The sequence below is a fragment of the Bos indicus x Bos taurus genome, chromosome 2 (assembly GCF_003369695.1).
Source record: "Bos indicus x Bos taurus breed Angus x Brahman F1 hybrid chromosome 2, Bos_hybrid_MaternalHap_v2.0, whole genome shotgun sequence".
NCBI classification, from domain to species: Eukaryota; Metazoa; Chordata; class Mammalia; order Artiodactyla; family Bovidae; genus Bos; species Bos indicus x Bos taurus.
In genome coordinates this window covers 110732818-110804906 of record NC_040077.1, presented here as the reverse complement: position 1 = coordinate 110804906, position 72089 = coordinate 110732818, and the positions used below count along the sequence as shown (strand labels likewise).

Sequence of the window (72089 nt, the reverse complement as noted above, 5' to 3'; positions counted from 1 at the left end):
CAAGGCACTCTCATGAGTCTTCTCCAACACCACAGTTCAAAAGCATCAATTCTTCAGCGCTAAGCTTTCTTCACAGTCCAACTCTCACATCCATACATGACCACTGGAAAAAATCATAGCCTTGACTAGACGGACCTTTGTTGGCAAAGTAATGTCTCTGCTTTGCAATGTTCTATCCAGGTTGGTCATAACTTTGCTTCCAAGGAGTAAGCGTCTTTTAATTTCATGTCTGCAGTCACCATCTGCAGTGATTTTGGTGCACCCCAAAAATAAAGTCTGACAGTGTTTCCACTGTTTCCCCATCTATTTCCCATGAAGTGATGGGACCAGATGCCATGATCTTCGTTTTCTGAATGTTGAGCTTTAAGCCAACTTTTTCACTCTTCTCTTTCACCTTCACCAAGAGGCTTTTTAGTTCCTCTTCACTTTCTGCCATAAGGGTGGTGTCATCTGCATATCTGAGGTTATTGATATTTCTCCCTGCAATCTTGATTCCAGCTTGTGCTTCTTCCAGCCCAGTGTTTCTCATGATGTACTCTGCATATAAGTTAAATAAGCAGGGTGACAATATACAGCCTTGATGTACTCCTTTTCCCATTTGGAGCCAGTCTGTTGTTCAAGGTCCAGTTCTAACTCTTGCTTCCTGACCTGCATACAGATTTCTCAAGAGCAGGTCAGGTGGTCTGATATTCCCATCTCTTTCAGAATTTTCCACAGTTTATTGTGATCCACACAGTCAAAGGCTTTGGCATAGTCAATAAAGCAGAAATAGATGTTTTTCTGGAACTTTCTTGCTTTTTCCATGATCCAGTGGATGTTGGCAATTTGATCTCTGGCTCCTCTGCCTTTTCTAAAACCAGTTTGAACATGTGGAAGTTCACAGTTCACATATTGCTGAAGCCTGGCTTGGTGAATTTTGAGCATTACTTTTCTAGTGTGTGAGATGAGTGCAATTGTGTGGTAGTTTGAGTATTCTTTGGCATTGCCTTTCTTTGGGATTGGAATGAAAACTGATTTTTTCCAGTCCTGTGGCCACTGCTGAGTTTTCAAAATTTGCTGGCATGTTGGAGTTCCAGAAAAACATCTATTTCTGCTTTATTGACTATGCCAAAGCCTTTGACTGTGTGGATCACAATAAACTGTGGAAAATTCTGAAAGAGATGGGAATATCAGACCACCTGACCTGCCTCTTGAGAAACCTGTATGCAGGTCAGGAAGCAAGAGTTAGAATTGGACCTTGAACAACAGACTGGTTCCAAATAGGAAAAGGAGTATGTCAAGGCTGTATATTGTCACTCTGCTTATTTAACTTACGTGCAGAGTACATCATGAGAAAGGCTGGGCTGGAAGAAGCACAAGCTGGAATCAAGATTGCAGGGAGAAATATCAATAACCTGAGATATGCAGATGACACCACCCTTATGGCAGAAAGTGAAGAGGAACTAAAAAGCCTCTTGGTGAAGGTGAAAGAGAAGAGTGAAAAAGTTGGCTTAAAGCTCAACATTCAGAAAACGAAGATCATGGCATCTGGTCCCATCACTTCATGGGAAATAGATGGGGAAACAGTGGAAACACTGTCAGACTTTATTTTTGGGGTGCACCAAAATCACTGCAGATGGTGACTGCAGCCATGAAATTAAAAGATGCTTACTCCTTGGAAGAAAAGTTATGACCAACCTAGATAGCATATTCAAAAGCAGAGACATTACTTTGCCAACAAAGGTCCGTCTAGTCAAGGTTATGGTTTTTCCAGTGGTCATGTATGGATGTGAGAGTTGGACGTGAAGAAAGCTAAGCACCGAAGAATTGATGCTTTTGAACTGTGGTGTTGGAGAAGACTCATGAGAGTCCCTTGGACTGCAAGGAGATCCAACCAGTCCATTCTGAAGGAGATCAGCCCTGGGATTTCTTTGGAAGGAATGATGCTAAAGCTGAAACTCCAGTACTTGGCCACCTCATGCGAAGAGTTGACTCATTGGAAAAGACTCTGATGCTGGGAGATTTGGGGGCAGGAGGAGAAGGGGATGACAGAGGATGAGATGGCTGGATGGCATCACTGACTCGATGGATGTGAGTCTGAGTGAACTCTGGGAGCTGGTGATGGACAGGGAGGCCTGGCGTGCTGCGATTCATGGGGTCACAAAGAGTCAGACATGACTGACTGACTGAACTGAACTGAACTGAGTACAGCAATTTCACAGCATCATCTTTCAGGATTTGAAATAGCTCAACTGGAATTCCATCACCTCCACTTGCTTTGTTCATAGTGATGCTTTCTAAGGCCCACTTGATTTCACATTCCAGGATGTCTGGCTCTAGTTGAGTGATCACACCATCGTGATTATCTGAGTCGTGAAGATCTTCTTTGTACAGTTCTGTGTATTCTTGCCACCTCTTAATATCTTCTGCTTCTGTTAGGTCCAAACCATTTCTGTCCTTTACCGAGCCCATCTTTGCATAAAATGTTCCCTTGGTATCTCTAATTTTCTTGAAGAGATCTCTAGTCTTTCCCATTCTGTTGTTTTCCTTTATTTCTTTTCATTGATTGCTGAGGAAGGCTTTCTTATCTCTCCTTGCTATTCTTAGGAACTCTGCATTCAGATGTTTATATCTTTCCTTTTCTCCTTTGCTTTTCGCTTCTCTTCTTTTCACAGCTATTTGTAAGGCCTCCCCAGACAGCCATTTTGCTTTTTCGCATTTCTTTTCCATGGGGATGGTCTTGATCCCTGTCTCCTGTACAATGTCATGAACCTCCATCCATAGTCAGCAGGTACTCTATCAGATCTAGTCCCTTAAATCTATCTCTCACTTCCACTGTATAATCATAAGGGATTTGATTTAGGTCATACCTGAATGGTCTAGTGGTTTTCCCTACTTTCTTCAATTTAAGTCTGAATTTGGCAATAAGGAGTTGATGATCTGAACCACAGTCAGCTCCTGGTCTTGTTTTTGTTGACTGTATAGAGCTTCTCCATCTTTGGCTGCAAAGAATATAATCAATCTGATTTCAGTGTTGACCATCTGGTGATGTCCATGTGTAGAGTCTTCTCTTGTGTTTTTGGAAGAGGGTGTTTGCTATGACCAGTGCATTCTCTTGGAAAAACTTGTATTAGCCTTTGCCCTGCTTCATTCTGTATTTCAAGGCCAAATTTGCCTGTTACTCCTGGTGTTTCTTGACTTCCTACTTTTGCATTCCAGTCCCCTATAATGAAAAGAACATCTTTTTTGGGTGTTAGTTCTAAAAGGTCTTGTAGGTCTTCATAGAACCGTTCAACTTCAGCTTCTTCAGCATTACTGGTTGGGGCATAGGCTTGGATTACCATAATATTGAATGGTTTGCCTTGGAAACGAACAGAGATCATTCTGTCATTTTTGAGATTGCATCCAAGTACTGCATTTCGAACTCTTTTGTTGACCATGATGGCTACTCCATTTCTTCTGAGGGATTCCTGCCTGCAGTAGTAGATATAATGGTCATCTGAGTTAAATTCACCCATTCCAGTCCATTTTAGTTCGCTGATTCCTAGAATGTCGACGTTCACTCTTGCCATCTCCTGTTTGACCACTTCCAGTTTGCCTTGATTCATGGACCTGACATTCCAGGTTCCTATGCAATATTGCTCTTTACAGCATCGGACCTTGCTTCTATCACCAGTCACATCCACAACTGGGTATTGTTTTTGCTTTGGCTCCATCTCTTCATTCTTTCTGGAGTTATTTCTCCACTGATCTCCAGTAGCATATTGGGCACCTGGGGAGTTCCTCTTTCAGTATCCTATCATTTTGCCTTTTCATACTGTTCATGGGGTTCTCAAGGCAAGAATACTGAAGTGGTTGCCATTCCCTTCTCTGGTGGACCACATTCTGTCAGACCTCTCCACCATGACCTGTCTGTCTTGGATGGCCCCACAAGGCATGGCTTAGTTTCATTGAGCTGGACAAGGCTGTGGTCCGTGTGATCAGATTGGCTATTTTCTGTGATTATGGTTTGTGTGTCTCCCCTCTGATGCCTCTCACAACACCTACCGTCTTACTTGGGTTTCTCTTCCCTTGGACATGGAGTATCTCTTCATGGCTGCCCCTCCTAACCTTGAATGTGGGGTAGCTCCTCTCAGCCGCCGCCCCTGACCTCAGGCATGGGGTAGCTCCTCTCAGCCGCTGCCCCTACCTCGGACTCAGACTCCCATTATTTGGTGAAAATAAACCTTCCTTGGTTCTTTGCCTTGGAAAAGTCCCCTCCCTGATAAGGAGGAGCCCTGGTGTATATGAAATCAAGCAGGACCCTGCAGGGCCTTCCAGGATACAAAAGTCCCTCCATAGCCCTCCATAGCCCTCATTTCCTGTTGGTAGAGAAAAGGCTTGAGTCTCCTAGGCTTTCCTCAAATTCCAAAGAGCAGACTCAAGCCTTTACTGATTAGAACAATAGAGTCACAGGACTCTTTGGTCTTCCTGGAGGGATATAGATAATAATCTGATGCATATCTGCCGGGAGCCGGTGAGACATTCCACTCGTGACAAAGGTCATGAGGCAGGAGGCTCCGCATACGCAAAGGCGGGATCGAACCTCAGGAGTCCCCCCAGATATTCTCGAGTATCTGCCCCCAAAAAACCAGAGTCTGCCTACTTTATTGCTTTGTGCTCTCACCTCTGACTTTACTGGGGGCTGTCCCCCACCACCATCTCGCTCTCTCTATCAAAGAGTTAACTTACAGCTCCAATTAATAAAGTTCCTGGGCAATTAGGAGTGTTTAAATCCAAACCCCTCAGATGGCTCTCTAACTCACCTGACAAGTTTACCCGGACTCCTACAGCTATGCATACGATTGTTTACAGTCTCCCAGCCTCGAGAGGCACGGGAAGCTTAAGATATTCAAATAGCTTAGAACCTCTCAGAGAGTTAGAAACTGTCAGAATAAACTAGTAAAGGATTTCATTGATGAGCCAATGATTGTTGCCAAGTTTTTACATCCCCTGAATTGTATCCTTGAATGTGTATTAATTAATATAGTTGGTATGTAGAAAAAATAAGTAGTGGCCTTGGTGTTAGTAACTTTAGACCCTTAAGGTAATAAATTCTTTCCTTTGTTGTAAACCCATTACAGATCCACCCTATAGGAATGCAATTTTATCTTCGGAAGATGGCGCCAAACCTTAAAATAATTACTCTTAGAGAAAATAAGTCTTTGTTGATAAGTCCTTGTCAAAAGTCATAAAATGTTAATAGGCCTTCTGGACAGAAGATGATGTAAATCACCTAAACCATTTGTATACAATAAATTTGCAGGAAAGAAACCCTGGTTTTTGATAAGGATCTAAAACTGCTGACTTTGCATCCCCTATTATCCTCTATGTGTAACTTAGGGTATATAAACCCCTGTTAAAAATAAAGCTACAGGCCTTGCTCACCAACGCTTGGTCTCCCCATGTCATTCTTCCCTTTAATTTCCGGCTGAAGTCTCCATCTGGAGCACGGATATCCTCTGCGACCATTTATTTGCCTGGGCTTCTAAGACCCACTCGAGAAGGTGTCTAAGGTGGGGCACCTTCCGCTATTCGAGAGGGCGTCTGCAGCCTCCGTGGTCAGAGCTAACCTGGTGTCACGGGTTATATTGATTTCCCGTGTAAACCAAGCTACTCAGCCTCTTTTCTCCACTGAATTTTCCTACTGAGCTATCCTCATTCTATTACTCTTTATATCTCTAATTACCATTTGAATAGGTCGCCGACGCCGTCTCCCCTTCGAGTACCCTGGATCAGCCGGGGCTGGACCTCGGCACATATCTTTGAGTTGCTCTGCAGAAACTAAGACTCCCACCTGGTGGAGGATGGTGACTACTTATTGACCACAAGCATGCAACCCCAGGCTGCTTAGAAGCAGAAGGTTGACGATTGAGATTCCTGAAACACCACCCTATTACCTCACCTCCAGCCCTTCAGAAAAAAGTCCCTAAACTGAGCAGGCATCCTACAACCCTCTCCCCTAAAACTGTCTTTGATAACCCTTGCCTAAGAGCCAATAGGGAATTCAAATCTTTTGAGCATGAGCTACCCATTCCCCTTGCTTGGCACCCTGCAAATAAACCCTTACTTTGATGCAAACATCCACCGTCAGAGTTTGACTTCCTATACCGTGGGCACACGAGCCCTTGCCTGGTGACACAGGGTCCTGTGGATCTTTCTGCCTGCCTTCCTAAGACGGCAGCCTGAGAACGGAAAGACAGAAAGGAAAAGATCAAAGACAGCTGGCCGTATCAGTAAATCACCAGCCCACTACTTTCAAAATCTAGATGATGTTAGACACATGTTAAGTTTAAAAAAGACAAAAAATAATTTAAAATCAGTTTGGGGTTGATAGTGGGGGAGGCCATGCCTGAATGGAGAGCAGAGGACATGAGAACTCCCTGTTCTTTCTGCTCAATTTTGTTGTGAACTTAAACTACTCTAAAAATAAAGTCTACTTAAAAGGGGGAGAAAAGAGGTTTTGGCTCAGGTAGAAAACCAAATTCTAAGCATAGTAATACAATGGCCACCATGTTAGAGTGTGCAGTTTAGTTCCTTTTTTCTTTTCTTTTTCTTAAGCTATAATGAGACCTAATAAGAAAGGTGTTTCCAAAAGTCCAGCTGCTTAAACGAAACAGACACAGAAAGAAAATTCAATTTGAGAATTGCAATTAGCAAATCAATACTGTTTGAATGTCACTTAGGGCTGACAGAAACAAAACCAGGCCTAAGTTCTTGTGTGTGTGTGTGTGTGTGTGTGTGTGTGTCTTTGTCTGTGCAAACCAATCTAGGTATGATTTTCAATGCATGGATTCTATATTATGTGCCTAGTAAGACTGAAAAGATACCAGAGTTAAACTTGTACTAGTGTCCTAGTTTAGGTTCTATCAAAGCTGACTCTGAGATAATTCAGGTCGAGTTTTGGGGGCAGGTGACCTCAGGAAGTGCTGGTGAGGGAGCAGGAAAGTAAGAAGGGGTTGAGAGAAACCCAATAAATAAATGGTACATAAATGAACAGTCTTCCCCTCAAGGCATCTGGGGCTCAGTCTCACTAGGGACCCTCTGAGGAGCCACGGAGAAGCTTCTCAGAATGGTCCCACCAAGAGGGGAAGCTGAGCCGTTTATCCACAGGCTCTTTCCCCACTGGCAGAGTGCTGAGTGAGGTTATTAAGTTCCTAAGTCTTCCAGGCCTCCTTGAGCTACACAAATAGAACAAACACCAAAAATCTTTTTTAAATTTAATTTCATTTTTTAAATTTCTTGGCACAGCATGCATTAGCTCCCCATCCAGGGATCGAACCAGTGACAGCTCCCTACAGGGGAAGAGTGGAGTCCTTAACCCCTGGTCCATCAGGGAAGTCCCAAAACATTATAAAGAAGAATTATATTTTTTTCAGACACCAAAAAATTTTAGAACTAGAAAAAAATCCCTGACAAAAAGTCCCTGCTTTTTTTAAAATTTTTTAAGGTAAGAGTGAATTATAATATTCTATAAGTTTCAGGTGTACAACTAATTTGTACAACTAATTCAAAAAGTTATGTGCTCTATTCATCACAGCATGACTAACCATTGCCAAGATACAGAAACAACCCAAGTGCCCATTAACAGATACATGGATAAAGAAGAGGTGGTATATATATATACAACTGAATATCACTCAGCCATGAAAAATATGCCCACCCCTTGAGGTGGGAACTGTCCAAAGCAGCTGCCTATGAACTCCAACAGGGGCCAGCGGAGACAAAAAGAGGAGGGGCAAGGAGAGGGAAGGAAGTTGATGTCTAGTGTTTCTGTTTAGCCTGGAGGAGAGCATAGCAATCCACTCCAGTATTCTTACCTGGAGAATCCCATATGAGCACAGGACACAGCTCTGTTTAGAAAAAAACTTTTCAATAGATGGATATTGTTAATTCATAATGATGTCCTGACATTTTTTGTTGTAATTTGTTTCCTTTCTTCCTTTTTTTCTCTTTTCTTTTCTCCCTTCTCTCTCTCTCTCTCTCTCTTTTTTTAAGTTAAAACTGAGCTTTGTCAGATTCCAACATTTCCCTGGAAAGCTAGCCTAAGCATCCAAGCTGGCTTACCACCACCTGGTGGCAGTTTCTGGGATTGCAGGCAAAGAGCTTTGGTCAATAACATCCTAGAAATACCAACAACCTCAGATAGGCAGACGATACCACTTTAATGACAGAAAGTCAGGAGAAACTAAAGAGCTTCTTGATAGAGGTGAAAGAGGAGAGTGAAAAAGCTGGATTGAAAACTCAACATTCAAAAAACTAAGATCATGGCATCTGGTCCCATCACTTCATGCAAACAGATGGGGAAACAATGGAAATGGTGACAGATTTTATTTTCTTGGGCTCCAAAATCCCTGAGGACCGTGACTGCAGCCAGGAAATTAAAAGCTGCTTGCTTCATGCAAGAAAATCTGTGACAAACCTAGACAGTGTCTAAAAAACAGAGACATCACTTTGCTGACAAAGGTCTGTCTAGTCAAAGCTATGGTTTTTCCAGTAGTCATGTATGGATGTGAGAGTTGGACCATAAAGAAGGCTGAGCATGGAAAAATTGATCCTTTTAAACTGTGATGCTGGAGAAGACTCTTGAGAGTCTCTTGGACAGCAAGGAGATCCAACCAGTCCATTCTAAAGGAAATCAGTCCTGAATATTCATTGGAAGGACTGATGCTGAAGCTGAAGCTCCAATACTTTGGCCACCTGATGAGAAGAGCTGACTCATTGGAAAAGACCATGATGCAGTGGAAAATTGAGGGCAGGAGGAGAAGGGGGCAACAGATGAGATGGTTGGATGGCATCATCAACTCAATGGATATGAATTTGAGCAAACTCAGGTAGATAGTGAGGGACAGGGAAGCCTGGTGTGCTGCAGTCCATGGGATCACAGAGTCAGACATGACTTAGTGACAGCAAGTCACTAGAAGCTATGAACTACCCAAATATATCAAATTCTCATTACTATTGTAATACTAACATCTTAAAGAGGTTTCCTTTTCCCTTTTTCTTCCAATAAATTCTTAAGCCAAATCAGAAGAACTGTCTAATTATTATATTCCTGGGAGACAAGTGCTTTGTAAACATTGTGACTAATTAGTGTTTCGGTCTATTTATCATGCTTTGAGTAGTCACTTTTAAAATGCCAAGTGGTTATTAATCATCCTGTCAATTACTGATCAAGGGGAATGAAGCTTAGTTTGATGTCTGTGTCTAAAAGCAGGTCCACTGATAAAGTAATAACTTATTTTAATGTCCAGAATTCATGGCCATGAGGTTGATTGATTTATCACATTGGCTGGAGAAAATGAAAGTCCTGTTTCAGGAAATATCCAGCCTGGCCTAATTTCCCTGCAGAGCTGGGAGCTGTGAGCTGTGAGAATCTGCTTGGTACAATGCACTAGTGTTGTGCTAGGGAAATTCAAGGGTTTGGAGATTGCCTAGAGGTGCAGAAAGAGAACTCCAGGAGCAGAACTCAAATATACTGAATGGCCTACCTCTAACATCACTAAGATGTCCTTAATGAACCAGAAAGAAACTACCAGGGTCAACGATTAAATTAAACTGAAGCTGTTTGTTTCAGTCATTCAGGTAACCACTTGACTGTCTGAATAATAGCTATTACTATTAACCATTATTTTAAAATTAAAATAAAAAAGGAGGGGGATACTTTCCACTGATCCTCAGCATGCCCATTCAGAACTTCATGGTCCTGAGCTAACTGAAGCCTTATGCAGCCTCTCCTGGTTCCTTCAAGAGCCCTGGTCCTCCTCTAAAGCAGTGACCAACTGCAAAGAGGAGTTTTGCCATCCAACTCAGGGGACATTGGATTTCCCTAGTGGCTTAGCCAGTAAAGAATCTGCCTGCAATGCAGGAGACCCAGGTTCAATCCCTGGGTTGCGAAGATCCCCTGGAGAAGGAATGGCAACCCACTCCAGTATTCTTGCCTGGAGACGTTCATGGACAGAGGAGCCTGGAAGGCTACAGCCCATAGTGTCACAAAGAGTCAGACATGACTGAGTGACTAATACTAATGCTTTTTCTTTCAGGAGCCATTGGACTTACACTCTGTATATATTCGATGTACTTTCTTTTCAACACATATCTCACCCTTTCAATTTCTATTCAGAAAGACCCACTGATTTTGCATTTGAATGATGCAACTCCTCTTGTCAAGCAAGCCAGTAAATCCAACTTTGTTTCAGATAGCAGTATGGCCATCTTTGTTTCTTTCTTTCTATGCCGTCCAATATTAGGTTCAGTTCAGTTCAGTCGCTCAGTCGTGTCCGACTCTTTGCGACCCCATGAATCACAGCACGCCAGGCCTCCCTGTCCATCACCAACTCCTGGAGTTCACCCAGACTCACGTCCATCGAGTCAGTGATGCCATCCAGCCATCTCATCCTTTGTCGTCCCCTTCTCCTCCTACCCCCAATCCCTCCCAGCATCAGAGTCTTTTCCAATGAGTCAACTCTTCCCAGGAGGTGGCCAAAGTACTGGAGTTTCATTAGCATCAGTACTTCCAAAGAAATCCCAGGGCTGATCTCCTTCAGAATGGACTGGTTGGATCTCCTTGCTGTCCAAGGGACTCTCAAGAGTCTTCTCCAACACCACAGTTCAAAAGCATCAATTCTTCAGCGCTCAGCCTTCTTCACAGTCCAACTCTCACATTCATACATGACCACAGGAAAAACCATAGCCTTGACTAGACGAACCATTGTTGGCAAAGTAATGTCTCTGCTTTTGAATATGCTGTCTAGGTTGGTCATAACTTTGCTTCCAAGGAGTAAGCGTCTTTTAATTTCATGGCTGCAGTCACCATGTAATATTAGGTTACGTGCGTGCTAAAGTCACTTCTGCCATGTCCAACTCTCTATGACCCCATGGACTCTAGCCCAGCAGGCTCCTCTGTCCATGGGATTCTCCAGGCAAGAATACTGGAGTGTGCTGCCATGCCTTCCTCCAGGGATTCTTCCCGACCCTAGAACTGAACCCTCATCTCATGTCTCCTGCATTGGCAGGTAGGTTCTTTACCACCAGTGCCACCAGGGGAGCCCACAATATTAGAATACCTAATAGGAAATCAAAGACCGATTATTGTGAACATTGCCAGGTCTTATACCAGGGACTGAAAATCCATAGACCTTCAGGGCCCAGGTCAGTAACACAGACCACAGGAGAGGCTGGAGTAGTGCCAAGAGGATGGAGGGAACTCTGCAAACTGGTGAGAAAGTACCTCTTCTTCTAAAGCAGACTTTGATTCTCAGCTCCAGAAACTGTGGATTCCTGGCAATGCTAGTCCACTGTTGAACCGTGTTCTGATTTTTTAAAAATATTTATTTCTTTGGCTGTGTCAGATCTTAGTTGCATCATGTGAGATCTTCATTGCAGCATGCAGGATCTTTCATTCTGGTGCATGGGCTTCTCTGTCTAGGCAAGTCCGCATCTTCTGATTCTTTCAGAAAAGTTATAAATCTGTATTTTAATGTGAACATCCTAATGTTCAAAAGAGCTAAAGAAAACATAGCTACAGGCTATGTTTTAGAATACTTTAGACATTGCGTTGGGTAGTGGTGCTAACAAAGGAGCCTGCAATCTAGAAATGAAACAGACATGCAGCTATAAAGGCATTAAATAGAACGCTATAATTGAGGACTTCCCTGGTGGTCCAGTGGTTGAGAATCTGCCTGACAAGGCAGGAGACATGTTTCTGATCCGTGGTCCAGGAAGACCCCGCATGCCACGGAGCAACTAGGTGGCGCAACTACTGAACCTGAGATCTAGATCCTGGGCTCCGCAACAAGAGAAACCACCTCAAAGAGAAGCCCGAGTGCTGCAAAGAGGAGCGGCCCCCGCTCGCTGCAACTAGAGAAAGCCTGCCCATGGCCAAAAATAAAAAGTAAATAAATTTTTCTTTAAAAAAAGGCTATAATTGAAAGATTCAAGGTTGCCAAGGGGCACAGAGAAACTAGGAATCCTTCTAAAGACTGACTCTGTCTCATTTTGCCCTTGCAATATGTGTCAGACTATTTATTAGGAACTTGAATGTGTGCAAGCCATGTCTCAGGTCTATAATGTTAGTGCAAGAATCCAGGGCCCCAGTAAAGTAAGACTGTTTCCTATTACAAGAACATTCATCTTAGTAACTGGCTGTTGACCTCCCTTCCTCGCCCCTCACCCAGCCCAAGAGAGTAGATTTGACTAAAGTCACACGATGGTTCTCCACCAGCAGTGATTTTGCTTCCCAGGGAACGTTTGGCAATCAATGTCTGGGGATGCTTTTAGTTGCAACAACTGGTGGAAGAGGGAAGATGCTACTGGCGACTGGTGGTGAGTGGCCAGGGATGGTGGATTTTAGTTAGACATCCTACAATGCACAGGACAGCCCCAGTGACAAAGAATTATCTGGCCTAAAATGTCAAAAGTGCCAAGGGTAAGAAACCTCAGCATCAGGTTTACAATCATACGTCCTGCAGGAAATATTCAACATTTCATTTTTATTTACTTTTTGATATACTGTGAACAAAACATTGTCATCTGCCATATCAGTAAACAAAGGATATTGCAACTATCACATCATCGGCTTCTGCAGCTGACCCCAGTGGTGCACCCTGAGGGGATTCAGGATGGAGAAAAGCAGATACTGACCCTAGATAGTTAAGGTGCACATCATCGGAATGATTTCAATGAGCCCAGACTCTGACATCTTTCCATAGAAGAGCACTAAATTCATTAACTTCAGATGTCTGTTTTTCTTTAATTAACAGTAATCTTTTGATGTTTCCACCTACAGGTTTTTTTAGCAAAAACTCTTCTATAACCTGGCCTCTCCCTTGACCTCTTCAAAGCTGTCCTTTGAAGCTACCAGAGAGGCTGCCTCCCAGGCTCAAGTCCTCAGCAAGTCCACCAAGTAAAACATAATTTTCCATCCATCCCACCCAGACAAATGGAGAGAATAGCATGGAAACATACACGCTACTATACATAAAATAGATAGCCAGGGGGAATTTGCTCTAGGACTCAGGGAATTCAAACCAGGGCTCTGTGACAACCTAGAGCGGTCGGATAGGGAGGGAGGTTCAAGAGGGAGGGGACATATGTATCCCTATGGCTGATTCATGTTGATGTATGTCAGAAACCAACACAATACCATAAAGCGATTATCCTCCAATTAAAAATAAATACAATTTTTTTAAAAAACCATAATTCTCAACTTTTAGGTTGTGCCTTTTTTTTTTTCGTTTCAGTCAACAATATCATGACTGAGAACTTTTTCTCTCTCTCTTCTTCCTCCAACAATGCCCAGCCTAGTTGGGTCTTCTCTGTTATGCAGAGAGACTCAGCTTTGCTCTTGTTTCTACTCCTAAACTGGCACACGTAAAACCGATTCATTGCTCAGCTAGACAAATAGCCTCCTGTTAATAGGATTCAGGCTCTACAAAATTGTGTTTACTATTATTAACATGACTGCTGCGTAATCATTTCCTTGGGATCCCACGCTCCTAACCCAAGTGGCTTATCAAAATATCACTTTCCAATAAATCCCATGTTTTCTCAAGAGGAATTCTGATAAATTGAATTTTCCTTAACTTTTTACTAGTTGTTTTAACTGATTGTTGTGAACTTTGAAGTGATATTTAACAGAAAATCTAGCTCATGATTATGGAACTTTGTCATAAATTATATGAAATTCTGATCTTACTAAAGTATAGGGATTTTAATACATAAAATATATTGTAAGAATTGAAACAACTCACATGACTGGACATCAGATTAAAGCTGACAAATGTGCTATTTTTTCCTGTTTCCCAAAACAATGCAGAGTGTTGTGAAGCTGGCCTAGTTTTTCTCACTGCTCTTTGTTGATTTTTGACTAAATGAAGGTTGTGTTAAAGGAGATGTGGGGAGAAAGGAGAAACCATGTGTGTGTGTGTTAGTTTGAGGAAAGGAAGTGAGACCAGTTACCTCCAGGCCTCACAAGATTGAGAACATAAGGAAACCTCCTCCTGGATATATACTTTTTGCAATACTAAAACAAAATATTCACACGTTACAAGTCAGGTGAAGAGTCCAGAGAGTGACCTGATCTAAGTTCAGAGAACTGGCGTGAGGGGCTACAGTTCCCACCTGACTGCTCATGCCAGTTCTAACATTGTTGGTTCCGCCATCTCTCCTTTTTCTGCCGTGGCTCTCACTCAATGAACATATGATATTAAAGTAAAGGTAAGGTTCTTCCCTCCTCACCTATGAGAATAGAAACAAACAAGGGTGTGCTCGTGGTGTTAAACAGTGCTGAAATAGGGCACATTGCTCTGATGTTACACAAGAAGTGAAATTATCTCATTTACTTGCTCCAGGAAATAAATTCTTGCTCCTGCAAAAGACAGCTATGAGTCAATTAAAAGAGCTTACTTATCTAAACTAATATCTTATTCATCAAGATTAACTTGTGCATTGCAATCAGGGAGAACGCCATCAAAGATGTCAGTTGTGTTTCCCGCTAGAGAACCTATCCTTTGTGCCTTATGGATAGAGAAGAGAAATACTTTCCTGTGTATGGTCTGGAAGAAAAGTGTTATATTACCAAATAAATATAAAGGAAAACATGCCATATAAAAAAGTAACAGATAATCCTGGAAATAAACCACTTATGAGACTTCAGAACTTAGCAAAATGGGAGATGGGAAACATGTCAGGGGGAAAATGCATCACTAGCAAAAGGAGAGGGCTTCCCTGATGGTTCAGACGGTAAAGAATCTGCCTGCAATGCTGGAGACCCGGGTTTGATTCCTGGGTTGTGAAGATCCCCTGAAGAAGGGAATGGCAACCCACTCCAGTATTCTTGCCTGGAGAGTCCCATGGACAGAGGAGCCTGGCAAGCTACAGTCCTTAGGGTTACAAAGAGTTGGACATGACTAAGCAACTCACACACACACACAACAAAAGGACAAGGTGGCGACAGAGGATGATGTGGTTAGATAGCTTCTTCGACTCAATGGACGTGATTTTGAGCAAACTCCTGGAGATAGCGAAGGAAAGGAAAGGAAGGACAGCATGCTACAGTCCATGGGGTTGCATAGAGTCAGATGTGACTTAGTAATTGAACAACAACAATAAAGCACAATAACTCTTACAGAGAGAAGAGGGATCTTTGATACCTAGAGGAGCCATAGTAGTAAAGGAAAAACCCAGTGTCTATATTTTGAGGGCTTGAATGGTGGAGATGTCTGCCCCATGACACAAATTATTTTTTGTATAAAGTAATCCTTAAGCCAAGTGATAGGTGGTTGGGGCATTATTTTTTTGAGCAAATTCATAGAGAGAAGTCAATTGAGGTGGTTTGAAAGTGATAAAAATGTAATCTGAGAGCAAATACAACACTCTTTCTTAGAATGTTCCTTGAGGAAGTGCTCCAGCAAAATGAAGAAACAAACAAAGAAAGCATAGAAATAAAGCAAATAATAATAGTGCCCCACTAAGTGGTGAAGGGTGGCTTTAGAAGGAGAACTGTGCCGATTAGTCGTGGTTGGGACAGAAAGACGGAGTGAGGGCCATGGAAGGAGGTGCTTGTGGGGGAAAGGGAGGGGAGTCTTCAACGGAATATCTAATCGGTGAAAAAGTTTAGGGGGAAATTGTGATTGTGATTAAGGAAAACAGTTCAGGAGTCAGGGGAAGGGGGTGGAATGAATTGAGAGATTGGGATTGACATACATTCAGTTCAGTTCAGTTCAGTCACTCAGTCGTGTCCGACTCTTCGCAACCCCATGAATCACAGCACGCCAGGCCTCCCTGTCCTTCACCAACTCCCGGAGTTCACTCAGACTCACGTCCATCGAGTCAGTGATGCCATCCAGCCATCTCATCCTCTGTTGTCCCCTTCTCCTCCTGCCCCCAATCCCTCTCAGCATCAGAGTCTTTTCCAATGAGTCAACTCTTCGCATGAGGTGGCCAAAATACTGGAGTTTCAGCTTTAGCATCATTCCTTCCAAAGAAATCCCAGGGCTGATCTTCTTCAGAAGGAACTGGTTGGATCTTCTTGCAGTCCAAGGGACTCTCAATAGTCTTCTCCAACACCATAGTTCAAAAGCATCAATTTTTCGGCGCTCAGCCTTCTTCACAGTACAACTCTCACACCCATACATGACCACAGTATAAACCATAGCCTTGACTAGATGGACCTTTGTTGGCAAAGTAATGTCTCTGCTTTTCAATATGCTATTGAAAATTCAATATGCTATTGGTTGGTCATAACTTTCCTTCCAAGGAGTAAGTGTCTTTTAATTTCATGGTTGCAGTCACCATCTGCAGTGATTTTGGTGCACCCCAAAATAAAGTCTGATGCTGTTTCCACTGTTTCCCTATCTATTTCCCATGAAGGGATGGGACCAGATGCCATGATCTTTGTTTTCTGAATGTTGAGCTTTAAGCCAACTTTTTTACTCTCCACTTTCACTTTCATCAAGAGGCTTTTGAGTTCCTCTTCACTTTTTGCCATAAGGGTGGTGTCATCTGCATATCTGAGGTTATTGATATTTCTCCCGGCAATCTTGATTCCAGCTTGTGTTTCTTCCAGTCCAGTGTTTCTCATGATGGACTCTGCATATAAGTTAAATAAGCAGGGTGATAATATACAGCCTTGACGTACTCCTTTTCCTATTTGGAACCAGTCTGTTGTTCCATGTCCAGTTCTAACTGTTGCTTCCTGACCTGCATACAGGTTTCTCAAGAGGCGGGTCAGGTAGTCTGGTATTCCCATGTCTTTCAGAATTTTCTACAGTTTATTCACTACTATGTATAAAATAGGTAACTAATAAGAACCTACTGCATAGCATAGGGAACTCTACTCAATGTTCCGTCATGACCTAAATGGGAAGGAAACCCAAAAAAGAGGGGATGGATATATGCATGCATGTGGCTGATTCACCAGTGTATCTATATATAGCTATAGATATATACCTGTATATCTATATATAGCTATAGGTGTATACCAGTATATCTATATAGAGCTAGAATCATATACCAGTACATCTATATGTAGATATAGGTATATACCAGTATATTTATATATAGATATATGCCAGTGTATCTATATATACATGCGGAAAATCAAAAAACTTTGCTTGCAAGTAGAGGAACTGGGTGAGTTTGTGGCTGAAAGTAGAGATCAAGTTTTCACTGCATATCCTTTAATATTTAAAAATTTCAAATGTTAGAAATACACCACTTGCTCATGATACAAAGTAAAATAACTATGTAAATTCAATAAGATTTCCCATGTTTAGATTTTAGTTAATATTTTTAATTAGGATCCCATAAAGAGTGTTTTGCTAAAACATACATTTCTGGATACAAAAACAACTAAACAATGGAGCCAAAATTTTTTCTTTTTTTCTTTACTTTTTATTTTGAGATAATTTTAGACTTACAGAAAAGTTACCCCCAAATGACGGAATTTCCATATATCCTTCACCCAGCTTCCTCTTACATTAATATTTTGTACATAAATATAGTACCAACACCAGGAAATCAACATTGGTACAATATCACTGACTAAAAAGAACTTGCAGTCAAAGTACTGATGTTAACCTTGCTGCCCGTACAACCATAAAAACATTTAGAAATTTCTTGCTGACTGTAAAAAAAAAAAAAAAAAAGTCTAGAAGTAAAAAATTAGCAAGTTTCTAAAATGCTCTTTTTTTCAATGTAGCACCATAGAAATGTTTCTGATGGTCTAGATGGAGGAAAGGATCAAGACACTTTCCTTGTTTCTCCACTTTGCTAACTGCCGGGTTCTGATTCTTGTTCCCTGCTCAGCAAAGCGCTTCCATGATTTAAACTGGGGTTAATTTTCCACTGATCCCAAGCAAAGAGGTGATGTGGGCTTACATATCACTGTCCCTCCCCCGAACTTTGATTCTGTCACTTTCTAATTTGCCCTCCATCCAGCCAAACAGCTTTCTCAGGAGCCTCAGATGAATGCTTCTGCAACCCCCAAGACCCGTGCTGTTTCCCAATTCCCACATACCCTTTCATGTCAGTCTTGCCTGGCCTTAGTCTCAAAAATGTTGGTACTAGATGAATATGCTGCTCCAAGAAGAATTCATCTGCAATATGAGAGCACAGCATAGCATAGTCAGCATGATATGCTGGGATGGTGTTGATGGGAGGGGGGCAGGGAGCTAAGGAAACCTGAATGTCTCTAGAACTGTCACTAATAGGTTTAGTGACCTTGGTCAAGTCACTCAGATGCTTTAGGTTTTCATATTTCTATAAAATAAGAGGATGAAGCTAGATGTATATTTCTTAATATTTTTGTCATGAAAGAGATCTTTGAAAATCTGATGAAATAATTATAGAGATCCATACTCCCAGAAAAGTGTACATTGTGCCAAAATTTTTTTGTGTAGCTGAAAGAGACAAAAACATAAAATTATAGAAGATCACAGACTTTCCTCTTTATTTCACATCCTAAAGAAGATACTGTATCTGTTCTACTTTCCTCAGGGCCTTTGTTATACTGCTCAGGGTACTGTGTAGAAAGGAGAATCGGAGGTAAGAAGAGAAGCTGGATTGATTTACCTAAGGGTTAGGGCACTAATGTAGAAAGTGAGTAAGAATAGATCTAGGGTAGATAATGTGTACTTTATCAAAATTAAAAACCTTCATGCTTCCAAGGGCATCATCAAGAAAGTGAAAAACAACCCATGGGACAGGAGAAATATTTGCAAATCATGTATCCAGCAAGGGACTTATATCCAGGATGTATGAAGAACTCTTACAATTCAACAGTAAAATGACAAGTAATCCAATTTAAAAATGGGCAAGGACTTCACTGGCAGTCCAGTGGTTAAGAATTCGTCGGCCAATACAGGGGACACGGGTTTGATCCCTGGTCCAGGAAGAATCCCACATGCCATAGAGCAGTTAAGCCTGTGTGCCACAACCACTGAAGCCCGTGCTCCACAAGAGAAGCAACCGCAGTGAGAAGCCCACACGACACAACGGAAGAGTAGCCCCCGCTCTCCCTCAACTAGATTGAAAGCCTGCACACAGCAGTGAAGACCCAGCACAGCCAAAATTAAGTATAAATAAATTAAAGGGGGGGGCAAAGGACTGGAATACACATAGCACCAATGAAGGTATACAAATTGCCAATAAAATGGGCAGATGCTCAATACTGCTAATCTCAATAGTCATTGAGGAAATGCAAGTCAAAACCACAATGAGATACTAGTTGGCATCCACTAGACTGGCGTTCGTAGAAACAAAGATGGACACTACCAAGTGTTGGTGAGGATGTGAAAAAAATTGGAAGCCTCATTCTTTTCTGGTAAAAGTGGAAAACAATTTGGAAATTCCTCAAGAAGTTAAACATAGAATTCTCATCTGACCAGAAATTCTACTCTTAGGTTTATATCCAAGAGAACTGAAAACACATTTCACAAAAAAGCCTGTGCGTGAATATTCACAGCAACATTATTCAACAAAATGTGGGGAAAGAAACAAATGTCCATCAACTCATGAACAGATAAGCAACAAGTGGTATATCTACACAATGGAATATTATTCAGCCACACAAAGGAATGAGGTATTGATACATACTGTAACATCAATGAACCTTGAAAACATTATGCTAAATGAAAGAAGCCAGGCAAAAAAAAGGTCACATACTATACAATTCTGTTTGTGTAAAATGTCCAGAATGGGCAAATCCACAGGCAGCAGAGTAGTGGTTGCCAGGGGATGGAGGAAAGAGTAAGTGGAAGTGACAGCTAGTGGGTACCAGTTTCTTTACAGAGTGATGCAAATCTTCTGAAACTAGAGGTGATTGTTCCAGAAACTTGTGAATACACTAAAACCCACTGATTTGTAAGATGATAGATCTGGGGGTGGATAGACAGAGAGAATGAAGAAGGGAGCCAGTTTGGGTGGGAATTTGAGGAAGGAAGGAAGAAAGAGGAAACTTCAAGGTACCTGCCTTATAAGAGACACGGGAAAGATGGATGGGTAAAGAGGATTTTTGATATGTATTGGGATATATCTTCACCTCCTAGAAACTTTAAAAATTACACATTTTTTTGAAGAATATTGAAACTGAATTTGTGGGTTTGGGGGATGGGTTATTGAATTTAAACTGGTTCTATCTAATCCATTTATTATGGTTCTATATAATCCATTTATTTTTGGTGTACACATTCATTCAGTCGACAAATGTTTATGGAGCAACCACTGAGTACCAGGCACACTGGTGAACAAGACAAGAGGAGATGCTGCCCTCCTGGAGCTTACGGGTTAGTGGTGTGTGTGTGTGTGTGTGTGTGTAGAGCAGAAGCAGAAGGAGAAGCTCAAGCATGGATTTGGTGAAACAAGCAAAAATATGATTAATTTCAAGCAGTGATAAGTGCTTACTTTTCTTACTTTTTTCACCAAGTGCTATTCTACTCTGTAGAATCTAAGTAATACTCCACTGAGTAATACTCCACAGTGTGCAACCACCTTATTCTACCTATCCAGCTTCCCAGGTGGCTCAGTGGTAAAGAATGCAGGAGGAACAAGAGACGTGGGTTCGATCCCTGAGTCGGGAAGATCGCCTGGAGCAGGAAATGGTAACCCACTCCGTATTCTTGCCTGGAAAACCCCATGGACAGAGGAGCCTGGAGGGCTACAGTCCACGGGGTCGCAAGAGTCAAGAGTCCAAGTCTTGGACTCTACAGTCCAAGAGTCAGACATGACTGCGCGACTGAGCACAGTGATAAGTGCTTTTACTGAAAGAAGGTAAATAAAATGAATAAACAGTGACAGAATTCTGAGGGCTACATTTTAGGGGTTCATGGAGCCCTTAAGCTCACTTGGTTTAAAGACCCCAGATTCAGATTCCCTGGACAACTTAATCTCAAAGCATTTTTTAAATTTATTTTTAAAATTTTTGTAATACATGGAAGAGTGTTACATATGACAGTACATGTGCTGATCACTCCAAATTCAATACAATGGCAGTGATTTGGATCCTGCCAATGTGGAATTTGTGCTGATGGAAGAAGAGCTTAGCTGAGATTTAGTTTATATTATCAATAAAGAGTTTGTAAAATATTGATAACAATATTAAAGGGAAACCACTTAGCTAACTTCCTCTGTTAACTCCGGCATTTCCGCACAGTCCACTGCGACCGAGGCATTGAGACACACAAGTAGGCCCACACCTGGTGGGTGCTAAAACCGGAAGGAATCTTGGAGATGATCTAATAATGACTTCAGTCCCTTCAATGTCCAGAGGAAACTGATATTCAGAGGCTCAAGTTACTTAACCAAATTTCCAGTTCAGACTAGTCACAGAGCTGGGATCACAGTTCAGGTGCCCTAATTCTGAGTCCAGTCAGAAGCATTCATTTAAAAACAATTGATATGCTAATGAAAAATTGTCTCTTTATACTAAATCAAGGACCTAAAGTTCCCTCTAAAACAATATATGGCTTCTTTGTTCTGCCTCTACTCATTAACAATAATGAAACAGTATTTTGTTTCATGATTTTTTTTCATTTATTCAAGCTCTCTGGGAAACAAAACATTGCTTCTTAATTGTTTTATCAGTCAACAATAATGACTGATTTTTTTTCATTAATTTGGCAGCATTAGGAATAGGAATATCATTCAGTTGTAGCCCTCGACCTCAAAAAGCTAAACATCTAGAGGAGAAAATAAGACACGTTCACAAATAATTAGGATGTCAGCTAGATCTTGATAACTCTGTCTGATGCTACCAAGTGTCAGGAAATTCCAGAGGAGCAGTCTTGTCTGCTTGGGAGAAAGGAAATCACGAAAATATATTCTGACTTTGCAAAGCTTCAGAAAGAACTTCTGGAGTTCATGGAAAGTGTTCAAGTTTTTGGGCAACACAAAGCACATAAAACTACAAAGGGAAATCAGCAATTTCCTTAAAAGTACCCAAATAAACTGTCTTTATTTAACCAAGGGACACACTTTTTTGAATTGATTGCTGAAACTTTTAGAATGCTTAACCAATACTCTGGGCAAATATCTATAACTGCCTCCATTGCTACTGCTAAGTCACTTCAGTCGTGTCCGACTCTGTGCGACCCCATAGATGGCAGCCCACCAGGCTCCGCCGTCCCTGGGATTCTCCAGGCAAGACACTGGAGTGGGTTGCCATTTCCTTCTCCAATCCATGAAAGTGAAAAGTGAAAGTAAAGTCGCTCAGTCGTGTCTGACTCTTTGCAACCCCATGAATCGAAGCACGCCAGGCCTCCCTGTCCATCACCAACTCCTGGAGTTCACTCAGACTCACGTCCATCGAGTCAGTTAGCCGTCATATTTTAAACTGGCCACCACAACCATTTAAGAACCTTTTCAAATGACAGTGTTACATGTGCATAATGAGACTCGATAGTTTGCAATGGAATAAATGTCTTTTTAAAAAACACCCTCAGGTTGGTTTGTGTATAATTTAGATATAGGAAAATTCACACTTTTTAGGTATATAGCACTAAGGGTTTCCACAAATGGGATGCTTTTCTTGTGATTCCTACAGTTAGCAGTTAGCACAGTGAAGACCCCCCAGAACTGAATGGAGAGAAACAAGCTAGGAATCAATAATAATATAAAGCTAACATCTCCACATGTGCTGTGTTCTCAGGCAGTGGGGTATGCCCTTTATATGCATAATCTCAGCTCCTTCTCCCATTTCTATGTGAAATATTCTTTTACAAGTCTCTACAGATGAGAAAACTGAAGCTTGGAGAAGTTGAATTTTTTGGCCAAAGTTACATATTCAGGAGGTGGCAGGCTACCAAGCAGGGAGTAATTCCTGCCTGTCACTGAGTCGTTTTGAGATTTGGGGAAATTCCTTTGGCCTTTTAGGGCTTTTCTTATTTGCATAAGGAGAAGGTCCTACTAGTCTTCTGGTCGTCTGGATGTCATTGCTTCCTTATCACAGAGAGCCCCACCATCTTGCATCGCAAGCAGAAGTAAAACATCTGACCAGCAGTAGCCCCAGGGTTGACAGTCTCAGGCAGCAACCTCAGAAGTTAAAGAAATGAGTAATAAAGCCACACACGCTTGGACGGAGCCCAGTCTCCACCCAAGCAAATCTTCTGATTTCCTCATCATCAGCAGTTGGCACAGGGCGAGGACAGTGCCATTTAGCGGAGGTCAGAGAAACAAATGGTGAGGAAGTCCATTCGGCCTCAGCCCAGCAGAACAATGGGGCCCCTGTCCTCTGCCCTGGCTCCTCTGGTCTTGTCACATCTTCACAGACCACGAATAAAGGGATTGGAGTTGGCCGAGCCACCCTCATTCTTTCAGTTTTCACTTCTGTGGTTGCCAAACCATCCTCCAGCACATCACCCCAGTAGCTGCCTGCTCCCATGTCCCTCTCTCAGCTATGAAAGTTCGTTATTGCCCAGTTACCTCTGAAGGAAGGGGGAACAGGAGACTGGAGAGTTGGAGGTAATGTGTGCCTCTTCCCTCGGCTTCATTAGTGAGTCAGGAGACCTACTTTCGAATTTTGACTCTGCCACCCAATGGCTGTGCACTGAGGCACTCCAGTATCTATTATGTATTTTAATTGTTGTTTTTAAAAAGGGGGCTGAAGTCAGGAAGTAAACTGTATTTCCTCTGTAACAGCTTGTTTTTCTTTGGGGTGTTGATGCTGAAGGGTCTGGGGAAGAGTATTGTTTCTTCTTGATCATTCTACACCTTGCGCTTCTCTGTACCTCGTACTTTAGTGCAGCTTCTTGTTTCTGACCTTGCCGGGAGGCTGGAGGGATCTGAGTTCTCCCACCAGGGACTGAACCCAGGTGCCCTGCAGTGGAAGCGGAGAGTCCTAACCACTGGACTGCCAAGACTTTCCCTAGAGCAGCTTCATCCATGTAGAACAACATAGCATCAAGGCATCTTGTTGTTGTTCAGTCGCTAAGTCTTGTCCAGCTTGTGGCCACCCCATGGACTGCAGCATGCCAGGCTCCTCTCTCCTCCACTATCTCCCAGAGTTTGCTCCAACTCATGTCCATTGAGTCAGTGATGCCATCCAACCATCTCATCCTCTGTCACCCCCTTCTCCCTTTGCCTCCAATCTTTCCCAGCATTAGGGACTTTTCCAATGAGTTGGTTCTTCGCACATAAAAGCCTTGGCATACTTAGTTTCTCAGTCGTGTCTGACTCTTTGCGACCCCATGGACTGTAGCCTGCCAGGCTCCTCTGTCCATGGAATCCTTCAGGCAAGAATGCCAGAGCGGGTGGCTATATCCTCCTCCAGGGAATCTTGCTGACCCAGGAATTGAACCCTCCTCTCTTGCATTGCATGTGGATTCTTTACCAGCCAAGCTATTGGGGAAGCCTTGAGTGAGTCCCAAAGCATGGCTTCCTGGCACATTTTGCTTGATGGCACTCAGAGTAAAGGATGCTATATGCACTGTGCATTGAGGATAAACAGACAAAGCAGCCAGAGGGAATCCTCACTTCCCCAGGGGCTCCAATGTCCTAAAGACTCCGGCTACCCAGTCCCCTTGAAGCCAACCTCCACTAAGGGGGTCATTAGTTCATCACGCCTACAACATCTGTGTCCCAAGGTCCACTTCTTTTTTTATAGTTTTTTAAAAAATATTTATTTGTATGCACTTGGCCTTAGTTGCACCTTGTGGAATCTTGTTCCCTGACCAGGGATCAAGCCTGGGCCTCCAGCATTGGGAGCACAGTCTTAGCCACTGGACTACCAGGGAAGTCCCCCAATGTCCACTTCTTGAAGAACTGTTTTGAACTTTCATACAAATGGACAAATGTGGTGAATGATCATGTTGATGTGAGTGAATCCTTTTGCCTTCCTTCAATAGTTGCCACAGGGGACATTGCCAAGATTACATTATTTATAAAAATAGTACAAGCACATATTTGAACCAATGGTGAAAGTAGACTTGCTTTTGGTCACACAAAAGGGGGAGATTTGAGTTACACAGTTACTGGTATTGGTTTGTTGATGCCAGAGCTTTGGACTGGAGTCTTTGGAAATTCCCTTGGCCTTCCCTTGTGGTTGCAAGATGGCCACAGAGAGCTGGAAAATGACATTAACACCGTGTTCCAAGCCAGTCTACAGAGTCTCTTTCCCCGTGCTCCAACTGCTCATCAAGAAGGACAAAACTTTCCAGAGGCCCTAAGCACTTTCCCTTATTTGTCATTAGCCAGAACTGGAACACATGGGCAACCTCTGCTGAGAGTAAGGCTGAGAAAGCAAATATCCAACCTGTTTCCTAGGATGCCAGTCAGGATGAAGAGGTTTTGAAAAGTCAGTAATGTCTGGCTTGTCATGCAGAGCATTTCTGGTTATAACTTAAAAGGAAAAGCCAGTCTTCATTTCCCAATATTATCCAAGCAAACTGACTTCCTATTATTAAAATATATAAACAGAATAAATTTTTTAATAACAGAACATCTGTATTTCTACAACATCTGCCAGTCCTGTCAATATTTGGCAACTTGGTCCACAATGATTTGCTCAGATTTCGTAAAATTGGAATTCCCACTTTCCCTCCTGAATGATCCAGGTTTCTTTCAAATGCCTTCATATCTTAAGGTCATGAGGTCCCTGAAAAACTGCTTCTAGCCCCTGCTCCATCTTGCTGTTGTTTTTCCTAATTGCTTCACACAGAGACTTCTGGTACATTTAGAGCTCAACATCTTATAGGGAATCAGTCTTCAAGAAATGAGATATTAATGTTTTTATTATTTTAAAGTATAATATTTTTAAATAATATTAAAACTAATAAAATGTTTATTAGTTTATTAAAAACATATTTTAATGTTACATGTGGTTTCATAAATCAAATACAGTAAAAAGCAGAAGTCTCCTGCCCCACCTTCGTCAACCTCAATTCCTACTTCCAGTCAGTAATTTTCTACTCATTTAGCTTTCTTTGTGTGTTTATATCTAAATCCTAAATGACATCATTAAATTGATATTTGTGTTTACTTTTTAATGTTAGAGTCCATCTGTTGACTCTTTCGTACAAAAAAGGAGAGAATTTGACTTCTCCATTCAGGCCTGCTTGTGTGTGCTAAGTCGCTTGTGTTCAACTCTTTGTGACACTGTGGACTGTAGCCCGCCAGGCTCCTCTGACTGTGGGATTCTCCTGCCAAGAATACTGGAGTGGGTTGCCATGTTCTCCTCCAGGGAATCTTCCCCAGGGATTGAGCCCTCATCTCATGCATCTCCTGCATTGGCAGGTGGGTTCTTTACCCTCATTCATTCCTGCACCTATTTTTCTCCTCTTCCTATCATCACTATATGGTTATGTCACCTTCTTTTCTTTTAATGCTTTTTGACTTTAGCATTCTGCTCTTGTTTTATGGTTGCAAAATTTTCTCTTATCTAACGATATAAATTATTGTAAGCTTGCTCTCACTGTCTCCGTCTCTCATGTTCTTCATTTGTTATATTTGCTCCTTTCGAAGGCTTCCTTGAAACATCTGTTGATTTTTGGATGTGCATTGCTGCCACTAAAAAGCTGACCAGCAGCTCTGTGTAAATAGAATTTATTCAGTGATTAGCAGCATTATATTGTGGCCGATGGGGACCCACAAGGATTGGGATCCGTAGGTCTTCTCTCTTGGGTTGGCTGACTTCCCCAAAGAGGAATTCTCCAGTCTCCTGTTGGGGGTGATAGAAAACCAGCTTCCCAGGATTACAGGAACCCGGTGTGGGAAGAGCGCTGTAGGAATTACTGCTCAGTATGAAGATTGTCACTCAGTCTGCTTCAAAGGCATCTCCCCACCCCATCTCCTCCACTGAGCTTGGTGCCCCAAAGCTCAGAGTTTCTCTAGAATTTCCAAGAGCAGAGCTTCTGTGCTCTATTCAGGTCAGCAATGCACAAGCTGCAGGAGCCAGGACAGGGAATCTGAGAGTCTGCTTCTTCAAGAGACTGACTGCTCTCTGCTTTTGGTCTCCTCCACACCCGACTCTTTGTTGTTTGTTTTTGTTTTGTTTTCGGCTGCACCACTCACCTTTTTGGATCTTAGTTCCCCCGACTAGGAATTGAACCTGGACCCAGGCAGTTAAAGCACTGAGTCCTAAACACTGGACCACCAGGGAATTCCACACACCCGGCTTTGGACAGGTGATGCCTTCCATACCTTGGGCTTTCCGAGGTTCTGCAATGGGCATCGGGTGGTTTCCTACCAGGCATTCTGCCTCAACTCTCTCTGCCATTAAATTTCTGGTATTTTTGTTCTGCCTAGTCAGTTACCACTTTTCCATCCGTTTTCCATTTTGCAAAATAGTGTTGACCTCACTTTCTCCTCTTACTCCTACCCTGTTCTCTTTAACTTCTTGAATTTTCACCATTTTTATTTATTTTTTTATTCTTGTGTCAGTATGGTTGGGGCTTCCCTGGTGGCTCAGAGGGTAAAGCGTCTGCCTACAATGTGGGAGACCAGCGTTTGATCCTTCGGTCGGGAAGATCCCCTGGAGAAGGAAATGACAACCCACTCCAGTACTCTTGCCTGGAAAATCCCATGGACGGAGGAGCCTGTTAGGGTACAGTCCATGGGGTCTCAAAGAGTTGGACACAACAGAGCGACTTCACTTTCTTTTTCTTTCAGTATGGTTTCATGAAAGAATAAAGATTAACACAAGCATTCAATTTATTACATTTAACTGAAAATAATGTTTCATTTTCAGGTGTCCAATTTCAGCTGGGCATATGCCCATTTAGCTATTTATGTATATATCTGACTGTGTGTATGTAGGAGGGCTTCCCAGGTGGGGTAGTGGGAAAGAATCTGTCTGCAATGCAGGAGATGCAAGAGACATGGGTTTGATCTCAGGGCCAGGAAGATCCCCTGGAGGAAGAAATGGTAGCCCACTCCAGTACTCTTGCCTGGAGAATCCCGTGCACAGAGGAGCCTGGCGGGCTACAGTCCATGGGGCTGCAGAGAGTTGGACATGGCTGAGCAACTAAGCAGAGGCAGTGTGTATTTAGAGACAAGAAAAATATATGTCTACATCTTACACGAGAGGAAGACTATACCTTCCAGTTTCCCTTGTAGCCTGCTGTGCCAATATTATGAAAGTGGAAGTGGTGTGTGTACAGCTGAGTCTTGGCCTTAATGTACAACTCTGTGCTTATCTACTCTGTTTTTCCCATGGGATAGAATGTGGATGTAGCAGCAGCCAACCTCATCATGCAGACAAGGATGAAACCCTAGGGGATGGTGGTCAAATAAACGGAAGCAACTAGGGTGTTTGAATGAATAGACCCAGCATCCTGGGCCATTTACCTCCAGGCTCTTATGTGAGAAAGAAATTAATTTCATATTGAGGCTTCTGCAATTTGAGGTCTCTTTGCTATGGTCACGCAGCCTGTATTCTAATGCAATCCCATTGACTGGTTCACAAAGCAGATCCATGGATAAGGTGCATATCTATTGCCTGGGGTTTTTAAAAATATATAGAATTGGGCTTCCCTGGTGGCTCAGTGGTAAAGAATCTGCCTACCAATGCAGGAGACATGGGTTCCATCCCTGGTCTGGGAGGATCCCACGTGCGATGAAGCAACTAAGCCCGTGCCCCACAACTATTGAGCCGGTGCTCTAGAGCCCAGGAAACACAACTACTGAAGCCTGTATGCCCTCGAGACAGTTGTCCACAATAAAAGAAGCCACTGCAATGAGAACCCCGCACACCTCAACTAGAGAGTAACCCCACTCGCCACAACTAGAGAAAACCTGTGAGAGCAACAAAGACCCAGCAAAGCCAAAAATAAAAATAAATAAAATTAAAAAAAAAATTTTAAGGAAGCATCAGATTATTTAGATATGGGTATTTTATATTGGTATTGTTTAGTTGCTAAGTCGTGTCCGACTCTTTCATGAACCCATGGACTGTAGCCTGCCGGGCTCCTCTGTCCATGGGATTTCCCAGGCAAAAATACTGGAGTAGGTTACCATTTCTTTCTCCAGGGAATCTTTCTGACCCAGGGATCAAACCTGCATCTCCTGCGTTGGCAGGCAGATTCGTTACCACTGAGCTATCCGGGAGCCCTAAGGGCTGAGTGAAGACTAAAAACCAATAGTACATATTATATTAGAATTATTTCATATTAAATTTATATGTACATATTTTAATATTTATATAGAAATACACACATGCAACATAATTATAAAATTAACTATGAAGTTCAAAAGAGAATAGAAAATGAACATGTAGCATTTTAGAGAATAATCATTAGATCAAGGTACCTAATACATCACTCTCCTGTTTTAACTAGTATCTAGAGTAATTTTATCTCTGAAGTTTTCTGAAGTAAATGCAAACAGACCTTTGAGAAATTAGGCAAACTCTTTGTTATGAAAAGAAGAAAGTGTCAGTTGCTCAGTTATGTCTGACTCTTTGCAACCCCATGGACTGTAGCCCACAGGCTCCTCTGCCTATGGAATTCTCCAAGAAAGAATAGTGTCTATAATTTATACAGTTCCAGACTGTTGTAGAGCTTTCTCATGTAGAGCCTGATCCAGTTCTACAGTCACTGTAGGGCAATTTGAAACAAAATATGTAAAATATATAACGTTTCCTGACCTAGGAAATCAGCAATACAGATTTTCTGAATTAAAGCTATCTGATAAACTTCACTCTGTTCATGACAAAGAACAGGGCTGGGAAGCAAGTGTTCTTGTTATCTCAGGAAAATTAACATTGGCTTGATAGACTGAGCATGACAGCATTTTCCCAATGATCTATACTCACGGTACAGGGCCTGTTTGCCATAGCACATGGTAAGCCTTCCAAAGCTGTTTCTAAACTCCTCTCAAATAGGGGACTGGGGTCCTGTTTTTGTACAACCCGGGAGCTAATGATGATTTCTACACTTTTAAATGGTTGGAGAAAGCTCAAAAGAAGAAGAAGATTTCAGGAATATTACATGAAATTCAAATTTCATTGCTCACAAATGAAGTTGTATTGAAACACAGTCACATCGATCCAAATACATTTTATCTGTGGCTGCTTTTGCATTGTATGGCTGAGTTGAGTACTGTGACCAAATGACCTGCAAAGCCTAACATATTTACTGTCTCAGTCTTCAAATTTTGCTGACCCCTACTCCAGAGAGTAGAAAGTAAATACTCACTTTCCCAGAGATACTTGTAAGGGAGCGGGGGAGGGGGGATCATGTGACCTAGTTCTGACCAATGAAATAGCCAGGAAAGTTTGCAAGAGGGACTGTAGAAAGATAGTGTAGATTCTAATGAAGCAAAAGAAAGAGTTGACACCTCTCTCCTTCTTCCTGACTTAAACATGGATGTGATGTCTGGAGCTGTGATGACATTTTTGTCACTGTGATGAAACCAGCATGAGGTTGACTGCATTTTTATCAGTTATATTACTTTTTATGTTCAAAAATCTAATGCTTTCTTGGGTCTCTGGCACTGGAATTGATTTGAAGCAGTGTATAGTTTTTCTAAACCCAGTTTTAACAATTGTCAACAAGGGAAAGAATAACTTAGATGGATGCTTCCCATGAGAAACTTTTCATTTCTTTATGAATTTGATTGTGGTCACATTACCAGTTGAGGGGAGTTCAACTTTAGCCCAAGTTAAATCTATCTGCTGGTGATAGACAGGGAAGCCTGGCACACTGCAGTTCATGGCATCGCAAAGAGTTGGACAGGACTGAGCGACTGAACTGAGAAAGAGAAAGTGAAGCTCAGAAAAGATGGTCACAGTCATAGAGTAACTATTTCCATGGGATCCAGATTTTTGGCAAATATTCAGTCATTAATTTTGAGGCCACTTGGACAAAAGAGGGAATTAAGGGGAATGCATGACAAAAATCTCCCTCAAATGTATGGTGACCTTCCAGAGCCTTGAGCCTATCATTCACATTGAATTCCCAGTAGCTGGGAAATTGCAGCGTATCATAGGCTATATAGCTAAGCTATACTGAAAAGCAGAGATGTTACTTTGCCAACAAAGGTCCGTCTAGTCAAGGCTATGGTTTTTCCTGTGGTCATGTATGGATGTGAGAGTTGGACTGTGAAGAAAGCTGAGTGCTGAAGAATTGATGCTTTTGAACTGTGGTATTGGAGAAGATTCTTGAGAGTCCCTTGGACTGCAAGGAGATCCAACCAGTCCTTTCTAAAGGAGATCAGCCCTGGGTGTTCTTTGGAAGGAATGATGCTAAAGCTGAAACTCCAGTACTTTGGCCACCTCATGCGAAGAGTTGACTCATTGGAAAGGACTCTGATGCTGGGAGGGATTGGGGGCAGGAGAAGAAGGGACAACAAAGGATGAGATGGCTGGATGGCATCACCGACTCGATGGATGTGAGTTTGAGTGAACTCCAGGAGTTGGTGATGGACAGGGAGGCCTGGCGTGCTGCGATTCATGGGGTCGCAAAGAGTCGGACACGACTGAGCAACTGAAGTGAACTGAACTGAACTGAACTGATAGCTAAGCTAGAATTATTCATTTTCCAAAGACTGGTTTATTTTTTCTTCCTTTTTTAAAAATAGTTTTTATTGCAGTATAGTTGATTTACATGTTGTGTTAGTTTCAAGTGTGTGGCAAAGTGAATCAGTTATATACACATCTCCTCTTACAGACAGTTTTCCCATATAGGCCATTACAGAGTGTTGAGTAAATTTCCCTGTGCTATACAGTAGGTCTTTCTTGGTTACCTATTTTATATACCATAGTGCGTATATCTCAATCCCAATCTCCCAGTTTATCCCTCCTCTCCCATCCCCGCCCCCCACCCTCCCCAGTAACCATAGGCAAAGATTGGTTTAAAAGTTGCTCTCTGCAGCATTAAAAAACAAAGGCCCCCTACTGTCCCTCCAATAGGCCAAGGAAACCACTAGCTCTGCCTTCCAGCTGACCATGGCCAGCCACCTGCTTGGCTTGGGGTTGAGGGGTTTTCACTGCTAAAACCAGGGAAGTCCCAGCAAACTGTGACAAGCTGGCCACTCTTCCATGACTCCTCTGCCTGATTTTCCCCGTTGTGCTCACCTAGATAGTTCTCAATCTTGCAAGCCCAAGTCAATTCCATCCCCTCCATGTCTCCTCCCAGATCCCCCAGCCACAACTCATCTCTCTACATGGCCAAAGCTCTGGGCTGGTGTTCATCTTGTGACCTCTGCTTCCCTCTCTCTCCTGTAAGATTGTTGTTGCTGTTGTTCAGTCACTAAGTCCTGTCTGACTCTTTGCGACCCCACGGACTGCAGCACGCCAGACTTCCCTGTCCTTCACTATCTCCCAGTTAGCTAACTCATGTCCATTGAGTCAGTGATGCTACCTATCCATCTCATCCTCGGTCGCCCCATTCTCCTTTTGCCCTCAATCCTTCCCAGCATCAGAGTCTTTTCCAATGAGTTGGCTCTTTGCATCAGATGGCCAAAGTATTGGAGTTTCAGCTTCAGCATCAGTCCTTCTAATGAATATTCAGGGTTGATTTCCTTTAGGATTTGCTTTGATCCTGATTTGAGACTGGTTTAATCTCCTCCCTATAAGATACTTTCTTCTTATAGCCCTCAAGAGGGCAAAACATATGTCTTGGGCTTTAGTTCTTTGTACCGAGTCAGTGGTTGATCAACATTGTCAAATTGGGAAGATGTTCAGAACTGGGCCCCGAGCATCTTCCTCTGTGCTGTACCCAGATTTCTTGCATTTGCTGGCAAAACCACACCTTGCAGCCAGGGCCTTGGCCCCTCCACGAAAATCTCAGAATTGCCAGGAGACGCAGGAAATTCCAATTGAATCTAGTAACCACAAACAAAGCTGAAAGTAATTCTTCAGCAGATTCTTGCCAAATAATTCTGGCAGAGAATAACCCTGATGGAACTCAGTAAATTAGCAGAAAACACATTACATTCCCCAGATAGAGGATCAGACTGAAGTCACTGTGTCCGTCTGTTTCTAGAGCCCAGGGCAAAGAGAAATCACAGCCAGGATGGAAGAGAAATTTCTCCTTTGAAATAATGGCCCTGGGGCAGTTTCTAAGCCTATCAAGATGTGGAAAGGAAAATAATATCTGCAACAAAGTTGGGCCAAAAGAATGTGGTAACAGCTCCAGAGTATTTCAAAAGTTCAGTACCAATAGCTCCTTATGAAAACAGGTTTCTTGGGTCACAAATGACCACTCGGGTAAATTACCACTGCTCTGCATAAGCTCTGTCACCTAAACATCTAAACTCAGCAGTTGTAGTCAAATTACCCTGGTGGTTTGTATCATCAAACTCTCAACAATAACTGTGTGAATACATAGTTCTAATGCTCACATTGCCTAGGCAGATTTAAACAGCATTTTATTATTCTGTGTTCACTTGACTATTTGATCTTTGGGCTAGTTGCTAATATCATCTGTCTACTTGGCATAGTACTGAGGAAAAAAAGGGGTTTTAGGGTCTCCTCTAACTTCCAGCTAAGATTTTCAACTGTATAGATACCTAAGTAAGAGACAGTGGATTCATAACAGTAATCAGCTAAACAGCAAAGATCCTTATCCTGGTGGTCTGGTAGAGCTAATGAAACGTGAACCGCTAACCAAGGAGTCAGTCCTGACATCACCAGGAAAGGGTAAAGAGGAAGATAAACCTTCTTTTGGTGGGGCGTCATTTCTGAAATAACATTGCTCCTGTCACCTGTTACTGAAAGTCTCCAGGACAAGGACACGCCATGAAATGGAATGTGAACAGTCCTTTAACGTGAAATGTATCATCATGAGACATCCTCCTCCTCCATGCAGTCCTCCTTGCTTTCTTATTGACTCTTCCTTATTTTCATGGTCCTTGACCTGACCTCTGACAAAAAGGCAGTTTCTTGGTTGCTCCTTGCTAGTTAACTTACCCTTCTCTTTCTCTTCTTTTTCTTTTCCCTGGATTATGGACAGAGTAGAAGCCATAAGCCATAAAGCTGAAAAAAACCTGAATGACAGAGGAAGATAGAAAAGGGGAGGCATGTGGATGGATGTTTGATCAAGGCCTTTCCCTGGCAGGATGTCACCCCTCCCTCTGGAGCTGCAATGCTATTCAGCTGCAGGTCTGCTCTTGTCCTGAAACAACAGAGTGTGTTGCTTCCTTCAGGAACATCGGAGTGTCACTATGCCATATCTCCTGTGTTTACTCATAATAATAACTTCACTAAGTTCCATCAATTGTATATTATTTGAAGTCAACTCCATTTTAAATAGTATAGCTAGTTCCCAAATGAATCATGTTTGCTCTCATTCTGAGTGATTTAAAATTTCCTTTATCTGAGTATTATTTCAACAGGAGTAATGAAAAAAAATATATATATGCATCAATGTCTGTATCTATATCTATCTATATAAGCCCTTCTGCGTTTCACTAAATGTAATATGACTTACATTCCATATGTATGGATACAATGTTATTTTAAAGTTAAGTGAATTTGAAATTACAAATTATGTGATCCTATTCTTAGAGAACTGGTCCATCTAAGATCAGAGCATTCCTTTATTTCAGCATGACATGTAAAATGCGATGTCAAACTTAAGATCAAGTCTCCTTCCCATTTTGAATTCTTAAAGATGGTGAGCTGGAAAAGGCAAAGAAGGAGAAGTCAAACGGGAGACACTTCTTAAATTTGGAACACACGGCAAAATTTTTAAAGTTACTTAGGAAAACACATATACATATGATAGATATACACATGTGGTAAATACACATGTGATACATATACATATACACATGTGATAAATAAAGTGAATTTTAAAATACAGTTTGGAAGGGGGAAGAAATAAACTAGGAGTTTGGGATTAACACATATACACTACTACATGTAAAATAGATAACCAACAAGAACCTCCTACATAGCACAGGGAACTAGACTCAATATTTTTTAATAATGTACAAAGAAAAAGAATCTGACAAAGAATATATATATGTTCATACATATATAATATGTGTGTGTGGCACATATAACTGAATCACTTTGTTATGTTTACAACACTGTAAATCCACTATACTTCAATTTAAAAAATAATAAAATGCAATTTGAAGAAAGTGACCTTTCCCTGGCTTAATGCTCTATGTAGTTTCCCACCCTGCCAAATCAAGACTTCTAATTAAATGAGTATTCTTCATACAACATTTTTTTTTTCATATAACATTTTAAACTTTGACAACAAATACTAGTCCATTGATAAGCCTTTCTTAGTCCTTTCGATGGTCAACACAACATTTTCCACGTCACAATGGGTCCTCAGGGTTGTTCTCAGCGCTGAGAATGGCTCCATGCCCACTAGGTTAGGGGAGTGGCTTGGACATACAAGAATAGAATCACAGCCAGGCAGACCAATAAGGAAACTTCACCATCAAATCCCACCTTTTCATTTGTAGGTAAAGAACACAAGGTCACTTACAGAGTCACACGGTCAGCTAGAGACAGAGACAGCACACACCCCAGGGCTCTTGAGCCCTACACCCAAAGAATGGGCTCTGGCCAGGGGACCAGATGTCATGTCCAAGCTCCACCACCCACCATCAGGGTTGCCTGAGCAAAGCCCTTAGCTGCTCTGAGCCCCAGTTTCCTATGGGATAAAAATAGTACCAATCCATAGGGCTATTTCAAGAGCTAAATGCCATAATGCACATAAAGTACTTAACCCTGAATCTGGTCCATTGGAGGTGATCAATAAATATTGATTGTTACCTTTATATGATAATATTAATTAGTCTTCAGCTACAGTATTAATAAAATATTTGGAAAAATTAAAGTCAAAGTAGTATTGTACACTATAATAAAACAGCATGTCCTTTATCCAATAAAATACTTCGAGTACTGGAAACACCTGTTTTGATAGGGAACACCAGAAACATCACAGGCCTTATCAGTTTTGTCATCCAAAGTGCTGGCATCAAAGGGGGGACATTTTATTTCTGACACATTAATAAAAGGAATTTTTGAGCTTCTTCCTTTATTTTGGCAAATGTCTGATGAGTTTACAAAACATCTTTATTGAGACATAATTCACACACCATGGAGTTCACCTATTTGATGTGTAGAGTTTAGGGGTTTTCAGAATATTCAGAGTTGTGCAACCATCACTACTATCCAATTTTAGAACATTTTCATCACCCAAAGTAGAAACCCAGCACCCACTAGCGGTGATTCACTTGATTGGGAATCTATCAACTGCTTGACTAGTTTTTGAATACTTCTGGATCTGAGAAATTTCACACTTATTCCTACCACGCGAGTGAGACCACAGCCGTTTCCTGACTTGCTTCCTCCTCGCTCACCGTCCTCTGCTCTTGCCGCATCCTGCACACCTGCGCTTTTCGGTTAGCCCTGCCCTGGCTTTCTGTTTGTCTTTTTTCTTTTTGCTTTTTCTTTGGCTCCCGTGAGCAGCACGGGCATCTTAGTTCCCCAAGAAAGTGTTAGTCACTCAGTTGTGTCCAATTCTTTGCCACCTCCTGGACTGTAGCCCGCCAGGCTCCTCTGTCCATGGAATTCTCCAGGCAAGAATACTAGAGTGGGTTGCCATGCCCTTCTTCAGGGGATCTTCCCCACCCAGGGATTGAACCCAGGTCTCTGGCATTGCAGGCAGATTCTTTACCATCTGAGCCACGAGGGAAGCCCTCCAGAGATCAAATCCATGGCCCCTGCAGTAGAAGTGCAGAGTCTTAACCACTGGGCCACCAGGGAAGTTCCTGTTTTATTTTTTATCCCAAGTGAATTTGAAGGACTGACTCTTCAGTAGGAGAATTTGCAATGCTCACTGTTGTGTTATCCTTCTTATATTCAATCTCAAGTTCAAGTTAATTTAGCCGTGTCAAGGTGTGAACAAAGGAAAACCACTCCATCCAGGTAAAACATCACACTCACACAACTACAACTTGGGCATGAAACACATTTATTGGTCAAAACTTTACAAACAACTTTTTAAAAAACATACAGCCACACGTCCAACATAGAAAATATAAAAATCTATCATCTCCTATAGGATTTAACATGTAATAAATTGTTACTCCCTAGTATTGAATGATAGAGAGGAGGCAGTCTCAGAGACATTTCTCTGGTTTTTACTTAGAGACTTAAATTATTTCTTAAGAAACACCATGAGTAAAAGTCACTGCAATGCTGGAGAAATTTTGGTAGCACTCTGTGTTTTGTAAATACCAGGCAAGTGAGACAATTGTTCGAACTCACCACATGTCTTGCGGGAACACAGGCAAATGAGGAAAGTACAGGAAAAGTCAGTAGGTAAATCTGCATCTCCCACTAAATGTCATCATGAAGACAGAAAAATGGCCAGCGAGGGACCACAGAGATAGAGCCAGAAGAAACCTTGGAGACCATTCACTCCTAACTCTATTTACATAGGAACTCAATGATCCCAAGTCACTTAGTCCATTAGTGGAAGGCCAGAGACTAAAGGGGGATTTGAACATGGAAGCCTGGAGAGTAGAAAAGAGTGGGATAGTTATTTTCTCTGATTGTATCGATATGACTGCAGCTCAGTAAATGAGGGCTTGAAATCCAGCCAGAAAGACCTGAAGCTCCAAGTTGGTCTGCAAATGGAACAAGGGAGAATCATGCAAACCCTTGGGAATACAAGGAAAGTCAGATTTATCTTTATTCTCAATAGAGCCTAAGATAATTCTTAACCAGAATTTAAGCGCTATCAAAAAAAAAAAAAAAAGCAGCTGGATGAGGCCAGAGCCAGAATGGACACAGGGCTTGGAGCTGACCAGGGAGACAGAAGCCCTGTTTGCACCTCTGAGTAATGAGCTTGCTTTGGCCACATTAACAATCACAACGCGGCTGAAAGGGAAGATCTTTGCAGGGTCTGTCACTCACTCTGGGCCTGAGACACCTTGCCCCATCCTGCAGCTCTGATACCGGAGGCTCCAAGGCCCAAGCTCGCTGTTGGAAACTTGGACTTTGCCCAGATGCATCACCAAAATAGCTCTTGCAAAAGGGAAAAATCAACAATGCGGTGTACTGGCCTCAAGAAAGAAAAATGTTCTCCATCCCAATAAGACCGAGCTTGCTCCCGAGTTGTTAATCCCTTGCCTTAAGTGTATTTTTAATCCTACTCTACTTTTTTGGACACTTTTGCTTTATAGGAGGATTCTTGGGTTTACCAATCAACAGTCACGGGACGGTGGTACCTCCTATTCAACCTAGAACATGGAGTCAGTTCCAGTCTGTATTCAGCCTCACTGGGGTTCAACTGCTCCATCTGCAGCAGAAGAAACTAACAGACTCTGCAGTCCCTTCTGGCTCTAATACTTGGCTCCCATGGCAGCATCCATCAGACTTCCAGGTCAGTGCCTCAATCATTCATGCAGAAACAGCAGTAGTCTGCTTTCTTGGGGCCAGGATCAAAACATACACAACACAGAGATTCCACCACCTAGGAAATCCTCACCCAAGAAAACCTATCTGTGGATTGAGATAACCTTCTTTTTCTTATATAATACATTAAGGCACTCAGCTGATGACATTTGGGAAAGATTAATTAAAATAACAAAAATACAAGTCATGAGAAAAATCCCTTTGTTTTAAATATAAAGAATTGCTTCTGCGTTTGCCATCCCAGAGAAACAGGAGCAACTACTTGGTTATATTGACATTTGCCTTGTTTTCCTCCTTTAAAAAGATATACAAAGCCTACTAGAAGGAACTCTCCTTAGCCGCACAAATAGACATTTTATCATTTAATTAAAAAAACAAACAAACATGAGAACTAGCAACCTTGGGCTATTGGGGAAAAAACTGACAGATCCCATTAACACTGTCTCTTGTTTCAGAGGAAAAGAAGACAGATAATCTGCCCCACACGTGTTTTCTGATTTTTCACAAGTTTGGCAATCTGCACCAGTGAGGTAGTTCAGAAGAGATGCAAAGTTACAGAAGTAAGGACACTGAATCTAGACTCCACCTCCTGTGTGTCCCATGACAGAAATGGAACTTCTACTGGAAGTAGGGCTTTTACTCTTAACCCTATACACACAGTAAAGGGTCACTTATCATCAGTGATTTATAGAGACTTTGTTTTCACAGTCATGGTGAAGGGTTTGTGTAAATCATGGAGCATCCCTCGCCCTGGTTCCCCTTGAGACAGAGCAAAACAGGCTGGCTTTCATAAGCACCAAAGCTGCAGCCTTCAATGAGTGTAACAGACCTAGCTGGGTATAGACAATTTCAATATTTCTAGCTGCAGGACAAAGGAAATGACTCAGCCTGTACATGGTGTGCAAAGGAAACGGGAGAAAGAAATGTCCAGATCAAACAGCATAAATGCACATTTTCTTAAGGCAACAGGCCCTTCCGGTGTCCTGGGGTTATTTTTGTTGTTGTTTTGCTATTTAAATTTTATGGGCAATTACACATTAGATCAGCACCTCTAAAACTGAAGAGATCTCCATCAAGTCATACTAATGAATACAAAATATTGCTCACATTGTGTTGTAGCAAAAATTCCTATCAAAATATTCCCTTCCCATCTGCAGGACAATATGGGACTTAAAACTATGCTTTGAGTTTAAGAAAGGACTTCTGGCCTGGCTGAATTAAGACCTCGGAGACCCTAAGAAAGGAAGAAATAAACTCCCTAATACACACCTAAAAATAAGATTTTACGTGTGCCAAAATTAAAGAGACCGATGTCTAGATTTTTTAAATAGCAAAATTCTAGATAAATTAAACAGAGCAGAACTCTTCCCATTTTTCAGGGCTTCTCTTTACTACAGATGGGCTTTAACTGCTCGCTAGACAATCCAGTGGAGGCTGGTGGTCAGCCTGGTTCCTCACTACTGTGAGATTAAAATTCATAACATGGTGAAATTGCAAAAGACTGTGTCATGAGATTTTCATAAACTTTTCCAAAAGAATGAAGTTCATGGGTTTTATACTTAAAAGCCTTTGGTTATTATGCTTATTTGGGCCTCACAACTTTGCTCACAAAAACTCACCCCTGACCAGCTAGAGCGTTGTTTAGTCGATAAGTCGTATCTAGCTCTTTGCAACCCCATAGACTGTAGCCTGCCAGGTCTTCTGTCAATGAGATTTCCCAGGCAAGAATATTGGAAAGGGTTGCCATTTCCTTCTCCAGGGGATCTTTCTGACCCAGGGATGGAACCTGTGTCTCCCGCTTGGCAGGCAGATTCCTTACTGCTGAGCCACCAGGGAGGTAGCTAGAGGGTAGTTGTGTGGTTTCACGCAAACGGTTCTCCTTTTACATTTGTTTGGTATTGAGTAATACAAAAAAGAATTTATAGTCAAATTATCTACATCTATTAAAACAGGATGAGTCCGGGGAATTCCCTGGCAGTCCAGTGGTTGAGACTCTATGCTTCTTCCACTGCCGAGGCCTGGGTTTGATCCCTGGTCAGGGGACTAAGATTCCACAAACCACGAAGTGCAGCCAAAGAAAAAGAGAGGATAAATAGTGTCCTATTTCCGGCTTTGACAAAGAAACTGATCTAATTTTAAGACCACAGGTCAGTGGACTCCTGGACAGCCCAACCATATGAAGCCAAAGGGATGCCGGCCTAAAAGTCTTCTATAGAACAATTGAGAAGGTTCCCTTTTCCCTGTATGAAATGGTCTTCTACTCAGGCCATTACCCAGAATGATTGTGTTTTGCTGTTGCTAAACCCAATCTAGGCTCTTGCCCAGGACCTGCTGTTTTAAAAATTATGGGTTTTAACACATATTGACAATAAGTTAGAACAACTCAATAAAGTTGCCCCTAAATACTGAGAGAGAAGGAGGTATAGAAAGACATGTAGCAGCAGAGATCATTTGAAAACTAGATAGTCTTCTTACTTAATAAACACTTAATACTTTTCGACTAATTCTCAGAATCTGCCTTCTGACTTGCTTCTTACAAACCAGCCCACAGTATTGTCAATTACCAGCATAGGACAATCAGACATAAATTATCTCCTTCTGAAAGTGGGTCTTTTCTTAGAATAGGTTTCATCTTCTGGTATAACTTTAAAAATTCTTCATATTATGGCAAAGTTTGTGTGTTCACCTAGAAATACATCCATTAAACAAGCATTTATTTCATGTGTACTAAGTGTCATAAGTTGACTCAGGCCCACAGGAGACATCTGTGAACAAAAAGGACAAGCTTCCCACTCTTGGACCTGATATTTTGGTTTAGGGAGAATTACCCAACCCGAGTCAACTGTGAACTGGTCACATCTCACCAGAAAAGACACTTTCTTTCAGAGCTTGTCTTACTTGAAGAGGCCATTAGGGGAGAAAATTAAAACCCCTGTATTACCATGAAAACCTCTTGGAATTTCAATATCTTGTGTGTGTGTGTTAGTCATTCAGTTGTATCTGACTCTTTGCCACCCCATGGAGTGTAGCCCACAAGGCTCCTCTGTTCATGGGATTCTCCAGGCAAGAATACTGGAGTGGGTTGCCATTCCCTTTTCCAGGGGATCTGCCTGACCCAGGGATCAAACCTAGGTTTCCAGCATTACAGGCAGATTCTTTACCATCTGAGACATTAGGGAAGCCCTTCAAAGTTTTTTTTTTTTTCTTCAAAGTCTTAAAAGCCATCAAAAGTTATGTTTTCCAAAAGACCTCCTTATCTGTAGCAAATGAACATATTTCTAAGCAAATGACAATGATGAATATTTCTGAGCATGATGAGAAAAGAGAAGAAACGCTCTCATCCACATGGGTTTCCATATGGTGATTCATCTTATTTCTAAAACGGCATAAGAATTCTGCAGTGTTATATAAAAACGCGTTGGTTGATATGACCTAAAGGATCAAATGATCTAAGTCTTAAAAGTAACATTATTCACTAACAAATGGTCTGTTCAAGCAGGAAAAAAAAAATTATCTCCTCCAGCTCTATACGGGAAATTATTTTACACACTTGTCTCATAAATGTCCCAGCTGTGCTGAACAACAACTGTCACACTCAGTGAAAACACCACATTAAATTATTGTGATATTCAGTAAAAGGGTCTAATTATCTTTTAAAGCTGTTATTGTTTTTAAGCACATGAATAATTCTAAACATTTTCTTAACTTGTTAAACAATTTTTACCTTCCTACTTAAAGACACTTAAAAGGCTTATCATCACCTCCAACCTTACCCTATAGTCACCCACTGGATTTTTAGTTACCACAGATAAATATCAACATCTGTCACCATACATAATATTTTACAGTTGCAAATTTGATTCCATTGTCAAAGAAAAAAATTTATTTAGAATATCTTTTCTTTCAGTGGGATGTTCTCTCGCTCTCTTGCATGTCTTCTAAGACAACAGTTATCTAAAAATGAGAGTTTCATTTTCTGGAATACCATACTTCCCTTTGTGTTCTTCAAATAATTTTCTCAGCTCCTCCATGTAGGTCTGATGCAACTCCTCAATCTGCTCTGAGGTTGGGTTCAGGGTCTGATGAACAGGGATTGGGCGGCCAACTGCAAAAAACAAAGAATGCATCATTAAGTAAGAAACCAAAACCACTCCACCATGGACTACCACCTCTAATGGACAGCTCTAGAAAGATCTTCCAATCAGAAGCTGTCAGGCCTGCCAGCTCCCATCCCTTCTTCATTTCACTGGCTGCCTGCAGTGGTCACACCATCTCTTCTGGTGACAAATGAAGAGCCTTCCTTCTCTGCACATGCTGGATTGTCAGGGCACTGGTGGTTTTGACTTGGAGTCAAATGAATGACTGTGCTGCTGCAGCTGTGGAGTACAAGCACATGGCTGTGTGTGCACGTCACCAGCTCGCTCCCTCTGGTACAGCTGACAGCCAGACCACAGTGCTCTATTATCACTGCCCGGGGAAGTCTTGACTCATGAGCCATCAACCCTCTAATCTGGCTCTTTGTAATGTCATCCTAAAAAATGAAAAGAATATACATCTTCACTGCCACGAATCTGGACTAGAAAACATACCTAATCACAAGGGTTCCACTATGTGTGACAGCAGAAAACAAAACAAACCAAAAAACTTCATAGAGAAAATTATTAAATAAATCACAGACCATTCATTCAATGGAATTCCAGGCAGCAATTTTTTTTGAAAGCTGAAATAATATTTTTGAAACGATGTATGGTGACAGATACTAAATAGACTTACTGCGGTGATCCTTTTACAATATACACAAATATCAAACTAACACTTGAAACTAATCTGTTATATGTAATTATATATCTCAATGTAAAAAAATGAAATATATATGTGTGTTCACACACATATGCAAAAGTCTAAAATGCAGTAGGAAGGGGAAAGTTGCAAAATAATACAGCATAATCCTATTTATTGAAAATGTTCTATATCTAGGTGCATTATAAGCATTTAGTTTACTAAGAAAGTCAGCCAAGAGACACTGCTAGCCCTTACATGGAGGGAAGAAGGGAGAGCTGGGGGACTTATATTTTATCTGTATTGTGTCAATTTTCTACAATGAGAAGGCACTAGTATTACCTGTATAATTAAAAAATGGATTAATTTTTTTAAACCTAGCATTTATATAATAAATAACTTTTACCTCACTTGTCTCAGATTAAAGATTAGATACACGTGGCTCTGCCACCTGCTCTTCAGTCCTCTCTGCTGTGCATTGCGCCCTCTGCTGGCCTGATGCTGCTACTAATGCCAAGAGCTGCAAATGTACAGGATGCTGCTGCTGCTGCTGCTAAGTCGCTTCAGTCGTGTCCGACTCTGTGCGACCCCATAGACGGCAGCCCACCAGGCTCCCCCGTCCCTGGGATTCTCCAGGCAAGAACACTGGAGTGGGTTGCCATTTCCTTCTCGAATGCGTGAAAGTAAAAAGTTTAAGTGAAGTCACTCAGTCGTGTCCGACCCTCAGTGACCCCATGGACTGCAGCCCACCAGGCTCCTCTGTCCACGGGATTTTCCAGGCAAGAGTACTGGAGTGGGGTGCCATTGCCTTCTCCAATGTACAGGATGGTCAACGTCAAAGGCTGAGCAGAAAACTGCTTATTACTTTTAGTCAGCTTCGGCATGAGGTCAAGTGGGGCTGTAGTAACAGAATGGCACTCGCAGGGCTTCCTTTGCCTATGTGGAGTCTCCTCATGCTACCTCCAAGGCTCAATCCATGTCAGTAACAAAGCATGATTAGTTAAAAAGAAACCAGAGAAAGAAGAAGTGATAAATAACAGTGAAAGAAGTGTGATAATAGTATGGGAGGTTAGGGAGTACAAGGAAGGGAATGATACAGACACAAACACACACATAGGTATCATAATGCATCATGTATTAAGATCTATATTTATATACAAGGTTATATATAATTTATCCATCCTGTGTGTGTGTGTATATATATATATATATATATCCTCACAGCAACATTAGTATTCCCAAATTCCTATATTTTTAGCTAGATATAGCCTCAAGAAGCTCATATAGAGTTTTCCTCGAAAGCGTGGATATCAAACATATATAGTAGGCAGCAGTCCTTTGTGATTCAACGTAACAGCATCACTGTCGGTTGTGGTTGCCTTTTTCCCCCCAACATGGTTTGTGAGATCTTAGCTCCCCAACCAGGAACTGAACCCAGGTCCAGGGCAGTGAAAGCACCAAGTCCTAACCAGTGGGCCACCAGGGAACTCCCATGTCAGCTGTGGGTGAAATACAGACTAGGAGAGGCTGAAAACTGATGGAAACAGGAGCTGGTGTTGCACAAGAGGCACCAGGCTAGATCACATCCAGGGCTAACTCCCCAGCAGGTACACCCAGCTAGCAAGTAACTTCCTCTCTGACCTTAATTTTCACATGTATAGGATAAAAGTCATATAGTCAAAGCTATGGTTTTTCCAGCAGACATGTATGGATGTGAGAGTTGAACCATAAAGGCTGAGTGCCAAAGAATTGATGCTTTCAAATTGTGGTGCTGGAAGACTCTTGAGAGTCCCTTGGATAGCAAAGAGATCAAACCAGTCAATCCCAAAGGAAATCAACCCTGAATATTCATTGGAAGGACTGATGCTGGAGCTGAAGCTCCAGTACTTTGGCCACTTGATGTGAAGAATCAACTCATTGGAAAAGACCCTGATGCTGGGAAAGATTGAGGGCAGGAGGAGAAGGGAGGGACAGAGGATGAGATGGTTGGATGGCATCACCGACTCAGTGGACATGAGTTTGAGCAGGCTCCAGGAGGTAGTGAAGGACGGGGAAAACTGCCATGCCGCGGTCCATGGAGTTGCAGAGTCAGACATGACTTGGTGACTGAACAACAATAGGATAAAAGAATAGGTGATCTTGAGGCTTCCTTCTAGCTCTAAGGCTTCCTTCATGGCTCAGACAGTAAACAATCTGCCTGCAGTGCAGGAGGTCCAGGTTCAATCCCTGGGTCAGGAAGATCACCTGGCGAAGGGAAAGGCTATCCACTCCGATATTCTTGCCTGGAGAATCCCATGGACAGAGAAGCCTGGCAGGTTATAGTCCGTAAGAAGGCAAAGAGTCGGACATGACTGGACGACTAAGCACACACACATTTCTAGCTCTAATCTTTATTGTTGTTTGATCCCCACCCACCCAAAAAAAAACTGAGAAGTTTATAGGCATAGTGAGAAATCTACCTGTAAATCTACTAGCAAATTTATGGCTTCATAGAAATGGTTTGTTTTCTTGTGAAATTATCATGGAGAGAGATTAAATGCAACTGTTCTGGGTGGGAGGGGGGATTTATAGTGATACAGGGTCTATGTGGTCTAAGAAGATGAAGTCTTTTATTTTGCTCCTAGATTACTCAGATTGTTGTTGTTCAGTATCTAAGTTGTATCAGACCCTTTTTGTGATTCCATGGGCTGTAGCCTACCAGGCTCCTCTGTCTATGGGATTTCCCAAGCAAAAATACTGGAGTGGGTTGCCATTTCCTTCTCCAGGCGATCTTCCTAACCCAGGGATCGAACCCATGTTTCTTGCATTGGCAGGCAGATTCTTTACCACTGAGCCACCTCAGAAGCACTTACTTCAATTAGGACTTGTGAATTCTGAATTATTGAATCCTATTTCCTAAAAGCTAGCCTATAGTTCATTTCAATCCTGTTCTTTTCCTACTAATAGTTTTATTATATTTCAAAGAGCTCAAACATGCCCACATACATTGAATTTATCATCATAAGACTTTTCCCTTTAAACTCTGATTGTGTTTTTCTTATTTAACCTGTAGAGAAAATGAGATGCTGAACATTTCCAAACTTCATATACACATACAGAAAAACAAACAGAAACAGACATACACAGAAGCCAAAGGGAATTAAGATTTAAACTCAACACTTTTGCCCCTCATTACTAAACTAGCCCAAAATTGGATTGGAGAGTAAGAAACCTTTCTAATTACTTTTTAGGGATAAAAACAGAGGTAACAAAAGAAAAACTTGCAAATCTGGGAAGCACCTTTGGAGCCCTAGAAGATCATAATTCCCACTTTCCAGAAAAAGGAGATTTTTACTACTAAGGAGAAGAAAGCTGTTTCAACATGAGACTGGGTTAGTTGCAGACTGCTGCATGACTCCCTGTTTATAACACAAAGGAAAAACCAGTTGCATCAGTTTATTTATAGAGATGCAGTTTTGATTTCTGGGTCAGAAAGATTCCCTGGAGGAGGAAATGGCAACCCACTCTAGTATTTTTGCTGGAAAATTTCATGGACAGAGGAGCCTGGTGGGCTACAATCCATGGGGTTGCAAAGAGTCAGACATGACTGAATGATTGAGCACAACAACAACAATCCCCACTTTATAATTAAAATTTAAATTAGGTTCGTCTTTCTTTCTTTCTATTGGGTTGGCCAAAAAGTTTGTTCAGATTTTTCAGTACGATGTTATGGAAAACCTTAAAGAACTTTTTGGCCAACCCCAATATTTCAGAAAAATCCCTTAGCTGTTTTATCCTTCACAGTAGAATAACTAACTGAAACAAAATGGACTACTTTTGTCCTCAAGTGGGATCCAAACCAGTTTTATTCAAATAAGGTACATTCCCTTCCCTAACTTTTTTTATAAAAAAATTCAAACCTATAGAAAAAATAATACAATAAGCACTTGCACGCCCTTCCTCTAGACTCACCAATTTCAAACATTTTGCACACACACAGACACAGTATGTATATAGATATACACATGTATTATTATTTTTGTTTTTGTAGAACCATTTGAGAATAAGTCATAGACATCATTGATTTGATCATGCTCATGCCATAAAGACAAAGAAAATTTAAAAAACAAATCCAGTTTAAAGTAGACTAATGAAATGTGAAAATTAAATGCAATGTATGATCCTGCTTTGGGAAAAAATATTGTCCTTCACCAAAACCCACAACTAAAAAGAAAGTGACTGTAGCAACTGATGAAATTTGAATATGGAGTGTACACAGTTAATAGCATTTAATTGATGTTAAATTCCTGTATCCTACTGATACTATGAAAGAGAATAATCTTGTTCTTAAGAGAGATACATAAAAGTAATGAGGAACAAATGGTCATGTTGTCTGCTGTTGCTGCTGCTGCTGCCGCCAAGTCGCTTCAGTCGTGTCTGACTCTATGTGACCCCATAGACAGCAGCCCATCAGAATCCCCCATCCCTGGGATTCTCCAGGTAAGAACACTGGAGTGGGTTGCCATTTCCTCCTCCAATACATGAAAGTGAAAAGTGAAAGTGAAGTCCCTCAGTCGTGTCCGATTCTTAGCGACCCCATGGACTTCAGCCTACCAGGCTCCTGCATCCATGGGATTTTCCAGGCAGGCGTACTGGGGTGGGGTGCCATTGCCTTCTCCTGTTGTCTGCATTTACTTAAATAGTTCAGTGATAACAATAGTATAAAGTGTATTTGTGATATTATTAGAGAGAGAAAAAAAATTGTAGCAAAAATGTTAACACACTGTGAGTCTAGGAGAAAGGAACATAGGAGTTCATTTTACTACTCATGAGACTTTTCTGAGCATTTGAAATTTTTCAACATGAAATTTTAAAACTTAAAACCAACACCTACTACAACACATGAAATTTCCTCTTTTAAATATCAAGTTTCTCTTGTATTTTACTTTCTTGCCCAAACAACTTTCCATCACATTACTGGTACTGGCTCTACAACTTGAACTTATTAGTAAATTGAGGGACTTTCCTGGTGGTCCGGTGGTTAAGACTTCGCCTTCCAGTGCAGGGGTGAGAATTTGATCTCTGGTCGGAGAAGGCAATGGCACCCCACTCCAGTACTCTTGCCTGGACAATCCCATGGATGGAAGAGCCCAGTAGGCTGCAGTCCATGGGGTCGCTAAAAGTCAGACACGACTGAGCGACTTCACTTTCACTTTTCACTTTCATGCATTGGAGGAGGAAATGGCAACCCACTCCAGTGTTCTTGCCTGGGGAATCCCAGGGAAGGGGCAGCCTTATGGGCTGCCGTCTATGGGGTCGCACAGAGTTGGACACGACTGACGCGACTTAGCAGTAGCAGCAGCAGGAAGCTAAGATCCCACAAGCCTCATGACCAAAAATCAAAAACATAAAAACAGAAGCAATATTTTAACAAAGTCAATAAAGACTTTCAAAATGACACACATCAAAAAAATCTTAAAAAAATACCATGCGTGTGTGTTTGCTCAGTCATGTCCGACTCTTTGTGGACTGTAGCCCACCAGGCTCCTCTCTTTATGGGATTTCCCAAGCAAGAATACTGGAGTGGGTTGCCGTTTCCTTCTCCAGGGGATCTTCCTGACCCAGAAATCGACCTCACATCTCCTGTATTAGCTGGCTGGTTCTTTACCAGCGAGCCACCTGGGAAGTTTATTTAAAATTTTTATTACTACGTACTTGTTCGATTTTTGAAAACTTGAGAATTACAACCAGACAGGCCTAACTAAAGACTAATTTGTTGATTCACAAATGTGTCTTGAGCTCCTACCCTGAGAGCACCGGGACACAGCAGAGAACAAAGAGTAAAATCCTTGTCACCTGGAGCTCTGTGAGGCAGAAACAAAAAGCAACATTCTTGCAAGGAACTGGGACTTTTTACAGCTGTTCTTGAAGCCTAAACTCACTTCCTTTTTCTCTCCCAGTTGTCATGATAGATGGGACATTGAAATCAGCTTCTCTCTACTACTGTGTAATAAAATACAACATATGTGAACAGTTTATTCTACTTTGATAAACTGATAATAACTCATAAAATATGTAAATGACATACTACTTCTGACACATGTAGAGAAAATACATGGCAGTTTCTTTATAAATTATGTCCAATGAGAATGACCCTGAAAAATCATATCATATCATTTCCCTCATATGCCCCCAAAATACCAATGACCATACTTTGCACATAAGGGATCAAAACTGACTAATATTATGACAAAAAAATGGAACCACTTATCTTGAAAAATGTAACTGCAAGCTTATCTCAGTATTCCTATTACACTGATTAATCAACTGAACTGAACTGAATATTCCATTTGAGTTAAAAGCAGCATTTTAAAAAATGTCATGTGACTGCAAGAGAAATGCGAAGCTATTACCACTGACAGCAGTGAACTCCCATTCCAAGGGAGCAGATCTAAAGAAATGTCTGAATTTCATTTAATGGGCCATTCGTGGTGAAATTATTACTTCCACTTCATATGTGTATATAGTCTGGCTAATCTTGCTATTAGCAATCGACTCACCACTTTCTCCTTTTCCACCCTCCAAACCCCTTTTCAACCTCAGGAGCAATTATTTTCTTCCTCTGTTCTTCTATTAACATGGTTGTTACCCTCCTCCCCCATCTCAATGCCCCCCAAACCCAAACATGCCATTTTTAAAAGGAAAATCAGTCTGCGAGTGAGTGCTCAGTTGATTTAGTCATGTCTGAGTTGGTGATGGACAGGGAGGCCTGGAATGCTGCGGTTCATGGGGTCGCAAAGACTCAGACACGACTGAGTGACTGAACTGAACTGACCCTTTGCGTCTCTCTAGACTGTAGCCTGCCAGGCTCCTCTGAGATTCTCCAGGCAAGAATACTGGAATGGGTTGCCATGCACTCCTCCAGGAGATCTTCCCAACTGAGGGATTGAACTCACATCTCCTACGTTGCAGGCAGATTCTTCACCCACTCAGCCACCTGGGAAGCCCTATATTAGAAAACATATAAATATACCTAGTTGGGAACAAAATGCTTTGTGGTAGAAACTGATGCCTATGAACTAAACCTGATGAAGACATCTATTATACACAAATTTTCACAAGGGATTCTGATGTAATGTATTCAAAGACTTGCTATGTTATCATCTTCTAGTATAGAGAAATAGATTCATCATAGAGTATTAGGAATGCCACTTCTAAAATTGGATTGTATTTGGAGTGCAATAACAATATTTTTAAAAATAGTGGGTTCCCATTCAAACGGAAAATATAGTCATTTCATAAATAAAAGGCATACTGTAAAAGAAGGTCAAATAACATCTATACGACTATTATTTTAGGAAGGGCTTACTCAAAGCTACTTCAGTAACAATAAACATTGCTCAAAGTAAGATAATCCTTTTGCTCAGTTTAACAAGCCTCCAGTATTTGATGTACATACCAACAGTGTGAATGGGCTTCCTATAGGGGATTAGGCCAAAATTGTATTGAAAAATTCCTCTGGCGTGGAACAGTGGCAAAGCAAATCCCATGATCTTCTGTAGTTTCTCCTGCACATTTCGAAGCCATGATCCTTCGGGATTGCTAACTTGTTTAAATAGTTCATTTTCACCAAAAGAAAACACTGGCACCAAATAAGCACTGGAAATAACAAGGAGGAAGAATAAGCATTTTCAATGAAAAGGATTTAAATATTTCATTTAGCTCAGCTGACCTGCAACAGATTCCTCACAATTGTTTAATGTCCCCAAGCCTCCTTGGAGTGCTAAGTTTATGTTCCATGTATTGAAACTGAATTCCTGAAGTCCTTTGCGGAGGTACCTCAGCAGTCTTAGTGATTTGTGGAATTTTATTCTATAGAAAATCAAGGTTCCAGAGGTTTCTTTTTCATTTATGGTTTTGGCCATGGCTCATTTGTTCATTTGGTTGGAAATCTATACTGTGCCTATGAAATTTTGTATTTTGCTTGTTTTGTTCTTATAGACAAGTTGAATGGCTGGATGCCATGACACTGAGTTATCTTAGAGGGAAGGTTGTCTTCTATTTCCCATAAACATTCACATCTGGATTCATTGTAAGGTCAGTGATGAGGTCTGTCTTTAAGGGCCAGAAAAATTACTTCTTTGAATTCACTTAATAATGGGTTAGCTTCCCTGACCCAGTTGCCTGAAATGAAAAGCCACTTACCCATGGGTCAAAGCAATTTTCACGAATCCCTTCCGCTGGCGGATGAACAGAGTGAACTTTCCAGGATGGGCATCCAGTGATTCCTCTGCACCCCCGAGCACAATGACTGAGATGTTTCCACCTCCCTCTTTGCTTAACACGTGGGACACACTTTTCTTGGAAACTGAGACTGGCCCTTAGTGAATAAAACAAAAGGCGTTAACTAATTGCCCTTTAACATTCTTATCTTAAGAATCTATAGCAACAGTTCCCATCCTTTTTGGCATCAGGGACTGGTTTCATCGAAGGCAATTTTCCCATGGGCCAGGGGGATGGGGGGTGATTTGGGGATGATTCAAGTGCATTCAGATGGGTTCCAAATAGGAAAAGGAGTACATCAAGGCTGCATATTGTCACCCTGCTTATTTAACTTCTATGCAGAGTACATCATGAGAAACGCTGGGCTGGAGGAAGCACAAGCTGGAATCAAGATTGCCGGGAGGAATATCAATAACTTCAGATATGCAGATGACACCACCCTTATGGCAGAAAGTGAAGAGGAACTAAAAAGCCTCTTGATGAAGGTGAAAGAGGAGAGTGAAAAAGTTGGCTTAAAACTCAACATTCAGAAAACTAAGATCATGGCATCTGGTCCCATCACTTCATGGCAAATAGATGGGGAAACGGTCGAAACAGTGTCAAACTTTATTTTTTTGGGTTCCAAAATCACTGCAGATGGTGACTGCAGCCATGAAATTAAAAGACGCTTACTCCTTGGAAGGAAAAGTCATGACCAACCTAGACAGCATATTGAAAAGCAGAGACATTACTTTGCCAACAAAGGTCCGTCTAGTCAAGGCTATGGTTTTTCCAGTAGTCATGTATGGATGTGAGAGTTGGACTGTGAAGAAAGCTGAGTGCCGAAGAATTGATGCTTTTGAACTGTGGTGTTGGAGAAGACTCTTGCAAGTCCCTTGGACTGCAAGGAGATCCAACCAGTCCATCTGAAAGGAGATCCCTGAGTGTTCACTGGAAGGACTGATGTTGAAGCTGAAACTGCAATACTTTGGCCACCTGATGCGAAGAGTTGATTCATTTGAAAAGACCCTGATGCTGGGAAAAATTGAGGGCAGGAGGAGAAGGGGACAACAGAGGATGAGATGGTTGGATGGCATCACCGGCTCAATGGACATGGGTTTGGATGGACTCTGGGAGTTGGTGATGGACAGGGAGGCCTGGCGTGCTTCGGTTCATGGGGTTGCAAAGAGTCAGACAAAACTGAGCAACTGAACTGAACTGAACATTTATTGTGCACTTTATTTCTAGTATTTTTACATCTGCTCCATTTCAGATCATCAGGCATTAGAACCCAGAAGTTGGGGACCCCTGATTTATGGCACTAGCAAATATTAAACAAAATTTCCTACACTGCTTATATTTGGAGCACTGTGTGGGTTTATAATTTTTCCATAGACAAATCTTTGGTAATATATTCCATCAATAAGATCTAACATTTTGGCAGGTGATGGGTTAGGTCTTTAAAATGTCACTTGATTATTTCTAGGTCTACCAGTTGTTTGAGTAAGTTGTGTACTGCTGAATTCTACAGACTGCATTCATATTGCATTTTAAGTAAAAGGTGTCTCCTGAAGTTGTTCAGTGCACAACCTGCACAGCTGTATGTGGTAGTCTTGATCATTTCCCTGGCAGATCCTTGCTCAGAACCAAACAATATACCCTCCAAGAGGTTGCACTGATCTTCCGTACACCAATGATTTGTTTTCAGGTACTATATGGATTTTTATTTCTCAAGCATGGATTTATAATGTAAATGGTTTCAAAAAAATTCAGACATCTGACAAATAACCTATATCAATTGCTAAATCTGTGCATGGTTCCAAAATGTCTAGTTTGACTTTGGTAAATTGTTTAAGACATAAGGTATATAACTGTTCAGTCTTTATATGAGGCTTTCCCATGTAAAAATAAGTTTAAAGACTCCTTTTCAGATTTTAAAAGCACAATGTACTCTTGGAAGAAAATACTATGAACTCTTGAAGAAAAAGAATAAAGATGAAAACACAAACAACTCGTGACCCATAATTCAGAGATAATCCCTTCTTAATGTCTTATTGTTTCCTTCAATTCTTGATTTTATCCTTTTTTTTTTTTTTTTGTCATAAAAGAATGCACTAGCTTTATCAAGACATAGCACTTCATCTCTTAAAAGAAATTACATGCTCATTTTACTGTGCATTTCTATTGCTGGGGGAATATAAAATAAGGACCGGATTCTGAAAAACCAGCTACTCTCTGCAGAGAAGAGGTAGAGGAGAGTGGGTTAGAGGGTAGAGAACCTGGGCAAAGAGGGGTGTGAACTCTTGTTGAGTTCAGGGCATGGCCATTCTGCTCTGTGTGCCCTGAATGGGTGCAGAGGCATCACCTCCACTGGAAAAGAGAGCCCCTTGGATTTTCAGACACCTGGCAGTCCTCTCTTGCCTCTGTCCACTTCTCAGTTTCCTCCTGAGTCTTCCCTTCTTCAGATCATGCTTAAAAGTTGGTATTTCTCAGGGCTGTTAGGGACTAAAAGTTTATATTCTTCCAAAATTCATATGTTGAAACTCTAATCCCTAATAGGATGGTATTAAGAGGTGGGGCCTTTGGGAGATAATTAGTGCACATGAATGGAGGCCTCCTGAATGGGATTAATTTTTTTTAATATTTATTTATATGTTCTAATTAATTAATGTGGCTGCTCGGGGTCTTAGTCGCAGCACTCAGATCTTCAGTTGTGGTATGAGAACTCTTAGATGCAGCATGCAGGATCTTGTTCCCTGACCAGGGATCGAACCCAGGCCCCCTGCATTGGGAGCATGGAGTCTTAGCCACTGGACCACCAGAGAAGTCCCAGGATGAATGTTCTGACAGGAAGAGGACAAACCTAGTTTGTTCTCTCTTTCCACCACGTGAAGATACAACAAGATGGCCATCTGCAAACCAGCACGTGAGCCATCACCAGACATCAGATCGTCCCAGCCTTCAGACTTCGAGAAATAAATTTCTAGTGTTCAAGCTATCCAGTCTACGGTGTTCTCTTATAGCGGCTGATGTCTTTAACCTCATCTCTCCACAAGGATTCAACCACCACTCACGTGTGCTGAGTTAGCCCAAACCCATCTCCAGGGAGTTTTACTCCGGAGGCTCCAGGCCTACACCTGCTGTTGCTCAAAGGACATCTCTACCTCAACAGCTTAGAGACACCTCAAACTCCATGCTTCCCAACCCAGTGCATGAAATTTTTCCACAAAGTTGTTTTTCTCCCAATATTATTTATCAAAGCGATTGGGACTATCATCTATCCAGTCCCCCAAGTCAGAATGTAGGTTCCTTCCATATACAGTCCCCTCTTTTCAGCCACCATGATCATTCATCACTCACTCGTTCATTCATTCATTCAAAAACACTTACTGCTACAGGTTAGACACTGTGCTACATGCTGATAAGACAGTGAAATACAATTGCTGCCCTCATGGGCTGAATCAGTCACTAAATATTGTTGCACTGTGTATGTGCCCAGTCATGTCCAACTCTTTGCAATCCCTTGGACTGTAGCCCACCAGGCTCCTCCAGGCGAGAATCCTGGAGTGGGGTGCCATTTCCTCCTCCAGGGTATCTTCTCGAGCTAGAGATTGAACCTGCATCTCTTGAGTCTCCTGCATCAGCAGGTGAATTCTCTACCACTGAGCCACCTGGGAACCCCAAGTTTTGTAGACTCTATCAACTATTTTTCATATCGATTCCTTGTTCTCTAGTTCCACTACCACAGCCACTGTGCCAGTTTAGCCCTTATCACATGTCCCTTGATGACTGAAATAGGCCTTTTCATGTTCATAGTCTCCAGGCTCATCTCTACCTTATTTCCAAGCTGCTGCCTGCATGACTTACTGTGCAAAATCCTATCAGGTCCCTACTTTGCTGAAAATCCCTCACCTCATGGCTAACCTACAAGAAAAAAAATCTAAAGTGTATATATTATAGATAAAGCTGCTATGATCTGATCTCAACTGCCTGCTCAGCCTTAATGAGTAGACATAAAGAAACATGAACCACATCGTGTACTCTAGCCAACATCTGCTGAGTACAGATTTACCAAAATGCACCAAGAGGAATAGCATGGACATGGAACTTGCAAAGACTTATAGCCACAGAAATCTTGGTAAGAGTGAAATACCATCAGCAGAGGATTTCTGAAACGCAATGGGTTACTTAGGGCTTCCTAAGGTAGAGAACCTCAGTGGTAAAGAATCCACCTGCCAATGCTGGAGACATGGGTTCAATCCCTGGGTTGGGAAGATCCCCTGGAGAAGGAAATGGCAACCCACTCCAGTATTCTTGCCTGGAGAGTCCCATGGACAGAGGAGCCTAGCATGCTGCAGTCTATAGGGTCGCAAAGAGTTGAACACAACTTAGCGACCAAACAACAACAATGGGTTCCTTACTAAGTGAGGTCTTGGGCACATGGCTGTCTGTCTTTCCCCACCAAAGAGGCAGTCACCAAGGCAGGTGCAGAGTAGAGAGGCAGCTTTGGACCAGGGGCAGTTCTAGGAGGCCAGTTCTATGAAGGGATGAGAACTCCCTAAACTTAGAGACAAGGACAGTCCAAACTTCCCCTGGCTACAAGTTTGGAAGTTTTTATTTAGCTTTAGGAGATTTCAGGTGACAGCAACAGGGAAGATCTCATGATGTCATAAGCCAGGGACAGTAGACCGGCTTCATCTCAAATGCCAGTTCTAGAAAGCAACAGTGGCTCCTCGTGGACAAAGACCCTATCCTTGGTTATTTGTGGTTGACATGGCCTTCAAGAGGGTATACCTTCATCTCTCCTGCCACAAATTTGCCACACCTGCTTCCAATTATACTACCCAAACTCACCTGTGGCTATACTTCGACTCAGCAAACAGTATAATGTAAATGGGCCTTGCCTACTGGCTCAGATGGTAAAGAATCTGCCTGCAATGCAGGAGATCTGGGTTTGATCCCTGGGTCAGGATCCCCTGAAAAAGGGAAAGGCTATCCGCTCCAGTATTCTTGCCTAGGAAATCCCATGGACAGAGGAGTTTGGCAGGCCACAGTCCATGGGGTCACGACTGAGTGACTAACACACACACATAATGTAAATATATTTCTGTGATTTTTTGAAATTAAAAAAAAAAAAAACTTTTCCTTTTAACTTTCTTCCTTTTATAAAACTCTAACCCAGCATCTGCAAAAGAGGAAAGAGAAAGGATTTTTTTTTCCCCCCGCTTAGTTCAGGAGATGGGGGATAGTGCGCCCTCTAGTGGCCAGATGCAGGCACAGCCTAAACTGGACACAGCCCAGGGTTATATGTGTGAAGGTCCATAAGCAGAACCTGGAAACCCAGGCAAGGATGTTCAGTGATTTCCAACAAGCTATCTAATGACAACAGAGAGTTGAGAAATTAATAAGAAGTAATCAAAACCTGGGATACCATGAGCAATTCTATCTCTGAATATGCTCTGATCCTGAAATTACAATTTTCCCAAGAGATTATCCATTTTTCATTATGTCCAAGAAATGCAAAGACAATAATAATTAACCTACACAATGATCATAAACATAAAGCTCTTTGTAGTTACTACAGCTCACGCTTAGTAAATTGGTCAAGTTGGAAAAACCAAGTAAATTGAGCCTCTTAAGTTGAAATAAGAGCTATTAACACAATCTCAGACTTCTGAGACACACTCATATAATATCTTTACAGAATTTTTACTGAATTTTATTCTCAGAATTGGGAGAATTATGGTTTCTCTAATCTGAAAGTCTTCCACTAATTCAGAGTAGCAGAGTAAAATTTCTGAGTCAAGTTGTGCTTAATCTGGGAGGAAAAAGACAGCAGATTCAGTGTGGCCATTATTCCAAGACACATTGGAGGGCATTTTCAATTTCTAGTATTCATAAAAGCAGACATAGCACCTCTCCAAAGGTACCATTTACTACTTATTTGCTCCAAGCATGATTCTTTCTTTCTCATCTGGATACACAAAATGCATTCATTAATTTATGCTTTCATTGAATTAACATCTATTAGACATTCCTAAATCCCAGGTACTATGCTATATATTATGCTAGTTACTTGGTGAATTATGGGGAAAAAAAATACACAGTCTTGTGGCTCAGACAGTAAAGAATCTGCCTGCAGTACAGGAGACCCAGCTTCGATCCCTGGGTCAGGAAGATCCCCTGGAGAAGGAAATAAGGAAATGGCAACCCACTCCAGTATTCTTGCCTGGAGAATCCCATGGACAGAGGAGCCTGGCGGACTACAGTCCATGGGGTTGCAAAGAATCGGGCAGGACTTGGCGACTAACACTTCCACTTTCTTTCTGTCTTCCTGGTGTTTCCAGTCCGGTGGGGGAAAGCAAGAACCATCCAAACAGCATATGAAGTGTGAGACAGGGATAAAGACAGAGTTGTACTCTGCTGCTGCTGCTGCTAAGTCGATTCAGTCGTGTCCAACTCTGTGCGACCCCATAGACAGCAGCCCACCAGGCTCCCCCTTCCCTGGGATTCTCCAGGCAAGAACACTGGAGTGGGTTGCCATTTCCTTCTCCAATGCATGAAAGTGAAAAGTGAAAGTGAAGTCGCTCAGTTGTGTCCGACTCTTATCGACCTCATGGACTGCAGCCTATCGGGCTCCTCCGTCCATGGGATTTTCCAGCCAAGAGTACAGGAGTGGGTTGCCATTGCCTTCTCCGAGAGTTGTACTCTAAGAAACCATAAACCTGGTTGGCTTGAGAGAGAACATTTTGTGTGGTCCTGCCACCCCAGAACACTGTGGAAACAGTGATCTGCTTTCACTTACCACTGCTCATCAGATATTCCCGGAAGAGCGGACACCGGAACCAATACGGCAGCACGTGAAGATAGGAGGTAAAGCCGGGAAACAGCTCCTTGAAGGCCGAATAATTTGTACAGAAGTTTCCAAAGGCTCCAACCACAAGCACTCCATGGGGGTGAAACCCAAATATGTAGTTGTGACTCGGATCCAAATCCCAGGTTTTGATGAGCTACAGTGCATTTATGTTGACATAAAAAAATAAAATGTTGCCCGATTAGTTTCCAATAAGAAACAAAAGGATGCAGTTCTACATTCAAGAGGAAATGGGAAACTTGACTCGTTTTAGTTTCCTGGGACAGTGTGTGTTAGTTTCTCAGTCATGTCGGACTCTTTGCGACCGTACTGATTGCCCGCCAGGCTCCTCCATCCATGCAAGAATACTGGAGTGGTTTGCCATTCCCTTCTTCAAGGGATCTAGGGATGAACCCAAGTCTCTCCTGATCTAGGGATGAACCCAGATCTCTCCCATTGCAGGCAGTTTCTTCATCATCTCACCCACCAGGGAAGCCCTCCCTGGGGTAGAGCTGTATTCACATTTTTCAACTGTGTCCTGAGCCCTTCACACACAGCCTGCTAAATGTTGTCAATTTAGCTTAGACTCCATTTAGTAACTTGGGCTGAATTTCAGGCTCTCTTCCTCTAAAAAGGGAAAAGCTTGAAAAATATGTGATAAAAACACATTTGCATTTTTTTCTCAGCTCAAAACCATACTATGTAAAATAATTCTACTCACATGAATTGGAAAATAGTCCTTAAAGTACCTCCAAATGGCCCAGTTTCTGACCCATTCAGATCTTCTGCCTCCTTGCTCTGGGGTTTGCCAGTCAAAGTAAAGCCATGTCAAGTAAGGAAGGTAGAGGAACCAGTAGTTGTATATGATCAGGAACACGATAATTCCGAGGCATACCTGTGCTGTAAGAAAAGGGAAGACCTCAGAAATTGGGATCTGTTAGAATCTTCCCGCTGTACATACAATCACTGGGTCAAGGTGTTGTTGTTGTTCAGTTGCTAAGTTGTGTCCGACTCTTTGCAACCCCATGGACTGCAGCATGCCACACTCCTCTGTCCTCCACTATCTCCCAGAGTTTGTTCAAATTCATGTCCATTGAGTCAGTGATGCAATCTAACCATCTCGTCCTCTGTTGCCCCCTTCTCCTCCTGCCCTCAATCTTTCCCAGCATCAGGGTCTTTTCCAATGAGTTGGTTCTTTGCATTAGGTGGCCCAAGGTAGGAGGACCTAATATTTTCAAAGTATATTTAACTGAGCCTCAGTTCAACTGAGATAATATAACAAGACAGCAATGTATAGTATGACTTAACATTTCTTGGATGTATAGTATATGGCAACTTCTGTATTGTGGGCTTCACCAAAATATTTTTAAGTTTAATCCTCATATAGCCACAACATCATAGAAGCAGCCGGAACATTCCTAATGTAATTTTTTCCTTTTTTTCCTGGGCTTCAATTTCTTGATTTTGTTTTTTAAAAGTCTAGAAAGTAATTTTTCACAAAAGGGTACAATTTAGAAATGAGATACATGTTTTAGCTGTTTATTTTCACATATAGCTGTTTAACAACGTTGTATTTGTTTCAGGTGTACAGCAAAGTGATTCAGTCATATGTATCCGTGTCTGCATGCTTGCGCGTGCTTGCTAAGCTGCTTCAGTCGTGTCCTATGGACTGTGTCTGCATGCTTGCGCGTGCTTGCTAAGCTGCTTCAGTCGTGTCCTATGGACCGTGTCTGCATGCTTGCGCGTGCTTGCTAAGCTGCTTCAGTCGTGTCCTATGGACCACAGCCCACCAGGCTCCTCTGTCCATGCAATTCTCCAGAATACTGGAGTGGGTTGCCACTTCCTCCTTCAGGGGATCTTCCCAACCCAAGGATCGAACCCTCTCTCTTACATCTCCCACACTGGCAGGCAGGTTCTTTACCACTAGCACCACCTAGGAAGCCCAATACTTGTGTCTATTCTTTTTCAAATGTTTTTCCTTTTTAGGTTATTACATAACATTGAGCTAATGTACTTTTTACAGTAGGGAAAATTGCAGCTTAAGGAGGTTGAGTGAATTGCTCAAGACACACGAATTGTAAGTGGCTGACCCGTCTAAATTCAAGGCCCATTGTCAAAGCCCATGACCCTACCCCACCACCCCACTGCACCCCCAATGTGGAGGAACTGTCGTTGACAAGACGGATGCAGAAGAGTTCCTACCTCAAGTGTTCACCTTGATTGAGCAGTTATTCATCATATGCCCATGTAAAGGGCACATTCCACTGAGAAACTTCATTTTCAGGAACTCAATTGCCAGAGATAGAAATAAAAGAGAAGAAACTCTGTGCCTCAGCTCACCTACTTCTTGCAACATTTCACGGCAGAGCAATTCTAATTATTTGTGCACCTAATGACGTAGACTGAAATAGATGCAGCAGGAACTGATAAAACTTGACCTGGGCAATAGTGACAAGAATATTTGCCTTTAAGTAATACATTAAGCTAAGCTACACATTTTCTTCTTATGTCAATGCTGTGTCAATGCGTGCAAAGTCGCTTCAGCCATATCTGACTCTTTGTGACCCCATGGACTGTAGCCCACCAGGCTCCTCTGTCCATGAAATTATCCAGGCAAGAATACTGGAGTGGGTTTCCGTGCCCTCCTCCAGGGGATCTTCCTGACCCAGGGATTGAACCTGTGTCTCTTATGTCTCCTGCATTCAGCTGCATTGGCAGGCGCTACCACTAGCGCCACCTGGGGAGCCCACGTGTCTATGCTCTGTGTCAGATTTTTTAAAAAATTATAAAAACAAAAAGATATCAATGGGGAAGAGCACAGAGACTTAAAGCCTGGCACAGAGTAAATGCTCAAAAAATGCCAGGCATTACTACTACTCTAAGGAGTAGCATTGCCTCTTTCTTCTTTATTTTGTGCTGAGTCACTAATCTCAGGCTGACTTTATCTCCCAGCTCCTGTCCATTCTCAACTTTGTCCCAGTGGTTGGGATGCCACACCTGCACTGCCACAGTGTGACCAAAAATTTTTTAATAAACAAAAGGATAACAATAAGAATAATAAAAGAACAATGATGGTGAGAGCAGCTGTTTTGCCCCTTTCCTATTCGCCCAGTTCTGTTCCCTTCTAACCTTAAAAGAACCTAATTATAGGAATGAGATCACTAAGCCATTGAAACTAACTCTGGACTTAGGCTCTCCTGAATGCACACCATGCTTTGCCTCACCTGTTGATCCTTTCCCTAGATAAAAAGAAGTGGAAATGAAGAATTATACAGTTAACAAAATAACTAGCTCTCTACCCCCAAGCAATACTGCAGGCAGATCATACAGGCAAGATAATATCTGAAGAGTCAGCCAGCCTGTCCTCATGGAGAATGATGTAGAACTCAACCTCCTGCCTGGATGATTCACTGGGATGCTTCCCCTTCCCACATTTCCCCTTTTAAAAATCATCATGACTGAGCACAATCTTCAGAGCTGGTCTCTGGACACGAATCCACCTTCTCCCAGGTGGCTGGCTTTCCTTATGAAAGAATCTTTCCTTTCTACTGACACTTGTCTCTTGAATTATTGGCTTACCAGCTGAACCCAGGTTTGGTAAAAGTGGCATATACAAAAATTCCAAATAAATGTTAGTTATCAGCCACCATTAACTGTTTGAGACCTTTATAAATACCAGTTTCATATGGCTCAACCCAGTTTTTTATTTATTTCCCAGTGCTTATATTACCTTGATAAAAATTGTAAAAACAGGTAAATAAAAGGAAAGGAATATGACAAAACATTTACAATAGGTATCTCTGGGTGAGAAAATGGACTTTCTCTAGTCTCTCCTAAAAGTTCTTCTTTGGTTTCTAATTTTTCTAATAACTAGCATGAATTATCTTATAATCAAAACTTCTTTTTAAAAATTAAATAAAGTGATTCCACTAAAGAGAAAAAAAAGTAAAGAAAACACTGCAGAATAAGTCTACTTATGTAAGAATATTTTCATCTTTAACATGATTTTATTAAACTATCATGAACAAATCTCATCAGAAAAACACTGTGAAAACTTGTGGAAGTTTATTTATTTGCATTAAATAGTGACCAGTGATCAATATTAAGAAATTATTAAAAATATTTAACTTGTATGTGTATCATTTCCACTTATATTTAAGAAGTTTTCATTTGCCCCCATAAAAACTATTTCTATACTTATTTTAGCCATTAACATAGTATAGAGAAAGGAGAGAATTCAGAGGCAAGCAAATCCTTTAGCACATCACATTCTTTTCTTTCTTATTCCTGAGGCATTGTGTTTTAAAACATCAATCAGTGCCATCTGCTGAGTATAAGACTGCAATTTTAACATTCCTCTAATTTTTAAAATGCTTGCTTTAAAAAAACTTCACTTCCAGAGATTCTTAGGATGACGATGATGCTAAAACACAAATCTAAGAATCCCTCGAAGAATTTTGCAGCCTAGTATTCCTCATATGTGGGTCTGCTCCATACTGCCTTTTAAAAGTATCGACTTACAAGGATTCACACTTTTCTTGGTTAAAGATGAATTCATTATTGGAACTGTTTCTTTGCCTAATGAAGTCAAATTATAACAAGGATTGAGTTGAAACCAGTCCCGTTTTCGTACTATTTCAGAAAGCTTTACAAGCTGAAGGACAAAAGAAACATAAATAATTTGTAAAGCTACAAACTAAAAAGCACAAAGATAATCCATGATAGAAGAGGCATATAGTGTTCATGCAAGTCCAAGAATCTAGTACAAATCACTAGAGTGAACATTAAAACGTGCTACCTCAAAATCTTCCAGATTAAGGGAGACTAAAATGATGTAATTTAATACACGTAGATTCCTTTGCTATAAAGGACATTAGTGGGGCAACTGGTGAAACATGAATAGGGCCCCTGGATTAGGTCATAGTTCAGTTCAGTTCAGTCGCTCAGTCGTGTCCAACTCATTGAGACCCCATGGACTGCGGCACGCCAGGCCTCCCTGTCCATCACCAACTCCTGGAGTTGACTCAAACTCACGTCCATTGAGTTGGTGATGCCATCCTACCATCTCATCCTCTGTCATCCCCTTCTCTTCCCACCTTCAATCTTTCCCAGCATCAGGGTCATTTCAAATGAGTCAGTCAGGTCATAGTACAACATCTTTGGATTTGGACACAATCACAGAAAACTAATCAATCTGATCACATGGATCACAGTCTTATCTAATTCAGTGAAACTATGAGCCATGCTACGTAGGGCCCCCAAGACAGATGGGTCATGGTGGAGCGTTCTGACAAAACGTGGAGAAGGGAATGGCAAACCTTCTCCACTGGAGAAGGGAATGGCAAACCACTTCAGCATTCTTGCCTTGAGAACCCCATGAACAGTATGAAGAGGCAAAAAGATGGGACACTGAAATATGAACTCCCCAGTTTGGTAGGTGCCCAATATGCTACTAGAGAAGAGTGGAGAAATAACTTCAGAAAGAATGAAGAGGCTGAGCCAAAGCAGAAACAATGCACAGTTGTGGGTGTAACTGGTGATGAAAATAAAGTCTGATGCTGTAAAGAACAATATTGCACAGGAACCTGGAATGTTAGGTCCATGAATCAAAGTAAATTAGCAGTGGTCAAACAGGAGATGGCGAGCGTGAACATTGACATTTTAGGAATCAGTGAGCTAAAATGGACCCAAATGGGTGAATTTAATTCAGATGACAATTATATCTACTACTGTGGGCAAGAATCCCTTAGAAGAAATGGAGTAGCCATCATAGTAAACAAAAGAGTCTGCAGTACTTGGGTGCAATCTCAAAAATGACAGAATGATCTCAGTCCATATAAAGGCAAACCATTCAATATCACAGTAATCCAAGTCTATACTCCAACCACTAATGCCAAAGATGCTGAAGTTAAGTGGTTCTATGAAGACCTACAACTAACTAACACCAAAAAAAGATGTCTTTTCATCATAGGGGACTGGAATGCAAAAGCAGGAAGTCAAGAGATATACCTGGATTAACAGGCAAGTTTGGCCTTGGAGTACAAAATGAAGCAGGACAAAGGCTAACAGAATTTTGCCAAGAGAACACACTGGTCATAGCAAACACCCTCTTCTAACAACACAAGAGAAGACTCTACACATGGACATCACCAGATGGTCAATACTGAAATCAGACTGATTATATTCTTTGCAGCCAAAGATGAGAAGCTCTATAGAGTCAGCAGAAACAAGACCAGGAGCTGACTGTGGCTCAGATCACGAACTTCTTATTGCCAAATTCAGACTTAAATTGAAGAAAGTAGGGAAAACCACTAGACCATTCAGTTTAGCTCAGCTCAGTCACCCAGATGCTTTGCAACCCCATGAACCGCAGTACGCCAGGCCTCCCTGTCCATCACCAACTGCCAGAGTCTACCCAGACCCATATCTACTGAGTCGGTGATGCCATCCAACCATCTCATCCTCTATCTTCCCCTTCTCCTCTTGCCCTTAATCTTCCCCAGCATCAGGGTCTTTTCAAATGAGTCAGCTCTTTGCATTAGGTGGCCAAGGTACTGGAGTTTCAGCTTCAACATCAGTCCTTCCAATGAACACTCAGGACTGATTTCCTTTAGGATGGACTGGTTGGATCTCCTTGCAGTCCAAGGGACTCTCAGTCTTCTCCAACACCACAGTTCAAAAGCATCAATTCTTCGGTGCTCAGCTTTCTTTATACTTCAACTCTCACATCCATACATGACTACTGGAAAAACCATAGCCTTGACTAGATGGGCCTTTGTTGACAAAGTAATGTCTCTGCTTTACAGTAGAAGTGACAAATAGATTCAAGGGACTAGATCTGATAGAGTGCCTGAAGAACTATAGACGGAGGTTTGTGACATTGTACAGGAGGCAGTGATCAAGTCCACCCCCAAGAAAAAGAAATGCAGAAAGGCAAAATGGTTGTCTGAGGAGGCCTTAGAAATAACTATGAAAAGAAGAGAAGCGAAAAGCAAAGGATAAAAGGAAAGATATATCCATTTGAATGCAGAGTTCCAAAGAATAGCAAGGAGGGATAAGAAAGCCTTCCTCAGTGATCAGTGCAAAGAAATAGAGGAAAACAACATAATGGGAAAGACTAGAGATGTCTTCAAGAAAATTAGAGATATCAAGGGAACATTTCATGCAAAGATGGGCTTGATAAAGGACAGAAATGGTATGGACCTAATAGAAGAAGAAGATATTAAGAAGAGGTGGCAAGAATACACAGAAGAACTGTACAAAAAAGATCTTCACGACTCAGATAACCACGATGGAATGATCACTTACCTAGAGCCAGACATCCTGGAATGCGAAGTCACGTGGACCTTAGGAAGCATCGTTACAAAGCTAGTGGAGGTAATGAAATTCCAGTTGAGCTCTTTCAAATCCTAAAAGATGATGCTGTGAAAGTGCTGCACTCAATATGCCAGCAAATTCGGAAAACTCAGCAGTGGCCACAGGACTGGAAAGGGTCAGTTTTCATTCCAATCCCAAAGAAAGGCAATGCCAAAGAATGCTCAAACTACCACACAATTGCACTCATCTCACACACTATCAAAGTAATGCTCAAAATTTTCTAAGCCAGGCTTCAACAGTACGTGAACCGATAACTTCCAGATGTTCAAGTTGGATTTAAAAAGGCAGAGGAACCCGAGATCAAATTGACAACATCTGTTGGCTCATCAAAAAAGCAAGAGAGTTCCATAAAAACATCCACTTCTGCTTTACTGACTATGCCAAAGCCTTTGACTGTGTGGATCACAACAAACTATGGAAAATTCTTCAAGAGATGGGAATACCAGACTACCTGACCTGCCTCCTGAGAAATCTGTATACAGGTCAAGAGCCAACAGTTAGAACTAGACATGGAACAACAGACTGATTCCAAATCAGGAAAGGAGTATGTCAAGGCTGTATATTGTCACTGTACTTATTTAACTTATATGCACAGCACATCATGAGAAATGCTGAACTGGATGAAGCACAATTGGGAATCAAGATTCCTGGGAGAAATATCAATGACCTCAGATATGCAGATGACATGATACTTATGGCAGAAAGCAAAGAAGAACTAAAGAGCCTCTTGATGAAAGTGTAAGAGGAGAGTAAAAAAGTTGGCTTAAAACTCATCATTCAGAAAACAAAGATCATGGCTTCTGGTCCCATCACTTCATGGCAAATAGATGGGGAAACAGTGGAAACAGTGGCTGACTTTATTTTTAGGGGTTCCAAAATTACTGTAGATAGTGACTGCAGACATGAAATTAAAAGATGCTTGCTCCTTTGAAGAAAACCTATGACCAACTTAGACAGCATATTAAAAAGCAGAGACATTACTTTGTCAACAAAGGTCCATCTAGTCAAGGCTACGGTTTTTCTAGTGGTCATGTATGGATGTGAGAGTTGGCCTATAAAGAAAGCTGAGCACCGAAGAATTGATGCTTTTGAACTGTGGTGTTGGAGAAGACTCTTGAGAGTCCCTTGGACACAAGGAGATCCAACCAGTCCATCCTGAAGGAAGTCGGTCCTGAATATTCATTGGAAGGACTGATGCTAAAGCTGATACTCCAATACTTTGGCCACATGATGTGAAGAACTGACTCACTGGAAAAGACCCTGATGCTGGGAAAGACTGAAGGCAGGAGGGGAAGGGAACAACAGAGGATGAGATGTTGGATGGCATCACCAACTCAATGGACATAAGTTTGAGTAAACTCTGGGAGTTGACAATGAACAGGGAGGCCTGGCATGCCGCAGTCCACGGGGTCTCAAACAGTCTGACACAAATGAGCAAATGAACTGTGGAGTAACAGAAATTAAAAACAAAAATAAACAAATGGGACCTAATTAAACTTAGAAGCTGTTTCACAGCAAAGGAAACTATAAACAAAGGGAAAAGACAACCCTCAGAATGGGAGAAAATAATAGCAAATGAAACAACTGACAAAGGATTAACTTTCAAAATATACAAGTAGCTCATGCAGCTCAATACCAGAAAAACAAACAACCTGGTCAAAAAGTGAGTAGAAGACTTAAACACATGTTTCTCCAAAGATGACAGTTCAGTTCACGCTCAGTCGTGTCCGACTCTTTGTGACCCCATGGACTGCAGCACACCAGGCCTCCCTGTCCAAAGAAGACAGATAGCTTAATATGGAAAGATGTTCAACATCTCTCATTAGAAAAATGGAAATCGAAACTAGAAATCAAAAGTTCTGGGGATGTAATGTATAGCATAGTGACTATAGTTAATAATATTGTATATCTGAAAGTTGCTAAGAGTAAATCTTAAAGGTCTCATCATAAGAGAATAAAATTGTAACTGTGTGGTGATGGACTTTAACTGAACTTGTGGAAATCATTTTGCAACAGAGAAATCAAATCATTACGTTATATACCTAAAACTAATACAATGTTGTAAGATTGAAAAACAAGCACTTAACATTTATCTCAAGGAAAGAGTATTTGATTTCATGACTAAATGAAACAATTTGCTATTTTAAAAAATATATTTCAAGTGCTATTGGTAATAGTTTAAACCCATTTCCTGATGGTGGAAAGAAAAATGCATTCCAAGATCTTCATTTAGAGATTTTAAAAGACATAGTTAATAAAATTTCTGTCACCATTGAAAGGAGATATTACAACTCTTTAAAATAATTAAAATTGAAAGAAATAAGTGTTTATCCTTATCTTCCCTGTAAGAAAGGAATTGTAGGGTAAGCGATGGCCATAGATGATAGGAAAAATTATTCCTGGTGTGAATTCTAGCTAATATGTGAAGAAAGAATGAGACAATATGAAAATTACCATTTTGTAGTCCCAAATAAAAGTTAATCTAGTCAAGGATCATTAACAGAGACTAGGTGAAAGATCATTGGTCAATGGGGAACTTTTATCTGCACCCATGTCAATTACCAGCCCTCACATTACTTCTTACCTGGACCCACTGACCACTCTTAGACACTAATAATGGGACAACTGGACATTACATGGATCTGACATAATGTGACATGAGCACCCAGCAACACCTTGGAATAGGACTGGCAAAAACACTTCACCTAAATCTCATCAAGGTTTTAGCTCCAACTTCCCTTTTAGAAGAAATACAGAGACTGATGCTGAAGCTACAATACTTTGGCCACCTGATGTGAAGAGCTGATTCATTGGAAAAGATCCTGATGATGGGATTGAAGGCAGGAGGAGAAGGAGATGACAGAGGATGAAATGGTTGGATGGCATCACAGACTCAATGGACATGGGTTTGAGCAAACTCTGGGAGATGGTTAAGTTTAGGGAAGCCTGGCAGGCTGCAATCCATGGGGTTGAAAACAGTTGGACACAACTAAGCAACTGAACAACAATAGATAATTGAGGAACAAGTTAGCCCTCCAAAATAGCAGAGGAATCCTGAAGGTATCTTGCAGAACAGATAACCTGGCTCCTTGGAGGTACAGTAATTGTTGAAGGTCACAAGGTGAGTGGTAGAGCTCCACATACCACATGTGAGTGGATTGGACATGGCCCACCACTCCTAATTTGAGTCAGACTACAGGGGCTTGACAGACTATTTTTTTTTTAACTTTTTATTTTGTATTGGGGTAGCTGATTAACAATGTTGTGAGTTTCAGGTGAACAGTGAAGGGACTTCACCATATACACACTTGTATCCATTCTCCCCCAAACTCCCCATCCAGGCTGTCACATAACACTGAGCAGAGTTCCTTCCATGTGCTATACAGTAGGACCTTGTTGCTTGTCCATTTTAAACATAGCAGTGTGTACATGTCCACCCCAAACTCCCTAATTATGCTTTCGCCCTATGGTTCCATCTTCACCCAGCCCCACCCCATAACCAAGTAACCAAACCATAAGCCTCCCTTCTCCATTTTCCCTCCCTTCTCCACTTGATAGGTTTCTAGAGATTTGGTCATCCTCTTTCCTACAGCAAGGGACACACAACTACAAATAGAGATTCCTCTTATAAATGTGAATATTACTTACAAAAGGGTAACTCCTGCTGGGTTTTCAGAGTTTTTTGTTTTGTCTGTTTTGTTTGGTGCTTTTTAGAAAATAACCAGCTTCAAATAATTAATAAACCAAAGAAACATATTTTAGAGTGACAAATTCTGCTTACCTGTGGATGGCAATACAGACCTTTCTCAAGTAGCCACAGACATACACAGATACAAGCATCAGCAAGGGCCATGGAAGGAAAAGACAGCAGGCTATCAGAGATGTGCTGACTGGTGAGTGAGGTCAGTCTCCAGGTTCAAGACATTAAACTGGACAGCAGAATGGTTAAAGCAGGAAGTCTGGGTAGAGTATTCAGGTTTGCCCCCAGCTCCTCCACCACCTACTAACCCGTGAACAATTCACTCGACCTCTTGGTTCCTTCATCTGTACAATGAGTGCAAGAAGGCACAGTCCTTACCTCAAAGGGCTGTGGTGAAGATTACATGGTTAACAGCGTATGGTGATTAGCACTGTAGAGGTAGGCAGCACGTGCCCATTTGTAGTTGGCAGAGAGCACCTGGCACACCCCAAGGCCTTGATAAGTGTAGCTATTATCTCAATGGTACTTTGACCAAGAGCAAAACAAAATATAATGCTGTCCCAACAGTCTGGCCTAGGAGGACTTAATGAGCTAAGGCTTTCAATTTCCTCTTTTAGTAAACTCAAGCTGCACTTGGGAGAATTTATTTAAAAAAAAAAAAAAATCCCCATGGGCAGGTTCCATTCTGAAATAAATGAATTCAAAATTCTTAGGGAGAGACTATGGGCATCCTATTTTTTAAAGGAAGTTCTCCAGTCATTTTAATTGCAGCCTAGGTTGAGAACCATCGATCCAAGACATTCAAAATGTAAGAAGGTTCAAAACTGTAAACCTCTACAGTGCAATGAGTTATTACTGCTACTGCGGCCTCCAGTGCACAGCCCATGGTCTTCGAGCATACAAATAACTAGTCTTCTGAAGCGGCTGTGTGTGTTAGTCGCTCAGTCCTGTCTGAGCGGTTAGGTTCCCAATAATTCCTGTGCTCTCATACCACCCCCCTTTACCCTGACCCCCTCAACCCCTTTACTCCAACAGCAGAAATATCCGTAGGAAAGGCGCACAGGTAAGTCCCCTGCCCCATCTAGTGACTGGCTCCTGTGTATTCCTGCTGCTGCTGCTGCTAAGTCGCCTCAGTCGTGTCCGACTCTATGCGACCCCATAGACGGCAGCCCACCAGGCTCCCCAGTCCCTGGGATTCTCCAGGCAAGAACACTGGAGTGGGCTGCCATTTCCTTCTCCAATGCATGAAAGTGAAAAGTGAAAGTGAAGTCGCTCAGTCGTGTCCGACTCTTAGCGACCCCATGGATTGCAGCCTAACAGGCTCCTCCGTCCATGGGATTTTCCAAGCAAGAGTACTGGAGTGGGGTGCCATTGCCCTCTCCTGGGCTTCATTTAAGAGCCGGCTAGGACAACATTCTCCGGGGTTGAATTATTTACAGGCAGAGGCCACCCAGCCCAACTAGTGCATGGTGCATCCGCAACAAGGTACCTTTCCGCATCCCGGAAACCTTCAACACGGAGTAGCTAACCAAGATATTTGTCCTTAGGGTGGAGAGAAGGAAGGGATCAGGTTTCAGATCCTTGGGCATTGAGTCCATTTCCGAACCCGTAATTCAATAAACGAGTTTGTCTACTTCGAGAGGCTTAAGTGCCATGTCTTCCAGCTTGCTTGGGTCGTGGTTCCATTTGGATGTATACATGTGTCAAAACCCATCGAGCCGTAAATCTGGGCCTTTTACTTGGGGTAAAGGTACGCCTCGATTTTTAAAAACAGCACTGGGGAAAATTAAGTCGGAAATCAGTCGTTCGCTACGAGCTTCACGTGAAAGGATGAATCAAAGAGGGGAATCCCAAATTAGTTACCCACGCCCCGTGTGATCTGACAGATTAGGCTTACAAAGGGAGTGGGGCTGGAGAGTCTAAGAACGTCCCTGGAGTTTCCGACAACGACGGTCCGGAAAGGAGCAGACGGAGCCCCAAGCACCGCACGGTTTCGCCTGGATCTTGCGCGGCCAGGCGTCCTTACCGAACAGCAGGAAGGACAGCAACCAATGCAGCACCGCAGCCGTCTGCAGCCGCCGCGCCAGCGGGATGTTGAGTGGCGCAAACTCGACCTTCATGGCCCGGCCGTGGCGAGCGAGGGCGGCGCTGAGCGCGGTCGCCTGGGACCTCGTTGCTCCGCTGCGCCTGCAAAGTGTGAGCGGCCGCCCGGGCCAGCACCTGGCTCCCGAGCGCAGAGGAGGCAGCGACCGCCCGGGACTGGGCGCGGACTGGACTTGGTCTTGGGTGGGAGGGCCCGCCGGGGCTGAGGCTGGGGGCTACCAATCACAAGCGCCGGGGCTCGGGAGCAACTGCGGCGCCCGGAGCGCATTGGCTGACTCGCCAGGGCGCCGAAGAGAGAGCGCAACGCTGGGCACAAGGGTCGGCAAGCGGGGTCAGCTGGCAACCTGCCCAAGCCCGGCAACTCGGGTTCCTGCAATTAGCCTAGAAACCCGGGGATCTCCACCGAACCCTGGCCGTTGTTCAGAGATCGATTACTGTGCGTCCGGCTTCAGCATCCGCCCTTAAACCCACCTCTTCCTCCTAAAGTGTCTGCAGCTGGAGAAGGGTTAGGCTCTCCCACCAGCTGGAGGTAGGAGCAAGAGTTAGCTTCTCTGGAGCTTGGTACCCATCTGTTTATTGGTCTGTGTCCCCCACACCACTCCCAAACTCTGGGGGACTCCTCAGCTTTGTGTCTCAGATTCCTACACCTATCCTGGAAACCTTTCGCTTACTCATTCATTGGACATTTATTGAATACC

The 72089-nt window shown here is 42.0% G+C and overlaps 1 protein-coding gene across 3 annotated transcripts; it reads right to left on the bottom strand.

Moving 5' to 3' along the window:
- Positions 1-41529: 41529 nt before the first annotated feature.
- MOGAT1 (monoacylglycerol O-acyltransferase 1) lies at positions 41530-71566 on the bottom strand. 3 transcript variants are annotated; one of them, XM_027514625.1, is made up of 6 exons: positions 71315-71566; positions 58933-59111; positions 58164-58368; positions 51302-51476; positions 50556-50755; positions 41530-42443 (listed from the first exon to the last, which is right to left on the bottom strand). In XM_027514625.1, exons 1-6 carry the CDS (start codon positions 71406-71408, stop codon positions 42289-42291), a joined length of 1008 nt encoding a protein of 335 aa, XP_027370426.1. In that variant the 5' UTR covers positions 71409-71566; the 3' UTR covers positions 41530-42288. The 3 variants fall into 3 exon arrangements, with proteins under 3 accessions (XP_027370426.1, XP_027370419.1, XP_027370435.1); XM_027514618.1 differs by lacking the exon at positions 71315-71566 and adding an exon at positions 70778-71179; XM_027514634.1 differs by lacking the exons at positions 41530-42443; positions 71315-71566 and adding exons at positions 42451-42869; positions 70778-71179.
- Between the last annotated feature and the right edge of the window lie 523 nt (positions 71567-72089).

Excerpts from the sequence above, each read along its gene's own strand:
- MOGAT1 (XM_027514618.1), bottom strand. The coding sequence starts at position 70,886 with ATGGACTCAATGCCCAAGGATCTGAAACCTGATCCCTTCCTTCTCTCC. Across the intron at positions 59,112-70,777 it reads GGTTTCCGGGATGCGGAAAG|CACAGGTATGCCTCGGAATT; the intron begins GTACCTTGTTGC and ends CTTTTCTTACAG. Across the intron at positions 42,444-50,555 it reads GAAGCCCATTCACACTGTTG|TTGGCCGCCCAATCCCTGTT; the intron begins GTATGTACATCA and ends TGTTTTTTGCAG.